The sequence below is a fragment of the Magnolia sinica genome, chromosome 12 (genome assembly GCF_029962835.1).
Source record: "Magnolia sinica isolate HGM2019 chromosome 12, MsV1, whole genome shotgun sequence".
Taxonomy (NCBI): domain Eukaryota; kingdom Viridiplantae; phylum Streptophyta; class Magnoliopsida; order Magnoliales; family Magnoliaceae; genus Magnolia; species Magnolia sinica.
The window spans coordinates 24,117,626-24,189,714 of NC_080584.1; the positions used below are offsets into that span (position 1 = coordinate 24,117,626).

The following is a 72,089-nucleotide window of genomic DNA, read 5'->3' on the forward strand; positions in this document are numbered from 1 at the left end:
CACTGTGTCGTGGTCGGTTGGAAGGGGGTGTGGCCTTATCCGCCCGAGTGAGGGGGCTATAAGCTAGGCTGAGTTTGACCAGCTCGTAAATGAGTCCGCTATCGACGAGCCGGGTAGGTATTGGCAGACTACTGGTCAGGTGGATAGTGTGGTCTCTTCCACTTGCTTGATTGTGCAGCTAGGGAGGAGGCAGTCAGTGTGAGGTGTATTAGACCCCGGTGATATCCAGAGAGGAACTGTACTGATATGTGTACTTGATGAGTACTGGCACGCTTGCTTTGCATCTCGCATATGACATTTGGCTACATAGGCCTCGCATCGCATGGCCTTAGTATGGCTGATAGCATTCATGCCTTGCATCACATGGCTTTGATATAGCTGATAGCATTCATGGACTTACCGCATATTTCCGCATTACTCTGATATTATACACTTGACACTCGCCTTACACACACTTTCACCACCCTCTAAGCTTTCTATAAGCTTATGCACGATAGATGCGTGCAGGTGGCGTTAGGTTGCAGCAGCGTTGAGCTTGGAGCGTGCAGCCGAGCTTCTGGAGTTTCTTTTACTATATTGTATTTCCCTTTCATACGCATTGTACTTAAAGTCTTTGATTTAGTGGATATGTGGTGATGTTGTTTTGTGACTTGGTTATGCTTGTAGTTATGCTCCATTACAAAAAAATTCATACTGAAAATCCTCCTTGTAGGATCCCAGGATCGGAATCTGGCGTTGGGCGTTCGGAGCCGATAATGGGGTACTACGGAGGCTGTCGGCACCGGATTCGGCAATCGGGAATTTTGTGAGCCCGTTTTCCGAGCTTGGGGCGTGACAAGGCCCATCCCAAAGGCCAATTTTTCAAAAAGGCCCATGTTTAAAGGTCCATTTCTCAAGGCCCATCCTAAAGGTCCATTCCACAAGGCCCATCAAAAGCCCAAGTGATCAAGGCCCATATTCAAGAGCCTACTTCTCCAAGGCCCATCCTCCTGGTCCACATGTCCATAATTCAAGCCCACTTTCACAAGTCCATCTCTGGGACCACATATCCAAATCCAGGTACATTTGACCACATCAGGATCATAGTGTGGGGTCCACTTGAAAAATCTCATCCGTACATAATCCATAAGATGACCCACCATCAAGGTCTACGCCATCAAAGCACTCAAGTGGGCCCAAATGACCCATCCAACGGTCCAGATCACCTCACAAAAAAAAGAGAGAAAAAACATAAAAAACCAAAAAAAAAGGGCGGAGCCCCTTTCTTATCACACCCCACTCTAATAAAACAAAAAAAATCCAGCCAACTACTTGGACCAAAACAAAAAAATCCAGCAAGATCCAACGATTGAGATCAGGTCAAGATGATTCAACGGTTCCGATCATGGTCCTCCCAAAGCCCAAGAGAAGATCCAAACCCATCAATGGTTCCTCCAAAAAAAAATGGTCCAGCGCAAATTCCGCGAAAACCCATTGATCAAGCACCTGAAAAATGGAGGAGAAAATGGAGCAAAATGGGCACCAAAGGAAGCAAGATCACCACTTAAAAACCTTCCAGGAAGCTACAATGGTGTCCCTGGAACAGATTTGGAATAAGGTGATATAGGGAAGGAGGTGTCACCGTTCGGACCAACGTCCACCATGAACCAGCGGATAAACCAGGCGACTGGCGATAATCGGACTACCGCCGATGGCAGTACGAGTGCCGCCCTTGCCCGGATTCTTTTGGGACAGCGGGCTGGTCCCCCATGCCATGATGGGATGCTTGGATCCTCTCTCTATCCGCTGGGTAAAGCCCTAAAGAAGAAAAAAAAAAAGGAAAAAGCAAAGATTCTCTTTCAAAATCTCACGATAAATTCAATTTCTCGCGAGAAAGTGAGAATCTCAATAAAGCATATCTTAAAATTTGTTGGAAAATACACTAAAAAAGGGAAATACAAATATAATACAATAAAATGCCCCATTAATTTATTAGTGGAGGCGATCATTAATTTCCCCAATAAAAGCCGGATGATGACGCTCCCCGCAAGATCGGACGGATGTTTAAAAAAATCCCAATATATACATACATATATATATATATATATCTTCAATAATAAACCATTAGCCCTTCTAGCTCATCAATGGAGGCAACGTGACTATTTACTTAACTTGCGAAAATAAAAACCGAACGATGACGCCCACCCGCGAAATCGAAATGGATATTTTCCAAAAAATCCAAAAATTATATTTGCAAACAAAATCCCCAAGGAGTCTAGCTCCAAAGAGGATAATTTTCTAACAAAAAGTTTTCAAAAACGCACCCGGCACGCAGTACACTGAGGAACCTTCCATATTCTCCCGTTACGGTCAGTGCAAATAGTTAAATAAGATCCAATCTCTCGGTTTCCCCAGAGGATGATCGAATCTGTACATGATACATGTACGATTGGCCTGATTTCTATATCTGGACAATCGTACGGATGCTAGTAAAAATTATTAGATCTATCTCTGGAAAGAATAATCAAACTCAAAGTGACAACAATCCATTGTAACCAAAGTATCAGAATCAGCAGACTGCATGGCAAAGGACTACCTGCACATACCTAGTCCCGCATGTTCGCAAAATTTGATCGAGTCCAAGTCAGTGTAGTGAGTTCCCTGTAAGGTCGCACCAACGTGTAGGGCAGCTAACCACTTTGACGATCAAACAGACCGAATATTCCTAGGGTGATTACATAGCAAAGGAAATGACAGACCAAACAGTACGAGAATCCTCGTAAAACCGCGATGAATGCGCAGAGGCCCTTACTTTTCAGGCTTACTCTTTAATGCTATCAATAATCTGATGTGAAAAGGTTGTGATTGGTGACCTATAAAGCCGCAACGAATGCGCAGGGGACAATCACAACGTTTTTCTCAACCCTCATGATATGTGCAAGTCATCTCTTTTCCAGATAATCAACTGACAATGATACAATGGCAGACAACAGATTCGAATTGCTATCCTTTCTGACCAGAAGGGTGGGGTGTCCACTCGCTTTGGCACTCGGTTGCTCGCAACCTCGGCCAAAGAGGGGCATCTATAGACACCCCACCCAGGATGACAACTTGAAAAGGCTAAGATAGTTCAAGAACCATGACTGTATCTTCACCCAAAACCTTGACCCAAACCTCAAACCCCCAATCCGCAACCCGAAGCCCTAATCCAAACCGTTCAATCCATATACAACCCCAACCTACACCCTAAATCCTGACCTGAGCCATTACCCGAACCCCGAACCCACCTATTTGAACCATAAAAGCCCAAAAAAGGGACTATTAGACGAATCAGTGCACCAAATGAGGCCCACACGCTTGAGTCCGGCCCGAGCCCGGACAGGGCAGTAGTCCAACTATTGTCAGCGGTAGTTTGACTACCGCCGGCAGTACTCGGAGTACCACTACTCGCGGCCAGTGTGTTATCTTCTGGAGACAGCTATCCCAGCGTCCGAATGTCAGCTTTCTCTTGGATTTTACCCACTCCCCCCAAACCTTTACTATTTACCATTTTGCCAACTTCAAGAGCCAATGGGAGCACGCCATGTGGCGCTCCTCTCTCCCTAGCCAATCACAAGCCTCCATGACATCATTTTAACCCCTACCTACTCCCTATTTACCATAGAGCCATTGGAGAAGGATATAAATAGCCCTCTCCTCTTCTCATTTCCACACACCCAACAAGCACACATCTACATCCAAGAGGGAGAGAGAGAGAGAGAGAGAGAGAGAGAGAGAGAGGAAGAGAGGGAAGGAAAGGGAAGGAACTCCCAAACCTCCAAGTTCTGATCTTTTAGCCACCCCTTAGCCCTACCTCTTAGCCTTTTCAATCCCAAGTCTAGCCCGAATTGATCATGGAGCAACCTATGTCTTAGCCTACTCAAGTTCAAGGTAAAGATCTGTTCATTTTACATATAAGCATTCATAATAACATTTATTCCCTTCTCAACCCCCTTGCTTCTCTAGATCTCTAGTAAACGTATGCTCTGTGACTTGTTGTACATCGGATCCCGTCACATTAGAAATTCCTAGTGATCTAGTCCACTTTTCTTTACCTTTTCGCATAAGCATCATCCCATCCACCCTCTAAACACATCATTGGACGTATGCTCTGTAGCTTGCCGAAATCTCGGATCTTGTAGCATCAGAAATCCGTATGTGCCTAGTCCTAATCCGACCATATCATTCATCCCTTGAGATTTCTTACCACACTAAGTAGAGACTATACATTTGTACGGGCAAAGAGGGTGCCTAACACCTTCCCTCTTTGTAACCAAGGTCCCTTACACAGAATTCCGAATCACAGATCAGGAGTCATTCTAAGGTAGGAGAGTCTTCGGATTTCTCCAACCTTACATATTCCGTAGTTTCTAGCCGACTGCGGGATTCTGAGATTAATTGGCTAGTAGCGACTCTAACATTCACAAATCGGCTTACTAACCCCCACCTTTCAAGCCAAAAACATTTAAATCAGCCTGAGCGCCAATTTTCAGTGTCTACAAAAGCACATCGACATGAGATTCCACAAGATATGGGAGCTCATTGCTTCAAGGGAGAATCTATTTCAGAAGATTCATACGGACGAGAATGCTGCATATATGTTGACAAAACCGGTGACCAAAGAGAAGTTCAAGCACTATTTAGGCTTCATCAATCTCACTAGCTATTGATGAGATTGGGCACCATTGCATAGGGGTGCAGATGAAGCTGTGTTCCAAGTGGAGGAATGCAAGGAGTGGTCTACACTCAAGGTGGAGGTTGCATGGGAGGTCTTCAGGGTAACTTGGCAGAATGCAAGTTAAGGTGGAGATTGCTGTGTAGATGCCTTGCATTTTGTATGGTACGGTTAACCGTAACTCACTATGATGCTCACGGTCAACCGTGGAATTCCATGGTTGATCGTGACTCGCTGTGATGTTCATGGTGGTGCAACTGTCGGGTTTTATGATTTTGCATGAAACATGATATTTAAGTTCGATTTTTCATTCGGGCTAAATGTAATACAAATGTTTTCTTTTAAGGGGATAGGGTTTGTCAATGGAGATGGTTTTCTACACTTATAAAGGGCTTGGGAAGGATTTCTCAAGGGATTTAAGGATTTCCTAGAGGTGGGCATCGTAAGGGGAGATCGGTTACATCTGTAATTGAAGAAGGTAAGTCTATACAATTCTAAGGTTTTAATTATAGTAGATCTCTGTCGCTTTGTACTGTGGTTTTTTCCCACAAGGGTTTTACACGTAAAATATCGTGTGTTTGTGAATTATTTGCTTTTGATTTGGTTATCCTACCTTATCATATTGTTCCATTTTCATTTATCGTGCTTCTACAAAGCGCACGGATTGATGGTGGTATTATATTCAAATTTCTAACACTTAAGGTTTGATCCAAATATGTTGTTAGCTCGGGTTTACATCATTGTGGTGTGATATAGAGTAGGTTCACTAAAAAAAGAAAAAAAAAAAGAAGCTTGATCCGAAAGTTTAACAGGTCACAATGTATGAAACTAAAATGTTTTAGATGCAATTTTACATTATTCCCTAACGGTGTGCCACATCTAAGTTTTACACTAGGTTGAATTCTTTTTATTTATTTTTTATATAAGGTTAAAATAAAGATTATCACCCGATAAGGATTTTACATTTAAAAAAAAAAAAAACATGGTGGTCCCAAAAAGTGTTGGAGTTAATGCCCTATAAAACAATCCTACCCTTGTCCACTCACTGGCCACGTGAATGTGATTGGGCAGATCTTAATCGTTGATTGTGGTGACCATGTATCTTAGATTGGACATGTGATATGCCTTAGATAGAATTAGTGTTACTCTCATTCATTAGGTTTGTTGATGAGTGATTTCTCTTATAGTCTTTAGGAACTTGAGATTGGACATGATGATCATTGGCATGGGAGAGTTGTAGTCCATGGATCTTAGTACCCTAATAGACTATGGTCATCACTCATAGACATCAATTCATGAGATGTATGATCATCTTTTGCGAGGGGACTGACTTGGGTCAGGATGGACAACTCTACCATTAGGAGCTGACTTAGCATCGGTTCATACCTTACCATTACCCTACCTAAGAGTTTGAGCGTGCCATAAACAAAAGACTTACATTGGTGGATTAAGATTAGGTCAATAGTTTATGGGCTCATTAGCTTAGACTGTGATCGTGAGATCAGGGACTTAATGATGCATGAAAAATAGTTTAATTATTGGACATGAGGACGTGTAAATATCACGATCTTGATTGGTCGGCTTCGACTCTTCCTACGAAGTTCATGTATGGGTTAATAAAGTGAACGTAGCTGGGTACTTCCATTAAGAGTCATTGATTCTTGCACGGGCCTACAAAAAATCCACTAGTTTGCTTAGGAACATGTTTATGACTTTAATCTGAATAGATCATGGACTCATCAAGTGATTTTTACTGCCCCCAACACTCTAAATGTTTTAATCGGATTTTCAAATGTTTTTAACCGTTAAAACTTTTGAATGCACTTGATAATAACTTGATGGGCTAGATTTGATAGCCCACTTTTGATTGGCATGGGATACGGTCATTAATGGATATGTCATGGCAGTAGAGGGATTGAATAATGAGTATATGCATGAATGAGGTGGATTAACAAGCCTCCTTCATAATAGGTTACACCAAAGTTTGTAGGATGGTGGAGCACTATATTCGGTATATCCCTAAAACCCTAACCCCTCCTTATTTATATGATCTTATCCCAGAGGAGAGTAAGATCTAGCCCTTGACGTCTCTATCTCATGGGACGTGTGAGTGTGAGGAAAAGGAGAAAGTATACGAGAGAGTAGAGATCTACTCCATCCTCTTTGATTATTTTCACATGTGGTCCACTTGTGTGGATGATATACATCTTCGTTGGTACCTACCATAGGATTAGACATTGGGCTATCTTGATTCTCTAATATTATGATATAAAATGGAGAGGCTTCTTGATTTAGGAGATCAATATCGACATATTGGCATCACAAACATCCCTTTTGTGCACATCGTGTGCATATATGATCTCCATCATTCACGCATATTGTTATTTTATAAAAATTTGATGGTATTACAAATTAAGATTTTTAGAATGAGGCCCGTGATCAAATTGTATTGTTATATATTCCACTATATTTGTATGCAGGAGACCCAACAAAGAACTCTATGTCTTATAGGGAGGTGGATTCCCTGCCACTAGCCAATGGCTAGTGGTGGGTAACCATGATGTATGTGTTTCATCTACATTGTCTATCCATTCTTTCATATCCTTTTATAGCATGAACGTCCACCACCGTTAAAAACTTCTCAGGGCCACAAAAGTTTTGGATCAAGTTGATATATATATCTCAGGGCCACAAAAGTTTTGGATCAAGTTGATATATATATATATATATATATATATATATATATATATATATATATATTCATCTACGTATGTTCGTATGATATAATCAACCGGTTGAATTTCAAATAAACATTACAGTGGGCTGTAGGATGTTTTTAATGAACCATTTTCCTACTATGTAGGGTACTTGAGATTTAGATTTGTCTTGTTTTTGCAATGAAACCCTCCAGTGATCTGAAAAAAATGGATAGACAGTATGGATAAAATGCATACATCATGGTGGGGCCCCACAGAGCATGACCATAGTCACTAGTTGGTGGCTAGTGGTTGATGCTCTGTGGGCCCTACCATGATGTATGTGTTTTATCCATGCCATATATCTATTTTTTCATATCATTTTAGAGTTTATAAAAAAAAATGAGGTAGATCTAATTCTAATGTGAACCACAACACAAGAAAATAATAGTAATTAAATATATGCCATTAAAAACCTCCCACTGTAATGTTTATTTCACATCCAACCTTTTGATTAAGTCATATAAGCCTGGATGGAGGGGAAAAACAAATATCACCCACTTGAGAATTGGATCTACCTCGTTTTTGAGCTCATGCCATAAAATGATATGAAAAAATGGGGTGGATGAAACACATACATTATGGTGGGGCTCATGGAGCACTGACCACTAGCCAAGGGTCCCCACGGGGGGCTCAATGATTCATAACGGGAATGAAAGGAACGTGCAGCCCACATTTAAAAAGCGAAAAAAAAACAATTAATGAGAAGGTAAAGATTGTCTATTCAATCTGGTGGATCCCACCATCTGGTTGGTTAGGATTTGAGTTACATACGTATTCTCGCTACAGCACACGTGTGAGCAACATGAAAATCCCACTCCAGTCTCCCTCCGATCACCAAAACCCCGCCATATCACAGGCCAGCATTTCTCCGTAGCCTTATAAATGGTAATATCGGGACTTCACCTAAAAAAAAGAAAAGCTTCAATGCTGCTTCCCGCCCGCCTCATAAAATCTCTTTCTGTCCCTTCTACCACCACGACAACCCTTCACGAAATAGCTTCTACACGCAAAGGTTCTACTCTCTCTCAGCACAATTTATTGGGATTTGCTCAAGTTGGGTTTTCTTTATTATTGTAGAAGAGGAAGCATTTTCTACTCTCTCCCTAACAAAATTTCTTGGGTTTTCTTTATTATTGTAGAAGAGGCGGCATTTTCTACTCTATCTCTCACAAAATTTCTTGAGTTTTCTTTACTATTGGAGAAGAGGCAGCATTTCCACACACACACATACACTCTTTCTCTATAACAAAATTTCTTGGGTTTTTCTTAAGTTGGGTTTTCTTTATTATTGTAGATGAGGTGACATTTTCAAGGAAATCTCTCTTTCTCTTTCTCTCTCTAATAAAATTTGTTGGGTTATCCTTTTCGTAATTTGGGTTTTCACTATTAGCAAAACTCCGTTTTAAACTCCCCATTAAAAAAAAAACGTGTATAATTGATTAAGCATTTAAAACTCATAATATTTCAGAAGATAGGTGTTGGTGCTCGATTTTCAGTTCTAGTCACGTGATAACTACGGGCATGCTAGAATTGAAGTTGCAGGTTAATTCAAACCGAACAACGATGACCCCAAGCGCCGAGATAGGCAGATACGTAGTATATGACCGAGATCTAATGAGATCAGTCACCTATTAAGCCACTCGCATAGTATGTAAATAGGGTCTGGCGATATTCAAAGGGTAGGGTTCGTCCTCTGATGATGGGTTACACCTTTGCCTTCCGTACAAAGGGACTTTTCAGTATAGATAAAAGAGAAACAGGAAAACCTTACAGTCAGTCGCGAAGAGCAGCTGTAAAACACCTTCCTGAATGGAGAACTGAATCTAGCATATGAGTGTGGACCCAAATTACATCTAAGATTATCAGCTACTTGATTAATGCTACAAATTACACTATGGAATGTAAACAACAAGCAAAAACTAAAGGATTACACTAAGAAATGTAATTGATTGGCAGATGATTACACTAAGGAATGTAAATGACGGGTAATTGAAAGATATATTAGGTTTGATTGGGTTGGTATGAGACAAATCTTTCTACTAAATTCATTTACTATTTATAGCCTTAACCCGGCCATTTGGATGCTTCCCACGTTCTGACGGTTGTTGTAACTGTTTAACATGTCTTAACTTTCTTTGCTTCTATTCCTGTCATCAGTCCTGTAACTGCTTTTGCACGATCGCTCTTCAATCGACCACTTAGTGGATGACATGGCATCGCTCGATGCGCTCCAACTATATTATTGTAGAATCCTATTCATATATCCCAAAAGATCTCTGAATACACTACGCAAATCTGTCCAGTTCACACATAACTTGCTCTGATTGGCTTTTGTAGGAATTGGCGACAATAGGGATAAACAACAGGAACAAAAATCTTTTTCAATGAAACACATTTCATTAAAAGAAGAAAATCTTTTGGGGCAATCTAAAAATAGAGATTGGTGGTCGCCATCCATTGATAGAATTGAGCGGTAGGTGAGAATTTTTAATAGAGAAGGATTAATTTATATGAGGATTACTTGAAAAGGAAGGATTTGAGGGAGGCAAAGAACACTATTTGACTATCTATATACATTATCGTTTATACAGAAGACATTCTAATTATTTTGTAATTAAAGTTTTCTATTTTAACCCTTACATATCATACACACACAAATATATGCACACATATAGCTTTTTTCCACTTCGTTTTTTTTAGTCCAAACTGTATTAAACTCGGAACTTTTCTTTCTCTGAAATTCTGGCGTTTCCTTTTTTTTTTTTTCGCTGATTTTTTTCCGTACTTGGACAATCAAGATAATTAAACGCGAGCATTTCCTGTACCCTTTTCTTTATTTTCTCTATTTATTTTTATTTTTTATGGCCATTTGCCGTTTGCTAACTATGGTTATGGGCAGTGACCGATCCTTGCTATTCCTTCCCTTATCGCAAGAAATTTGGGTTTTGAAGATCCGCCAAACACATTCCTTGCTATACTTGGTAACCTTACTAAGGTTACATAGGTTTGGATCCATTGCTAAGTGCGCCAATCAATGGTTTTCAGGTTGGTATTTATAAATGGTACTTGACACAATACATTTTAATTAATGTCCCCAACAAAAGAAGTTGCCGCTTGTCTGTTGCTAAGTTAGCTAACTTGAAACGATGTCTGGTTTGTGGAGTTAAGACTGACTCTGGAGTTCTCCGACCTTTATTTCATGTGATAAAATATGGGTAAGCTGCTCCTTGTTGTCTTTCTTCATATCCTTAATATCCATTCTACAAGTATTTTCATTTCTCGTACTTCTTTTAGTGTTTTTACCATCGGTGACAGTCATTATCTAACTGGCTTATATTTATAAATTTCGGGACAAGACTTTAGTTGATACACTGCTATTTTCAAAATAGTGGTGTCTCATCATCCTTATGTGTGCCAAATGTTTATCTAGACAATCAAAATTGGGCATATTGTGGATAGATCATAGCTCAAAGATTGCATTGAGTGAGCAATCCCAACCATCGATTGGTGGCTTCAAATGGATTCATCATCGTCTAATCCTTATCCCAACTAATTGGGGCCGGTTGGCTCCAAATGGATTGTTAAAAGTAACATAATGAGTGGTTCTCATTCAGCGGGCAAAATTAGATGTTTACTATTATCTTCTCAGTCTATATTTTGGGTTTTGCTCCATCCAGCAATTGGGTCAGAGATCTGTCTTCAGCACCAACACTATACCATTTTTAAATTGGTGGTAAACTATCACAAGAGATTAGTGCTAGTGGTTGTGAATTGTGCTTTAGGCCAAATAGACTGGTGCCAAATTTCATCAGCTTTTAGTCAATGTATTCTGATTTCAGAGGGATATTATTATTCGGTGGTTCAAGTTTCATAATTTGTTTTGGTCTCTTAGGTGTTGCAAAGGTAGTCTTGAAAAAGGGGAAAACACAACTCTTTCGTGATGGAAGTCCGATGGTCTACAGCGGGGCAGTTGACAGAATAATTGGTAGGCCTCCTCCGAAGACCGGTGATGTTGTGCTTGTAGCAGATGGGTCGGAAAAACCTATTGGATGGGGCATGTATAATTCAGTTTCTATGTTTTGCGTTCGACTCATGCAACTTGAAGAGGAGGCAACACGGTATGCCATATGCTTCAAGAAGGCTTCCTTGTGTGGGCCTCTTTTTTACATAATAGTAATTCTGTTAGTCTTTGATATCCTTTCATTTCGGTTGCAGAGATTCTTCTTGTGTGTTGAATATGGAGAAGCTTCTCGAGACAAGGATTGATGCAGCTATAGAATTACGTAAGAGTGTGGGGCTCCCATCACCAGCAACCAATGCATACCGGCTTGTTAATAGCGAAGGGGACAGGCATGCATCCCAAAAGATTTGTGTATTTTCTAAGTTGTACTGATTGTTTTTGGTTGTGGTGAACAAAAGAACCATAAATATCATCTTGAAAATCCCCCACGCATATAATTCGGAAAATTCAGTGGATGATAAATCAGAAAAACCATGGATGTTTATTGCATTTTTTCGTTCTTATCAGTGTGTTATATTTTTTTGAAAGATGATGATATATTTAAGAAGACCGAGGCCCAAGGAAGCATAAATACATATATGCGAATATACAAAAGTACAACAACACCCAATGGGATGCCCCTGATATGGAAAAGGAAGAATGAAAATAACTACACTTCCACCCAATCCTTCATATTAAGAATTGCCCTATTGAATACTTGCACCGCTCAATTTGCTCATGAAACAACGTTGATTCCTTTCCCACCATAAGGCCCATAGAGTCATTAATAGGATTAATTGCCACCGCCTTTTCCCTTCTTTCCCTATCCTCCCGTTGTGGCAGGCTATGAGAAACTCCCCAATCGTCTTCAAGAACACCCACAAAACCCCGAAAAATTGTAGAAGAAGATCACAGACCTCTTTGGCAAAAACACAACGAAGGAATAAGTGATCTGTTGATTCCGCCTCTTTGAAGCACAACAAGCAAACATTGATACATATTTCTCTTATAAAGATTGTTTATTGTTAGCACTTTGTTCCTGCCTACTAGCCAACCAAATGTTGCCACCTTCAATGGAGCACCATAATGCCATTGATATGCCGTTGCCACAATCTTAGAATGATCCTCACCTGCACACAAAAACTGATGGAATGATCTAATTGAGAAAGAACCTATCTTCGATTTGCACCATCGCAAGGAATCCACTTCTAAGAGCAGTGGGGATATCTTTGCTAACATCTCAAGCAATAGAACCATCTCTTCAAACTCCCCGTTTGAAAGATTCCTTCTAAAAATAGCGCTCCATGTAACCTCCTCCCCTCTTATTGAATAACAATTTCTTAACACCTCCCCCTCAACCGGCAACTATTCTAGCTAAAGATGGAAACCTCACGGTCAAACTCTCATCTCCCACCCACTTATCCTCCCAAAATCCAATTCTTTTACCATCCCCCAATGAAAGCCTATGTCCTCCCATACTCTCTCTTTTAAGGACATTACTGTCTTCCAAAGGTGAGAAGAACGATGTTAGGATGATTCATTCGTCCACCACCCTCTTTCCTCTACCCCATATTTTTTCGCAATTACCTCCCTCCATCTAGCCTCTCCCTCCACTCCAAACCCATTTCCCCAAAAGAGCTAAATTCATCTCCTCTAACTTTAAGATTCCCGCACCTCCTTGAACCATTGGTTTACATACATCCTCCCATTTCATAAGATGGAACTGTGTTTTTCCCCCGACCCTTCCTATAAAAAATCCTTTCTTTGTCTCTCCAAAGCGTTCAGAATAGATTTTGGACATTTGAAGAGAGACATAAAATAGACCAGAAGGTTCGACATAGAAGATTTAATCATAACCATCCCCCCACCCATCGATAAGTATCTTGACCGCCATTTTGATATCTTTCTTTCACATCTCTCAATAACTCTGTCCCCACATATGCTTCATTGGTCTTCCTATACATAATGGAAGCACCAAATACGTTGTTGGAAAAGAACCTTCCTTTCACCCAAATTCCTCCGCAAATGCCCGCACTTTTTCTTTGGAAATGCTACTCCTAAGATATCACTCTTGGAAATATTTACTTTCATACCATAACCACCTCAAAACTCACTATAATCGAGCAGGGATTTTCCACAAAAAAAATCATCCGCCTTGCACAATAAAAGCGTGTCATTTGTATACTGAATATGAGTAATATGAAAAATCGTGTTATTTGCCCCAAAGCCTCTAACCAATCCCACTTGAACCCCTTTGTCAATCATTCTACTAAGGGCCTCCATAATCGTAATAAACAAGAGATGGGATAATAGATCACCTTGATACAGCCCTCAGCAAAAAACATTTCGGCGAGCCATTCACCATGATGGAAAATTTTGCCGATCTAACACATGTCCGAATCCAATATTGCCATTTTGGACCACATCCGAATTTGCCCAACATATAATCTAGAAATGTCCAATCCACAGGATCATAAGCTTTTTCAACATCAAGCTTGCATACCATATCTTCCTTCCTTTTCCTATAACAAGAATCCACACATTCATTGGCCAACAGAGAGCAATCGACAATTTGTCTACCATCCACAAAAGCCCCTTGAGATTCTGAAATAACAATCCCCAACACTTTCCTAAACCTTAAAGCCAACACCTTTGCTAGAATCTTATATGGGCCCCCCAACAAACTGATAGGACGAAAGTCTTTCAAACATTCTGCTCCTTCCTTCCTGGGGATCAGAGCTATAAACGTAGCTCCTAGTTATGATGCGATTATACCTTTCTCGAAAATTTTTTGCATGAAACCAATAACATCTCCTTTCACGCACTCCCAGAATATCTGAAAAATGCCATCGGGAAACCCTCTGACCCTGTAGCCTTATCACCGCCCAATTCTGCCATTGCTTGGGGATCATCAGTATATTTTCTTACTGCCAATGAAAAGACAAAGAATTATAGGGATTTGAAGAATGTAATAAATCTCAATGCCAGTATCTAGAAGACTAGAACCCTTGCTTGAATGAACTGTCCTTGCTGTCTCATGTACCTTTAAGCTAGAAGCTCTCCCTAGCTTGACAATACATATTCCCAAGTTTTCTGGTGTTTGAAACATCATGCATTGTTCAATGAAAGCGGAACTGTTTGAGTTGCCTGAACAGTCCTGTGATTGTGGACAGGTCAGATGTGGGATGAGGACGCATTTGCATAAGCCTTTGGGTTGCATTGTGTCAGTTTTAGGTTCAAATGTTAAGTACATGATACAAAATTACACTTGTGCCTTAGGGTGTTTTTGGAATTTCCAGGTTTCCAAAGTCAATGCAATTCATTAGTGCCAAAACTGAGATGAGATATATCTGGGACCTTTCCTGCCTAGTGATTTTGGGCGGAGAAGTGGGAACATGGAACTCACTTTTGTTTTGCCACGAACACAAATTGCATGTTGGCTTGGGTGTACTCCAATTGCTTTTGTTGCTACATCCAAGTACTACCACTTTTGTTTGTGTTTTGCAATTGATGATATGAGCAAGAAAGATTACCAATAGAAACCTCAGTAGTGGCCAATTGAGCTGAAAGCGACATCCTTTTTTCTATAACATTCTCTTATTGTTGCTTTTATGTAGTGATGCCATTCAAGGTATTACGTAGAGGTATTGGCCAGCTTGTTGGCTGATATGATATGGGCCACGTCAGTTGAAATGGCCCTCATATCAGCTGATACGGCCTTGTAATGGCCGACAGTTTTTTCTTGGGGAAAATATCTAAAAAATATTGGTAAGATTCTAATAAATGTGAGGGCTCTAAATATGTGATCTTTTTTGGTTTTGGATATGTATTTGATGGTGTAATGGGCCATTCTTTGGTAAGAATATTGTCTGTTAGGCATTGTTAGCTTGACCTGCTGAAAGTCGACTAAATAGGTCCTAATCGAACACAAATAAATCATGATTTGGTAGATTATGGCCCATTACATATACAACAACAAAAAGAGGGAGAGAAATAGAAAAAAGAAGTGATGGTTTACCTCTTCTTGTGATATTTCCCAAAATGGTAACTCTGCTTTGGTCCATCAAATGCCACTCAAATTTTGTGTTTTGTTCCTCATAATAGGACCAGATCTAGTTTAAAATTAATTTCTAGGCTTCCTTCATAGTTGAAATGGATAAAGTAGAAAGATGAGAAAAACTTTGAAAATAAAAACTTCTATAATGGGCCATTTATGGCCACGTTGGCCTATGACGGCCTTATCGCCCCCATAACGGTGCCGATAAGGGGCATATTGGCCGGCATATGGCCCTTTTTTTTCATAATGGACCGATTCACTCCCTGTATCATGTAATGGAGGTGATCATTTTCTTTACGCGGCATATACAATCATAAACGCAACTGTTTTTAAATACCACGATGCCACTAAAACTATGTCACTACCTGAGTCAATATTTAGTGTATATCGTGTGCCTATGCTGAAGCCCAATCGAGCTCAACTTGTACTTGGGTAACTTAGCTTTCACCTTTGTGGTTGAAGCCTTCAATATGATGATGCCATGCCAAAATAATCAACATAGAGGGATGATATTAAGAGGATATGCTTCCACCTTTGTTTTGTTGAAAAAGGGGGAAAAGAAAAAGAAAAGAAAGAAAAGAGAAGGAAATGGAGAAGCACCCTCATGAAACACATTCATTTCTCTTCTTTTTTTTTTTTTTGAAAGGATGAAATGCATTCATATCTTATGAAGGTGTTTTTCATCTGTACTTGGCTTATGCAATCTCACTCTCTTAACCTGCTGCCTGTTGAGGAGGATATGGAAGGCCTTCCGCTTATCAATGGTTGACCTTGCCAGATTCTTGCACCAAAGTCATGGTACTACAGTGAGGGTTCCCTTAGCATGTCCACACCCTGCAGGGCAGTTGGCTCCCTTTGTATCCATAGAGTTTTAAATTTTGTGATCCAATTGGGAGGAGCTAGAAACATCTCTTTAGCAAATATTCTGCAACTGCAAGTATGCTTGATTTCTGACCTAAACATCCAAACCCAAAGAAAAGGAAAAAGAAAATCAAGGAGATAGATAAACACTATTGAACCTGGTACTTACAATACCACCAAAGAGGAAAAGAAAAAAGAAAAATCTATATTACCCAAAAATGAGGGAAAGAACTGGAGACTTTTTTGGTTTCTGTGCCTTGTTATGTCAGACGTGTTAACCCTTTCTTCTTCTCTAATGTTGGATATGATTATTTTTTTACAGGATACTCAATTTTCTCCTGGAACTAACCCTTTTTTGTTAATGGATTGTCTCATTGCTCTATTACAGATTGTCGGGCCTAATTGTCGATGTTTTTGGAAATTTAGCTGTAGTAGCATCATCTGCTGCTTGGGTTGAGAAGTACAAATCAGAAATAGAGTTCCATATTAGTAGAGTCAATGAAATAAATCATATAAAATGGAGGCCATCTGTTGATATCTTGAAAGAAGAAGGATTGAATTTATCAGATCAAAGGGAATCAAGTTCAGTCCCTTCTTCTGAAACAGTGAAGGTAGAAATTGCATATTTCAAGACCTTACTGAAGTGAAAACTATAAAAGCAGCATACCTGTACTTATTTAATGTCTACACAAGCATGCATATGTAGATAATTGCTTTGTGACTTGTTTGTGGGATCTTTATGCCAGGTTATGGAAAATGGGATTTCTTATGCAATCTCATTGGAGGGTCAGAAGACAGGATTTTATGCAGATCAGCGCGAAAACCGACACTTTATATCGTCAATTTCAAAGGGTCAGAAAGTTCTTGATATTTGCTGCTACAGTGGTGGATTTGCTCTAAATGCGGCACGTGGTGGTGCTGTACATGTCATTGGTAAGCTATGTGATGCTAAAATTATTATGTTTCATGTTATCATTTGTCAAGAAATTCTTCAATCTTAATCAGTCTAAAAAATATGTTTTAAAGAAATAGTTTTACACCTGTTTAAATGGTAGACAAGATGATATCGTAGAATTGTTTATTGGTCTTTTTGTGAATTTCCTGTCTCCATTTTCAACGATTGTTCATTTTTCAACAAATGAGGCGAACAACTAATTCACACTCAATGCTGCCACTGTGATTGTAGGTTTCTGTCAGTTTATAGAATATTTTTAATGAACTATATCTTATATTGTTTTTTCAGGCATTGATACGTCATTGCCTGCCTTGGAGCTTGCGAAAGAAAACATCCTTCTTAACAACCTGGATCCAAGAAAAATATCATTTCTAAAAGAAGATGCAACTGAGTTCATGAAGGCAGCTGCTTCAAGATATGAATCATGGGATTTGGTTATTTTAGACCCACCAAAGCTAGCTCCTCGAAGAAAGGTACCCTCACATCCAACTGAATTTTTTTATTTTTTTTTGAGTGTAAGCTGATATTTAAGCCCTCATGAACAGGCTCCGCCCAGAGTTGGGAGTGTCAGCCTGAGCTGATTATGAAGGGTTGAACCTTGAGATGGACTATGTTTTCTACTCTTGGGCTTGTCTTGATTAATAATTGGTTAAACCTGAACTCCACCCATTAAGTAATATCCATATGTATGTTAATGGTGTGTGATGGTTACATGCACATACGGCTAGAATAGTTTATTGTATCGTGAATCGAGGGAGGGACGAAGGGAGGGAGAGTTGTGTTTGTTAGTCAAATGTGTGTCTTAGTGACCCTCTTATTAATAAAAGAATGGAGTTGTGGTAATCTAGATGATTACACAATATACATGGTATATCTCCATATATCTTTACACTACCCCTCTAGAGCATGAATATCAATCATGCATAGCTTGTGACAAACTGAATCAAAATGATGATGAACAATTCCTTTAGTCAGAAAATCTGCAAGTCAATGCAATAAAAGAACCATCCCTTCCTATTTGCTTGTCCTGTCAGATAGAAAGAAAATTAGACCCCAAAGAGCCCTTCTTTACCACTTTAGGGAGGCAGGGCTGATCTTTGGACTTCTGGTACGACATCTTCACTTCCTTTGAAGTTGCATTTTTTTCCAAAGAAAATGATAGTCAGCTTCAATGTGCTAGTTTTGTTCATGATACACTGGATTGGAAGAGATAATAATTACAGGCAAGTTATTACAATGGAGCATCATCAGAAGAGCATTAGCAATCTCTATCTCTGCCAACAATGTCTTTAACCCGAGGGGTTCACAAACTTGATGAGTCATAACATGATACTCTTCCACATCCCCAAATCACCACCCACAAGGTGTACAATTGCTAGTTGTAGAACGCCAATTTCTATGAGAACCTCTCCAATTTGCATTAGTATATGCCCCAACATTTAAGTGACGACGCTTCGAATATAAAAGACCTCTACTTCTCTTTTTAAATATCTTAGCAGAGGTAGGCAACTTCTAAATAACCACGGTGTGGATCTTGCATAAATTGGCTGACAACACTAACAACATAAATGATGCTTGGTCTTGTTATGGTCAAATAGATAGGCTTCCCTATAATTCACTGATACATATCAACTATAATGCAGGGGCATTTTCACATCGGGCTCGAGTGGGGTAGCCTGTGGGATGCGGGGACACACTCGGGGTGGGCGGCCCGTGTGAGGCGGGCCCCACCCGTGTGATTCGGGTGGCTCGTTTGAGGCGGTACCCATGTGATTTGGGGCCCACGAGGGGGGTTCGGCTGAGGTCCTAACCCATGCGATGTGGGGCCTGGGCTATGAGATAAAGGGATTAATTCGCCATGCTCTATCAGTTCGAGCTTTTAGAGCAGGTGGTTAATTGTCCTATATCAAGCTATCAAGTAGTAAGTCCATAGTACCATCCAACTGAAGTCGATGATTCTGCTCAAATACGAGTGTTTGCTAAACGAGCATCAGGTTGACGAGTCATGAAGCAAGTCTAGAGTATAACTTACATTGCTAGATGACAAGTCCTCACACCACCGAGCCACCTCAATGCCTAAGAAATATCATAGGAGACCTAGATCCTTGATCCCAAACTCCTAACTCAAGGACTGTTTCAAAATTTTTATCCCCTCTATATTATCTCTTGTAACAACAATATCATTGACATATACAATCACATTTGTTATTCCACGGTCTCGTTTGAAGAATAAGGTATGATCAACGCTGTTCGCAGTGTACCCACATTCAACATTGCAGTGCAGAATTGGTCAAACCCTTTAAAGTGTGAGGTATAAGCTACATAGTGTGTAGCGTAAGTGATGCAGGACAACTAACCACTTGCTCTAAAAGCTTGAATTGATAGAGCGTGGCGAATCAATCCCTTTATCTCATAGCCCAGGCCGAACCCCCCTTGTGGGCTCACATCACTTGGGTTCCGCATCATACGAGCCACCCGCCTCACATGGGTGGGGCCCGGCTCACACGGGCCGCCCACCCCATGTGTGCCCCTGCATCCCATAGGCCACCCCACTTAAGCCTGGTGTGAAAATGCCCTTGCATTAGTAAGCTACACACGCTAGTAGATTTTTATTCAAGATTGCACATGGTTACACCAATTTCATATTATTTTGCACTAAATTATATTGATTAATAATGAAATTTAACAAAATTGCATGATATTTGGTGCAACAAAATGCAACCTAAAGTAATAGGAAAGGACAATGCTTAAGTATAAAGGTAAAGAAGGCTACACATGACTTAATCTAATTTCATGAGCTACATAGCATTAAGGCTAAGCTATGCTATGTAGCATAAGCTACATGCTACATGGCATAACTATTTAAAACACTGGTCAAACCATAAATGCAGAGAACACCAGTTGATGGAAGAAACCTGGCAGCGCCATATACACTCTTTCTAAAGATCCCCACGAAGTAATGCATTATTGATGTCTAATTGATTTAGAAGCCAAGAATGATTCACAGCAAGAGACAGGAGCACCACACACAAAGCTCAATTTGGTAACACGTTTAGAGGTCTCATGGAAATGAACTCCATGAGTCTGTGTAAAGCCTTTGGCTACTAGGTGTGCTTTATAACATTTTGTTTCACGACATGATTTGTATTTCAAGGCAAATACCCATTTACAACCCACTGTATATTTCCCACAAGGTAGCTTCACAAATTCTTGCATCTGATTTTTTGCAGGACTCATCTCCTCGAGCAAGTTCTTTCACCAGTTGGTGTGAGAGAAGCTTGACTAACTACAGAAGATAAAGACTAAAGATACAAAAGAAACAGAGGACAAAAAGCACAATATGAAGGAGAGAGAGATTTGTATGAAATAATATTGGAAATATGATGAAAAGTGAATGTGTGCCTGCTCTCTTCCCTTGCATAAGGAAATAGGAAGGTTATCTGGATCATTTGACGGAGGAATAGAACTTGGAGGAAAAACAATACTCGAGTCTGGAACATTCTATGGAGAGAGCATCATGAGAATTTGTCATCTCACTATTCTATGGCGAGCGTTTGTTTTCTGGATTTCTATTTGCTGCAGATGTAAGGAATTAGTAGATGAAGAGACACCAGGAGTTAATACCGAAGATTGAACAAGAGAATCAAGGTCAGGAAGAGTTACCCCCATAACTAGAAGAATATTTTCTCTGAATCAAAGGACTTGTGACCTGTGAGACAATCATTTGAGATTAGTAATATGGAATATTTTCAGAAAATGTAACATCCATAGAGATGAACTGTTTGTTGCGTAGACAATAACATTTGTATCCCTTTTTGAACAAGAATATCAAAGAAATATACATTTGATTACTTTGGCATCTGATTTATGACAATGAATGTTAGGGACATGGACAAAGTGCACGTGACCAAACATTTCTAGGGGGATCGGAGACAAAGACTGGTTTGAAGCATTTAAACTGGGTTTGTCCAACTTAGGACTCTCGAAGGCATACGATTTATTAACTACATTGCAATTAGAGCTGCATTTGACCAAAAAGATTTAGGAACATTCATGTTGATGAGGAGCACATGTTACTTCAAGGAGGCTTCCGTGCTTAAATTCGGCAACACCATTTTGGTGGGGAGTATATGAACAAGTGCTTTGAGATTTAATACCATTGTTTAGCAAATAGTATTGAAAATAATTAGCGATATACTACCCACTTTTGTCAGAATGCTAAACTTTATTTTTTGCACCAAATTGAGTTAAAACCATTTTATGAAAGATCTGAAGAATGGAGAAGACTTCAATTTTCAAATTTCATAAGATAGATCTATGTGGTACGTAGTTTGAGTACAATCATTAATAAAGGTCACGAAGTACTTAAAACCAAACACAAACAACTGGGGATGACTTCCACACATCAGAATGAACTAATGAAAAATGCACATCTTATATATTAACTAGACAACTGTTTCTACAATGTTTGGCTAACTAACAAGACTCACATTGAGTTTCATTCATACTATTTGAAGTAAATAAAGAAAAAAGCAATAATTTTAAACTAGAAAGAGGCATATGACCTAAATGAAAATGCCAAGACATGACTCGGTCTCTGTCTAAACCATCACAATGGGAAGATTGAAGCACAAATCCGATATTATTTGAAGGGTGGAACAGGTAGAGGCCACCACTCTCATGGCCACCCCCAATCATTTGTCCATCTTCAGTTCATAAAACACACGAGACTTAGGAAGAATACTGACAAACTATTAATTTAATAACAAATTTGGAACATGAAGAGTAGAAGAAATGATAACGATGGAGCCAAACTGATAGTTCCTATTCCCTTAGCATGGGTATTGGACCCATAAGCTGTCTTCATTGACGAAAAATAGGAAGACGCCTTAGAGTTTGTATTGGTCATATGATCTGAAGCACCAGAACATGTGATCCAGGACGGACTCATGAATGATGTAGATACAAAATGAGCATATGTAGATATTCCTAACTCGTTAGACATAAGATGTAGAGAAGGAGCACCTTCAATGACAGAGAGATGTTGATGCAGCTCTGAGATCTCATCTGGTGGTAGTTTGTTAGAAGCACCAAAGGAAGACATATCATGGGAGTCAATTGAAGCAACTCTTTTGCCTTCAGTAGATGCAAAATATGCTTCCCTTGTGGGGTAGTCAACAAGATCCCACAATGTCTTCCTTGTATGATATATCCAGTGTTTTAAATATCGACGATATCAGCCAATATATCCCACGATACGTCTTGTATCCCACCCGTGCGATACGAAATGCACATGTAGTGCCGATATATCCCACCTATTCAATCCAGTGAGTATTTTTAAAATTTTATGCATGTTTTTGTTGTAATTCATGTTAAACCAGTGTCAAATGGTTACAAATCTATGATTCTTCATGTTTTTTATGAAAAATCATGGATTTGGAACTTCAATTTCGAGATTTGTGGGAGACGGGTCTAGTAGCGAAAAATTGAGAAAAAACAAATTTTCTCAATTTCTCACAAATTAGTTGCAATCTTTGTATCCAAACACAAAATTAAACATGTATGTAACTTGATCTAGTGATTCTTCTTTTGCTTTTGAATGTATTGCTTGTGTTTCCATACATGTCTTCTTATGCTTATAAATTATATGAATAGACTTTGAATATACGTGCATCAGTTTAGTTGGAAAGCACATATATTAGGACCCCATACAAAGGAAACTCCTATTATGTGTACATTTTTTGTAATGTTTTAATTACTAAGTGTGTATTGATGTCTTTTTCAACAATCCCTGAAGTTTCATTGAAAAATTTGACCAATTTCCCAATGTTCCCATGTTTCCCAACAACATCGATACATTACGCGATACAACCAATATATCCCATGCGATAACCGATAGTTATCCGTATCCCAAGGGTGTGATACTTTACGCAATAACGACATTTAAAACATTGGATATATCCAGTCGTCCACAGCGAGTATAATACAGCTTATCTTTATCATCTGTTGCACCACTACTGTGACCACATCCAGCATGACTATGGACAACAACACATCACCAAATCCACCATATCGACCACCACAATCATGTCACCCCTGGAATTTACCACTATAACCTCTTCCTCCAACATCGTGACCATATGACCCAGCAAGAGCATATCAATGATGTATGGTATCTATAAGTAGCATCACTTTTCAACAGCTTTCCTCACGTTGAAGCAATGAGAAAACTGCCCTTATGGATAGAAGGAGGCTCTCAACTAAGAGTATAAGTATGAATTGGTTCATCTTTTGGATTAAGGCCCACCAGAAGATCGAAGATCTGTTGTTCTTCTATTCAGCCCTATGCTCTTTATCACAACATGGTCTAATGATCAATGATATCTCAAGCCACATCTCATGAAGCATGGAGTAATAATCCCCCACAGACTAGTCGCCTGCCGGAATGAAGAATCTCTTTGGTCAATGGAATAATCCCATCCACATTTCTTTCCTGAGAATAACAGGCAATGGAGTCCCAAGTATCCTTTGCAGTCTCTCTGTACATGAATGTGTTTCTAATTTTAGGTTTCATAGAATGAAGCAACAACAGCATATGTCTTATTATCTGCTTTCCCATCAGCATGGGAGAGCATCAACCTTTGGCTCCACAGTTGTACCATCCAAATAGCCCGGTTTTTCTCCCACTGATAGATGTTTTTGCCAGTTTGAACCATTCTAATGATTCTCACTATAAACCTTTATAGTAGTGATCTGTAAACTTTCAGTTGAGAACAATCCCTTAAGATCCACTCAAACTCGATATTCCTTCCATTGAACTGCTGCTTCCATTCAAAATAGATCAAATTAGAAGCTGGGATCTAGTCCACACTGGATCGTTAATACACCCTCAAGCAATCACACCTACATCCATACACATGATTGGAAGCACATATACCCCACACAACTCAAGAAGAGATCAATCAACACTGCCAACTCCTGATTCAATGTACATGGCCCTTTGTCAAAGCAAGCATTCACACAAAAGTTGATTCAAACATACTACTACATGTCATAACTCTAGATCTGAAAAACAGCTTGAGAGGAAATCCAAAATTCCTAAAATAGGGCTGGACTACAAAGCTATTTCAGGAAAAACTCACCATGCGTTAAAGACACTGGACTTTTTTTTGAAGGATAAGACACATTGGACTTGCAACCCAATACCCAAAAAGGATTTTTGGTATATATATTTTTTTCTCTAGATCTGGAGAAAGTCCACCAAAAACTTGCTGCAAAATCTTTGAAAAATGATGACAAATCGTGTAAAATCAAGAGCTACAAGGCTATGCAATCTATGCCTTAAAGGGAGGCAATGTTCGCACAGCACTGACGTCAGTCGCACGGCTAAGGATGACAATGGATATCTGTTTACGCTATTACCCAACATATCTGAACCGAGAAAATCAGATTCTAATATAGAATTTTTACCCCATTCGAAATTTTTTATCCAATTATCCGACTTCTAAGCGGGCCTGATACAGATATTTCCATATTTGTTTCTGCTTGCCCAATTCCCGGAGGGCATTTTGACATTTTCATAATTTACCCAATATTTTGACTAATATATTAAATCCTAATATAGTGATATATTAAATTCCAAGGTTTTGAGTTTTGACTAACATTAATGTGGTTGAAGAGGTTGATACGGTGACCATTGCTGACAATTGACTTTGATCTTTCGTTAAAGTAGGCAAATATTTATGTAAATGCTCTAGGATTTGTAGCTTGATATTAGCTAATTATGTTGTGGAAATATTGTTATTTTATCTATGGTGAAATGTCAAATTTTCTATTTTGGAAAATTTTGTTAATTCTATTAGGTATTAACTTATTTTTTTTTTTTTAAAGTTTTTAATTGTATATTAGTCAGATATCCTACCTAACTATCCAACGTACACCCAACTTCTTTAGATGATATCTGTATCTGGCTTCTATTCGACTATGTTCGATAATACCTAAATTCGTATCTGTATTCAATATCCAAGTCTGCTATCGAATAGGATATTTCAATATCTGACCTGTAACCGACCTGTTTACAACCCTACATATGGTGAGGGAAGGAGGGAGGTTTTGATTGTCCAATCAATCTGACCTCTTTGGTCGCATTTCATTCTCAGATGTTTTGAGGTGGTTTAGGGCCTTGCCTCAGCCAGGGAGAGGTAGGTTTTGATTGCCCAATCAATATGAGCTCTTTGGTCACATTTCATTCTTAGATGTTTCAAGGTGGTTTCGGGCCTTGCCTCAGCCAGCTTGTTAATCTGATTGGTTGCAGAACCCAATTCTTCCCAATTACATAATTAGGTCTGCTGTTGGGGGCGAGTGGATCTGCCTCAAGCATTTGGGCCCCTGTTATTGAAAGGATCAAGAAGAGGTTGGCTTCTTGAAAGTGTGAATATTTGTCTTTTGGAGGGAGAAGTACACATCAAATCAGCATTGGCGAATCTTCCTGTTTTCTGCCTCATTCAAGATTCCAGCATTCGTAGTAGCGAAGATTGAAAAAATTCAGTGGCGATTTTTTCGGGGTTCTGCAGCGGATAAGAAAAGCTCCACTTAGTGAAATGGGAAGAGGTCCAGAAGGCCAAGGAAGTTGGAGGTTTAGGCGTTGGCAAGGTGTGGGAGAGGAATCAAAGTCTTCTTAGCAAATGGTGGTGGTGTTCGGGAAGGAAAGAGAGGCCAAGGAAGTTGAGGGTTTAGGGATTGGCAAGGCATTGGAGAGGAATCAAAGTCTTCTTAGCAAATGGTGGCGGTGTTTCAGGAAGGAAAGGGGCATTGTGGGAGAAAGTTATCGTGGAAATGTATGGAACAGCGACCAGGGTTGGGAACTTGGGATTCAGTTATTTCTTGAAGCTCATCAGTATCTAGATTATGGAAAGACATCGTTGGTATGGACGATAGTTTGAGCATGTGGGGTAAGACTTCACAGGATGGGTTTAGTTTTTTGGGTTAATAATGGAGATTTTATCCTCTTTTGGGAAGATGATTATCTTGGCATCAGCCCTTTTGCATCCAGATTTCCTTGCCTTTACAGATCAGAGCAGAAGAGAGACGTTTTGGAGAAAGCATGTGCGGATATCACATGTTCTAACAAACTGTGGGACATTGTGTTGAGAATAAATATGATGGAATGAAGAAATTATTGCTCTGCTTCTCTTCTAACCTTATTGCAGAATGTTCGTCTATCACTGCTGGAAGAAGATGAAAGGGTCTGGAGATGGGAGAAATCCTGCAATTTTTCGGCAAAATCTTTTGTCCATCATGCAACCAACGATCCCACATTGAGGTTTGCAAAGCTCTTGTGGAAATCCCCATCTCTGCCAAGAGTATCAGCATTTATCTGGCTAACAATATGTCGAAAAATTCTGACATTAGACAGAGTGAAGGGCTGAGGTATGGCCATTCCCAATAGGTGTATTATGTGCACAGATGATGAAAAAATTGCTGCTCATTGCTCCATCATTGTTCAGTAGTGTCTGATATTTGGAATTCCTTCCTTTTTGGATTCGATATAGCCTGCTCCAGAGGTCTCTTGTTGAGGAAGAATTCATTTGTTGGAAAAGCTTCCTGATCTGTGGGAAGAGGAAGCAGGTGCAGAAGCTGGTGCCATGTGCATTATGTTGGGAAATATGGAAAGAAAGGAACAATGGAATTTTTAAGGACGTTCAGATTTCTGTCTACACTTTGGTGGATAAGCTTAAGGGAGCCATCCTGGAATGGGCTATTTCATCCTCAGAATTCTATACAAGGCCGTTTGATTCTTTGTGGAAGGATTGGTGTCACTGTGAAGGGTAAAGCCCCCCCTTTTTGTCTGCCCCTGGTTAAACAGTTTAACTGTTTAACAAGGTGGCTCGGCTCTTAGTTCTTTTTTGCCAGTGTTCACGCCCCCCCCCCCCTTTTTGTTGGTCCCTCTAGGGCTATTTTCCCGCTCTGCGGTTCTTTTCTAATGAAATTTCCCATTATCAGTTCATCATCATCATCTAAGCCTTATCCCAATTAATTAGGGTTGGCTACACGAATCCTGTTCTACATTCCCCTCTATTTTGGAATGTCATATTGTTCGGATTCATGATGAAAGTTATGACATAAGTTTGATGCTGGCTGCCAACCTGACGCAACCCTCCTTTTTCTGGTATGGGGACAGGCAATGAGAGCACAAAAATCCCACATGCACAATGTAATAGACTAATACCTAGGTTGCTTGCGATTGAGCACTATCTAATAGTCTATTACTTAGGTTTCTTTCTTTCTTTCTTTCTTTTTTCCTTTCCCTTTTTCCTTTTTCTTTTTTCTTTTTACCTTTTCACACTCACACCGACACACACCACAATGGGTGCTCGAACCCATGACCTCAGTATTGAAACTCTTGTGAGTCTACCATTGAGCCATGAGTAAGGAGTAGGGACCCTTCTAGTACTTAGGTTGATTGTAATCAACTTGTGGATTAATTACAACAACATTGACTACAATCAACAAGTTAAATTTCCAGTTATCAGTTATATATATATATGGGAAAAGGTACTATACGCTCGACCGTATTGTACCTTCCATAAGGTTGAGTGGTGGCGGCAAGTTATTCGTGCGGATGGTGAGGAAATTTTATAAGGAACTAAATAAACAAAATCGTAAGAAATTTATCCGTGGAGCCTTTCGTTGTTGGAAGATCACGTGCTAGAATTCTGTGTGGGGCTCACTATGATGTTTGTGATAAATTCGACCAGTCCATCCGTTTTTTAAAATCATCTTACGACATCTGACCAAAAATGAGCAGGATCCAGAAATTAAATGGGACACATGAAAGGAAACAACGGGGATTTAGTTACCACCGTTGAAACATTCATATGGCTACAAAAGTTTTGTATTGGTTTATGTTCATGGTGTTTTCATTTCATATCAGTGAAAATGACCTTACAAACGGTTTGGATGGAATATAAACACCAAGGTGAAGCCTAGGAAGGTTTCAACGGTAAACATTCCTTTCTGTCATGTTTCATCTCGTATGGCCTACTTGAATTTTGGATCCTCCTCATTTTCGGTATAATGTCCTAAAATGATATCTAAAAACGAATGAATGGGTTGGATTTCACACAAAGATCACAGTAGGCTCCACACAGAATCCTTTTGCGAAGGGTGAGGCTTTAGTAGGAAATCTGCTTCCGTTGGCCTACTGGCTACTCCCCCGCCACCAGCAAATGGAGGGTGGTTGGTGCTATATGGCCCCCACCATGCTGTATGTGTTTCATCTATGCCGTCTATATGTTTTTCTAGATCATTTTGTGGTAATGAGACAAAAAATGGGGTATATCTCAATCTCAAGTGGACCACATTACAGGAAACAGTGTTGAATAGGTGTCGACCATTAAATTTTTTGGGGGGGCCATAAAAGTTTTGGATCAAGTTGATCTTTGTTTTTTTCCTTCACATGGGTCCGCATGACCTAATCAATAGTTTGGATGTCAAATAAACAGTGCAGTGGGCCTTAGGATGATTTTAAGCGTGAGCATCACTCTCCACACTTTTTCTGTGGTGGGGTCCACTAAAGCTTTTGATCTGCCTCATTCTTTGGATAATGCCATAATATGATCTCTTAAAGTGGATGAACGGTGTGGATATAATACATACATCATGCTGGGACCCATAGAACATGACTTCAGCTAATCATAGAATCTAGGAGTGAAGTGCGCACGTATTATAGCAAGTTTCCTGACTGGCGCGAATTAGCTGGTGACGGTTGAGTAGCCAAACTCGCTGCAGAAGTCACGTCATCGAATTTTGTGGGCCCACCACAATATATGTGTTGTATCCACACCGTCCATCCATTTGGAGAGATCATTTTAGGGTATGATCCAAAGAATGAGGAAGATCCAAAGCTCGAGTGGACCCACCATAGAAAACAGCGGGGATAGTGACGACCACCGTTGAAACCGTCCTAAGGTCCATCATGATGTTTATTTGAGATCCAACCTGTTCATGTGTTAACGCAGACATGAAATACAAAAAGTTCAAATATTAGCTTAATTTAAAACTTTTGTAACACTTAGAAGTTTTTAACGGTGGGCATCACTCTCTCCACTATTGTCTGTGGTGGTCCACTTAAGCTTTTGATGATTTGATCTGACTCATTCTCTGGATCATGCTATAATATGATCTCTCCAAATGGATGGACGGAGTGGATACATAATATACATCATGATGAGGCCCACAAAACTTGGTTAGGTAACTTCAGTAGCAAGTCCCACTCCCCGACCTGTCAATAGCTAATTCGCGTCCCTTTCCTACCAAATTTCTCACGGTTTTGTTTATTTAGTTTCCTTATAAAATTTCCTCACCATTCGACGAATAACGTGACGCCACCACTCGACCTTATGAAAGGTCCAATACGGTCGAGCGTATAGTACCTTTTCCCTATATATATATATATATATATATATATATATATATATATAATATGACCTCTTTGATTTTGGCCCATTCACTATTGAACACATTGAATGTATGTCTGGATTTCATTGACTTATGTCATGTGTATATAACAATGTGGAGGTGCAGTGAATCCCGTGCCTCTAGAGGCACCGGATCAGCTCAAATACATACACATTTCCTACCATAAATTCCCATGCTTGCTTCTAGAGCCTGTGTATGCTTATGGACTCAAATAGTGAAAGAAACAGATTGAGGAATTGGGTTGTATTGTGTGTAAGGTACCTTATGAGGATTTTCTTTTTTTAGTTCTCGTTTTGGCCTTATCAGAAGCAAAACTTTGATTTTTCCCGAAGTGCGGAATTTGGGGTTTGAGAAGCCTTAAAAGACTTTTTCTAAACAAAAAGGAACTTCAAAAATATCAAACTTTTTTGTCAATATATTTCGAAGGACAAATTTAATTAATTTTTTGGTACTTATTGGGTCAAATGTTCCTTTCAGGTTCTACAAAGTGCATCTGGTATGTACAGAAGTTTGAACTCTTTAGCAATGCAAATTACGAAGAGAGGTGGTCTTCTCATGACTTGCTCCTGTTCGGGAGCTATGACCCAAAGCGGAATGTTCCTACGTATCCTTCAGGTAAGTCATTACTCAAATTCTTTCTTAGATACTTTTGAAAAAGCTTACCGACGTACAAGGAACCTTTAATGCTTACAGCATAAGGTTGTTCAATACTTTCTGTCAGATGTTTGATTTGGTTGTGGTAGTTATTGCTGGATAATGTACAAAACATAACCCTTCCAAATATTTCCTTAAGCTGGACGGAATCAATAAACAATGGGCTGTACGTACAGTCTACATAACACCACCATTTGTAAATGGTGGTGATTCATCACCACACATGGGGACACATGTCTGTGACAATCATCCAAATCACATGCCTTATTAGGGATAGAGTACAGTCCAAAAATCATGCTCATTGGATGAGATCTTAACAATGTAAGTTTGCCATTGTATATGGAACCCTGACCAACTTATTTTAGCTGTCAATTAGATGGTGCCACCAATTGGGTTGTTAGGATTGTTCTTTATAATTTTCAGATTATGTTCCATCCACAACAGGACAGGCAATCTGGATGGTGGCTGAGTCACCACCGTTTAGCATATGGTGGGGAACCATCTTGTCCCAAAAATTGACTTGTTCATGGTCGACTGCATCCACATCAATGTTGACATTTATTCTGTTGTTTTCATTCTGTTGCCTGGTTTTCACAATAGGCAGCAGTTGTGATGGATGAGTCACCACCACTTGGAAATGGTAGTAAACGGCCTGGTCTCAGAAAATGGCTTGCCAATGGTCTATTGACTCTTATCGCTCCGATATTGACATTTCTTCTGTTGTCTTCACTTCCTTGCATGGATATCACAATCCTCCCATTTGGTTGTGTTGACATTAAAGAGCATCTCCATCTCATAGTAACACTAATTTATTTTTTTACATTTCAACGGTAGTTGATATGTGGAGAAACTTGGGTACTCTGTTTTCCTATCTGATGATCGTAGAATCTGTGTTCTCTCAAATCATAGTCATTCAAGCCCAAAGACCATGGTTAGCCAAACAAAGAATGGACTAAAGATATAGACAAAGAAAGGAGGAGACTACAAATTGAATTTACTCGGGAGAACTTCAAAAGACCGAAAGAGAAGTTTCTCCAAACGCTTCTTCGAAGGGGCTGGAACATAACCCTCAAAGTTCTAGAATATACCTTCAAGAAGGATTTTTTTTTTTTTTCCTTTTGTATTGAGTGTTAGAAAATAGAATGATGGGGACATCACTTCACGGACGCCATTACACACATATCAAAGGAGGGTCCGAGCCCTAATGTCCCTGAGGCTAGGTGCCGTTCGAGTCCCGAGGAGCCACATAGCATGTGGGTTGTGTGGATGATTTTTTGGACTATTTGATCACGAGGACTTCACAATCGGACCGTTGGATGCAACTTGATCGTGGACGTCTTCAAAGTTCATCTGATAGTCTTAGTTTCTCAGGATTATAATGATTTTTGTTTTGAGCACTTAGTTTACCTTTTGAGATTTTATTTACATGTTTTATTGGTTTTATGCTTCTTTTTTTTTTTCTTTTTTTATTTGGGGATTTGCTAAGTTAAAAGCAAACAAGTTTTTCATTAATGGTCTTTTTGTAAAAGACCAACTTTTAGACTATAAAGACTTGGATGCCCTAGCATTTTTTTATTATGTGATGTTAATGAAAAAAACTTGAAGTTCTCCTCTCTTTTGTGTTTATGGAGAATGTGGTGTGAAACCCCATTCGGTGTGAATCCGAATGAAAACTATCTTGGTGTGAAGCCTTGTTTATCCATCTCTTCTCAAGATCCAAAGGTATTTTTTCTCGTCTCTTTTCCTCTCAAGTCTTTTTCTCCTTTATCATTTTTTCCCTTTTCTTCTTAAACCCAAATCATCCCAACCTATACATGAACAAAATGTCCAACCGCACGTGAGTCCGTACAGACTGTTTTATGGACCTTACTTTAGCATTTTTCTTACATCTTCTTTATTCTTCTTTCTTCAGCCAAACCCTAACCTAAAACCCTAGATCCCCCTTTCAAATAAATCGTAATTTCATATTTTCCCAATTTCCAAACCCTAACCCTAACCCTAATTTCCCTAAACCTAGAATCCTTTAGAATCCCTTTAGGACTTAGGTGATTCCCTTTAAAATAGTTCCACCCTCATGTTTTGGATGGAATTTCTTAATTCCATTGGGCCTATTTCAAATTAACATCTTACTAGTTCCTTCGTACAAGCATGTGGTAGCCTAGGATTACATGTAATTGCTTATTTGATTAATTGTTTGATTTATGATGATGTTGCTGAAATTTCGTACTTTTATTGCTCATGTTTTAAACTGAAAATCTGATTTCATCTATCATCCTAGTTTAGAAAACCATCCTGCATCATATAACCTATCTTAGCCATCTCTTTATGATTTGTCTTTCAAGTGCATCTCTCAGGAGGCTGTGGGTATGGTTGAGAGAGACTTTGAGAGGAGGCAATCTGCAAAATTATTGGGGACATGGACACGGATATGGCCCCCAGGTCATTCGGTTTTTCTGTGGCTTTCTTTCAGGGTTGCTACTATATCTATATGTTTGAGAAAGATTCATGTGTTTCTTAAAGGAATTTCATGATAGTGTTATCTTTAATAACGTTCTTAACACCACTTTTCATCACTCTGATCATAAGGTTGAAGGGGCATCCGATATGAAAGACTTTATGTCAGTTGTCTTGGTTGGAGGGATACATAAAATCCTTGGCAAATGTTTTGTCAGTCAAATTAAAAAAAGTCATGAGTTTGATCATTTTGGTGGTTCAATGAGGCATTTGTGAAGGACATGCAGATTTTGGATGGCATTCTTGTGGCTAACAAATGTATAGATCCAAGAAAAACGAAGGTTGAAGCAGGAAATTTGTTCAAGATCGACATGGAGAAGGCCTATGATCACATGTACTATGACTACTTGTTGTATTTCCTCTTTAAAGGATGGTGTTTGGGTTGTGGATTAGATAGATAAATGGATTTATATCATGCCTATCGTACTCAATTCTAGCAAATGGCTTTTCAATTGGTTGTTTCTCCAGTTATAGGGATCTTTGGCAGGGCCCCCCACTATCTCCCTTTTATTCTCTATTGCTGTAGAAAGTATGGGTCCACTTTCGGCAATCATCCATTCTTTGCCTTGTGAGGGGTTTTGGTGTTGGTTCAAATTATTTTCGGTCTCTGATCTCCAGTTTGCGAACAATACTCTTATGAAATGTGATGCATATGGGAGCAGGTGAAAGACGTTAACGGTGCTCTCCTTTGTTTAGAAGTGGCGTCGGGCCTTCGACTAAATTGTGGAACAAGTGATACGGTGGTTGTAGCCGTGCATAAGGAAGAGGTGCAAGCTCTAGCATACCAGATGAGTTTTTGGAAAAAGAGCCTTCATATGAGATATCTTGGTCTCCCTCTTGGTGGAAATCCTTGGTCAACTTCCTTCTTGGATCATTTTATCAAGCATGTTGAGAGGAGGTTGCTTGATAGGAAGAAATCTTACTTGTCAGTGGAATGAGCCATGTTAGTTAAAGCTTCATTATTGAATCTCTAAGTATACTTTCTTTTCAAGATGCCAACTAGAGTGCTGGAAGAACTGAAAATTTATGAAGGGAATGGAAAAATCAAGGGCCATAAATTGCATCTTGGGCAATGAAGAGCAGAGAGAGATGGTGGTCTTGGTCCTGGGAAGATCAAAGAAAGACAAGGCACTACTTGGAACATGGTGGTGGAGATTTAGTGAAGAGTGGGATGCGATGTGAAGCAATGTTGTCGGAGGAAGTATGACAAATATGAAGGAAGATGGTCCACAAGGATCCCCAAAGAAAAACGAAGGATTTGAAAAACAATCCTCATGATTACTAGAGAATCTAGGGATTTTTACCAAATGGCCCCAAGGTATGGCCGTGGCAAGAGAATAGCCTCTCTTTATTTTCCTTTTTTTTTGGGCCTCTTGATAGCTTTTTAGTTTTTATAGGAGCAAAATGTCCTTGCCTTTTGGAGCCGTGCCCATACCTGCTTTTGCTTGTAGGATAAGCTTCTTAGCCACATTCCCAATGCATGCCGTGGCTATCACGTGATGATTGGGCCACTTGAAGGCAGATCCAATTTGTTCATTCTCTTCGTGGCCCACCATTTCATCAGGAAGACACTAATTTCAACTTGATACAAGCTCTCTGTGGTCCACAACAACCGATAATGGTGGTCGTTCACTCCCAACTATTTTTTTGTAGTTTGGTCCACCCTATTTGCAGATGTGGCTCATTCTTTGGCCCATAACCTTAAATTAAATTCCGAATCCAATGGACAGAGTGGATCCAACACATACCCCTTGATGGGCCTCACGACCCGTAACACATGACAACCAAAACCCTTCACACATGACAACCACAACCTTTAACACATACAACCAAGATCCTTAACACATGATAACCACAATCCTCACCCTTTACACATAATAACCACAACCTTTAACACATGACAACCATTAAGTGCCCATAATGACGATCCCAACCCTTAATAGATGACAACCTTGACCCTCATGTAGCAAGGGTCTTGGTTGTCATGTGTTAAGGGGAGGAATGTGCACCTGACCCTAATCCCACATTGGAGAATGGAACATATGAGAATGGTTCGCCAGAGAATTAGAGTGTAGGAGCGTGGTGGTGGGTCTCACTGGTCATGGTTGTCATCTATGAAATGATCTTTTTTTTTTTTTTGGGGGGGGGGGGGGGGGGCGTAGAAATGGATAGTAATGGCATATGTTAGAGAATGTGATGCTAGTAGTCATATGCCGAAAAAAGAACTCTGCTAGAAGGTGGTGGCGGGTTCCATGGAGGAAGGTTTCAAAGGAAGAGGAAGAGGCTCTGTAAAATAAATAAATAAAAGAAAACTCAAATGGGTCCTTCAACCGACTTGGCCCTACCTATGGGGTCTTTGGATACCATTTGTGGGACCCACCATTGGGTATGTATCGATTCACTTTTTTCCATTGGAGTCAGAATTTTATAAAAGGCAATGTGCTTAAGAATGAGCCACATCTGCAAATAAGTTGAACCGCACCACAAGAAAATAGTTGGGAGTGAACGACCACCGTTATCGGTTGTTGTGGGCTACAGAGAGCTCGTATCAGGCTGAAATTAGTATCTTACTGCTAAAATGGTGGGCCACAAATAGAATGAATTGATTGGATCTGCATTCAAGTGGACCCAATCATTACACGATGGCCACGTCATGTATTGTGATTGGAGCCACGGAGCTTATCTCGTAAGAAAAGCAGGTATAGGCACAACTCCAAAAGGCAAATACATTTTGGTCCTGTAAAAATTAAAAAGTTGTCAGGAGGCCCAAAAAAAAAGAAAAAAAGAAAAATTGAGGCTATTCTCTTTAAGAACGGCCATACCTTGGGGCCATTTTGGTGAAAATCTCAAGAATCTGATGCCAATAGCAGGAATCTCTCAATCAAGGCTAGCAGATTGTTCAGATATGTGATCCATTTCAATATTGGTAGAGGTGACAAAGTGAGATTGTTGAAAGGCCCAATCAATCCCCATAAGAAAATTATTTGGTTCCATTTGCCATTAACAGGAACTAAGGTAACTTTCTAACGAAGCTACCTAAGAAACTAACTTTGACTTCGTCTTTGGAAACTGAAATTAATCTGAGGAGTTTCTACAATTCCAAGCCTAACTTGGGTGACTTCGGTGGACCCAACATGTTGACATCTCTGGCAAAATCACAAGTATTCATTATAATCATGTAAACTATTGGTCATTTGGTCGTAATTTGATTTGTTCTTGCACAAATTGCTTGCTTTTGGGCATGTTGGTGGTAACTCGATACTCCAGACTTCAGAAATTTGCAAGAGGGTTAAAAGTAAATGTATTGGAATGGACGATTGCTTTTAAGGCAATAGGATAGTTTCAATTTCCCTTTTTGTTTTAGCTTTTTTCTGTTTTCTGCTTATTGGTATGGGTGGCTGCTTTTACGGCAATGGGATAGTTTCAATTTTCCTTCTTGTTTTAGCTTTTTTGTTTTCTGCTTATTGGAATGGGCGATGCTTATAGCCATTTCTGTTTTCTGCTTACAGAATATCTTGGTCGTGGGCGATCAGTTATCAATAATAGAATGATGATTATTTGCTGTTTATGCATTTAAGGCCGTCAATGGTAATAATCACTGACAGAAATTTCTCCATTGACTTTTCATTCAGGGGGCGGCATCAATGGCAAGTAGAAAAATTACAGTTTTACGTGAAGCTGGAGCAGCTTGTGACCATCCAATCGACCCATCATACCCTGAAGGCGCATACCTCACAAATTTCTTGCTTAGGGTACTGTAAATGGCAAAAGCATGTAAGCATGATCACAGGGCAATAGAAACGCCATTTTTTCTTGATAGAACTTCCTATCACTATCATTATTATCAATTTTTCATTGTTGTGCCATTTTTTCCTGATAGAACTGTATTCAATGAATGACAGAGACCTGTAAAATGAGGAATAGTGGTCATAATGCATTGGGATGTGACTAGTTTGTAGGTGCCCCAAGTAGGGCGGAAGACTCCAACCTATCATTCAAGGTGTAAAAAATGTAGCAGCAATGCAGGAAAAGGCCAAAGATTGGATACTAGGATCATCACAATCTGGAAGATTTTTAGGGCCCATTTGTATGGAATGGGCGGTATCTGGGCCAATCATGTCCTAATTCATCAGGACCTGATAAATATCTGTAAAATAACAGCTTTTCACATTGCATGAATACTATAAATTATCTTTTCTGAAATTATACATGAATTTTATCAATTTCTTACTCTCACAAAATCAAACTCCCAAGGACTCGTATGCCTTGAAGCTAGCTATAAATTCACATATCAGATCGTGTTTGTATGTGTGTATATCTGTGTATGTAAGTGTTTGTATGTGTGTATATCTGTGAATTACATACACCAAAATGCACAGAACTGGCAAGCCATTGTCATTCACACTGCAAAAGAAATCTCCTAAAAATTCAATGCCCTGAAGGATTTCTGTTCCACGATAGATATGAAGGGTCCCCAAGACGCCTGCAAAAAAGAGAAACAATTTCAATTTCAATGGAACTAGAGGAACTCTGACACATATCACAGTGGGTAAAAAAGTGAGAACTGGTTGTAGGCAATTTTCTCATGGAAATAATAGTATTCCGACTACTGAGGCACAAGTGCATAGTTGGCAATGGATCTTCTGTGCATGTGGGACCAATAAGTCTGATGCACACAGCTGATCTGGTGGGGCCTGCTTGAAGCAGTCCATGAGCCATTTACAATAGGGTTTTACAACTTGGTCTTGAGTCCCGTGCGACTCCCCTGGACTCGGATGGTCCCAATCTAGTTCAGTGCCAAGAGTCACCCAGACAAATCACCGCGACTTGGTCGAGTCATGACCCAACTCAGGAGCAAACGAGTTGGTCCAAGTCATGGAGTCTTAAAAACCATGATTCCCAATCTATTGATGGGCTAAAAGTAGGGCCAACAGGTCCTCAATGGCATTTCAGGTTTTGATCAATCTTCAGGTACTTGACATTCGAACAAAATGAACCTGAACAAAATGAACCTAATTCCACGGATAACCCATCAAGTTACCCTTCAACGGGCTCAAAATTGCATGTTTTTTTTTTTTTTTTGGAAAGATGAAATTTTTTATTAAGCCAAAACCAAAGGAGAACAAAGAAAAACAGAACTAACAACCACAAGAAGCTGAAAGAAAGAAGGAAAAAAAAAAAAAACAAAAACAAAAACAACCTAGAAGCCTAAAAAAAACTAGAAGATTTTGGGTGAGATCAAGTTATGGCCGATTTACTGATGGGATGTGGGGTTGTGTCGGGATATGGGCTTGGACATCCAGTGCAGCCCACAAATTAGCTTTTTAAGGCTGGAGATTTGGGCCAGCTGTGGTCCCTATAATGGTCTCTAACATTTGTTTGTAGAGTTAGTTTCCTGGTTTCATTTGCTGAAAATCTGTTAGGAAATCTTTAGTTACAGAAATACATCGGAAGATCTTTTACAATCATATAGCATGATGAGATAAGAAACAAGTGCCTTGTTTAGGAAATTAGAGTTTCAAGGGGTTAAGATTAATTATAAATCAAGGGCTAGTAGTTGTCACGCATTGGGTTAAAGCGATATAAAGGCCCCCTAATTGAAGAGTGCAAGTTTTCTATGCTTTTAAAGCAAAAGCTTCATATCCCAAGGTATTTTTATCTAGAGTTGAATTTCTTTTTCTATTTTCTAGCCAGTGTTGTCATGTGCAGCTGCATATGCGCATATCCATATGTAGATCACATATGCGAAAATATGCAATTGCATATTGCCCAAGGCACATTAAATTTTTTATTTTTATTTTTTTGCAAAAAAACAACTTTTTGCCTATAAAAAAGCTTCCAAATCTTCATTTGCAATATTCTCACCCCAAAACTCTCTTACTCCCTTCTTCTCTTACGTTTCTTAATTCCAAGTGATCTCTCTCTCTCTCTCTCTCTCTCTCTCTCTCTCTCTCTCTCTCTTTTATTTCCTACTTCTAAGTGGTCTTAACCTTTCTCTCCTACATTCCCTCCCTCTTAGAAGTTGGAAGAACAAGATTCAAGCACTTTCAAGTTTCAAGGAAAATAGCTTGTTGATTTTCTAGAATAATAAATAAATAGCTTGTTGATTTTATTGTTACTTATTACTTGTTAATTATATCGTTGAATGTTGATGACTTGATGTTTAATTCATTGTTTAATTGATTTTATTTCTCTCATATGTAATTTAAACATGTAAAATTAGTTATCTATTAACTTAGGAAAGTTCCCCTTAGTTTTTTTTTTTTTTTGAATTTTCCCTATTTTTCATTTTAAAAAAAAAAGGTGGTTGTGCTCACACATGACTGCATATGCGATTCGACAACATTGTTTCTACCAATGATTGTTTGAGATTACCCGCCGGTTAGGTGACTAATGTTTGAAAATCATGCTCCTAGCTTGCATCCATCACCCACTGTGGATGGAGAGTCCCACATATCTAAGAGATTGGAAGGCCCTTATGTTTCAATTATTGTGTAGAAGATGGTTTCAGAAAAAAGAACAACACTCCACAGCTCCGACAGAAAACAGGCAAAAGATCCAAGGATCTTCCAACCTTGGAGGAATCTTGGGCATCCCCATCCATGGTGGAGCCCAAAAGATCAATGGCCTGGATCACCAAACCTGGCCCCCACATGTACAATTCAGGACCCAAGAATTCCTCCTTAATAATCACAATGAAGTTTTTAGATTGTGTTCATGCTTCATGGAACTCACCTTGGCTTGACCAGATATACAACCGTGAATGCCATCGCAAGAAAGAAGCATACCCCACCAACTGTGAGATATGCGATGCCAAGGAAGTCATTCTTCCCCCCCAGCCAGCTTGTGGTAGAAAGCACCAACTTCTTCTTTCCACTGAAACTGTATGTGTTGTAGTTGTTCTCCAACATGACCGTTATGACTTCATTCGCTTGAAGGTCTACCTCTATCTTCCCATACAGCTTCCTAAATGTCGGGAGGGCAGCGGTTCGCATCCAAACAATGAGGTTCTCTTGCTTACTCAACTGTTCAAGAAAACCATATTAGAAAAAAGATCAATGCAGAAAGCAATAAGAGATGCATGGAACATGTGTCCAAGATCCATGCCGTCCATCAGGTATGCATACCTCAGATCATCAGATGGGCAACATGTGTACAAAAACAATGAACGCTTAAAAGAAATTGTGAAATTGTGCAACACTTACAAGTCTGGTGTACACATGGAGCCAATTTCGTAGTGGACTGACCTGATGTTTAGGCCACTGCATGTACATGGTGGGGCCCACCCATCATATATGCATGTGTCCCCACTCCCCATGAGTCCCAATCACAATCACGGCTATTGCATTCAATCCATGATTGTGTTTTCTCACTCCATACAAATGAGAAGTGTGCACAACTTACCGGTAAGCTTGGATCTAGCTTTCCACCGCCAATCAGAGTTCCATTCTGGAAGTTTTTAGGAAAGACATTATCGCCAAACTTGCGTTCCCTGTCGCTCTTCCAGGAGATATCCGTCTTGTTCACTGTCAATGCCTGGTTGTTGCGGGTGAAGTTGTATGTGTCATTGAACAAACTCCAAGCTATAAGACCACAAGGAACAATTGGAGATCCATTTGCAGAGTCCTCGGGATCACAAGAGCTCGTGGAATTCTCTTTACCAGCCTTCCTCAATTGCTCATCATTTCGGCTCTTGACGTATCTGGAATGCAAAGTCATCATGATACTGCGGTGGATGAAATGGGCTTACGTTGTATATACTAGTTTTCCCTTCTTTTCTTTTCTTTTTCCTTTACCCATTCACTCGGGTCAAGAAATTGGCACAGATTGCTTGATGGTAAGTCATATGAACACCAACATTTCTGATCCATTCTGGCATGCCTGAATCACCGTTGTTTTCATTTGGCCAAGTATTCTATACAGGTCGGACCATCTCTCAATAATATAGGTCATTCATCTGGTGGGCCACACAGTGGATGGGCAATGGACCAAAAATCTCCTCCATCATATGGTTGCAGCCAACATTTGGAATTATTTTATTTTATTTTTGCATATGGACCATCAGCAATATTTTATTTTGACCATCCATTTGCAGGCTACTTATCATATTGGATAGATTTTATGATGTGGGAATCTGTGGGCCACACAGCGGGTGGGCAATGGACCAAAAATCTCCTCCATATGGTTGTAGCCAACATTTGGATTTTTTTGTTGCATGTGGACCATCGGCAAATACTACTCATCAGATGGGATAGATTTTACAATATGGGAATCTTGTCCCACACCTTCCGTCCACGCTAACCCAATCAGATGAACAATGTTCATCACTAAGAGGTAGGTTCCACTAGCATAAGTGCTGGCCTGTTTGATGATATGATATTTCATCAAGTTCGCCCGATCCATAGCTCAAAGTGGTCAACTGAGTGAAGATAACCTCATTTCAACACTGAGGTCTTGGTATCAATTCTCAAATGGGGTGTGGCTAACAGTGGGGTGTGTGTGTACTAATGTGCTAACCAAAAAAAAAAAAAAAGTTTGCCCAGATAAAAATGGAGTTACCATATTTATACATTATAGGTCAGAAGTGTTGTGGAAATTGTGGAGTGGGAGTACTAAAATGGAAATCACAAGCATCAAATGGTGGAAAGGAAGAAAAATGGCACATACATACCTACGATGGTTCTGATAGAAGTTATCGAGCTGATAATACACATAAATGGGAGACTTCATATGCTTCGGCACCTGCAAGGAATGGCAGCAACATTCTTAGAATTTCATGATTACATGGAAACCTTGAGCATCTGAATCTTATGCAGCAGAGATATGCAAAAAACGGGTTAGATATGCACAAGAATGTGCTTCTTCAGTTAAGATTGCAACAAGGGAACCTTACTGTTAAACTTCTGGTGCAGGATTTGTTTGTGGCTGCATTCTGGATGTAAGCAAGCTTGTCATCCTTCGTATTCCTTGATGCTGGCGGCAAGCATTCAGTCTCATACCGATCAATGATTTCAACTACCTGAAAAGGGAAGAATGGAATATTCAGCTACAAACAGATTACAGAAAAAAAAAAAAAAAAACAAAAACATATGAAGGCAGTGTTTTGATGCTATTAAATTCCTGTTGAGCGGAATGGCCATTTGCATAGAATGGACTTCATGCAATGAGCTCACATGCCATTTCAGGCCATTTTGATGGAGAAGGTCCATTCCTCACGGCTTGTTGTACGCATTTTGTGTTTTCAAATAGCATGCTTTTCAAAACAGATGTGGGTGAAATGAACATTCAGCAGAATGTCTGTTTGAATGCAACCTAAGGGCCCATTTGGATGCACCAACATAACTAGGGTTCAGAGATGAAACTCTTGTCTCGATCCAAAACCCCCATTTTTCTGCATATTTGGACCACACCTGCAATCTCCGGTATGGGATCCACCCAACATTTTAGGATATTAATCTCCGTTCCACCAATAACCAATCTGATTGTTTTTGGTGATGCAGTGATTGCTGTTGCCCTCCATACAGTCGACATTACATCCAAACGGGCTATAAGAGTGCGTTTGGGCACACTATTGAATTGAATCGAAATTGCTAGTCTCGTAAGGTAGACATAACCAAAGGGTAGTTTTCTTAGTAGTGGTCAAATTGAGGATATGGGCTTCAAATTGCAACTACATCACTTCAGGTTCGAATCAAAAGAACTGCAACTACAATTTGAGGGCTACTAGCTTATTATGAATACAAGGAGAAATCATTAGTTGCCAATTCCGCTTGATTAAACTGATTTTTCACAATTCAAGTTGCCTGTGCATCCCACCATGGCGTGAGTGTGTGGTGGTGTGTGTGCGTGTGTAAAAAAAAAAAAAAAAAGTTGTCTGTGCATCCAAACGCGGCCTAAAATTCAGAAAGCAAATGGTTGTTCAATCTAAAACATACATCCCGAGAAGCAAGCAAGGAAGCAACGCCGATGGGAATGAAAACAATGCTGATGAGCGTGAATGCGGATATCACCTGCAAGAATCATGGGGCTTGTTATGAACATTATTCAAAATTCTGAATTCCAGAAACAGGCTACCAAATAAAATACACCCATTCCATGATTAAGAGGTTTAACTGAAGATTCGAAATGGGGCTGTAAAGGATACAGAGAGCATTAGACGGGCTGCAAGATATCTGATTGGAGCTTACCCATTGTGGTGTGAGAATTGGCTTGCAAGCTGGAAGCTCCTGTTGAGTAAACCTTGAGTCTGTGAAATTAAATAGAATTACATGAGTTATTAGGAAATGGGAAAAAATGGTTCCAACTTCCAACTAATTAAACAATTTTCATATGCTCGCACGGCCCAGCATGTGCTGGACATCCAAACCATTCATCAGGTGGGCCACGTGTATGTTAAATGTCGACCCGTGACAATATTTTTTAAACTGTCCTTTTCTTCTTTTTTCTTTGTATGCATGGCTGGCCAGATGACTCAACAAGCCTGATTCTTTGGCGAGCCCATCTATATGATGGGGCCCACTTTACGGACGGCTCAGATGTCCCATAGCATACAAGGTTCACACATGTCATGCATGGGATGTGCACGTGCAGTTGGCAAAGGAGAATAAACAACCCATTTCACAAGAGAGATGGAAAACTTCTTAAAATTGCCATTGTCTTAGGCACACATGAAGAAGATTTTGGACAGGAAGCTTTATGCAGGATGGAAGCACATGAAATCATGCTATAACAATCCAAGCTAATCGGTATGGATGACCATATAAGACCTGTTTGGATGCACTTTTGAATTGAATTGAAATTATTCATCTAACGAATTGGAAATTACCCAAATTAAAATTTCCTCTGTTACCATATCAAATCAAGGGTCTGGCCCCCAAATTAAAATCGGGCAATTTGGGGGTGACAATCAGGTTATGAATACTAGGAAATATCATTAATCTGTCATTTCTACCTGATTAAAATGAATGTTCACGATTCAATCCAATCACAAATCCAAACGGAGCCTACTACAAACACGAAAATTGAAAAACCGATGGAAGGAGATGAAACTGCATCGACAACGACAAAATTAAATCACACTAAGGATGTCTGTGAACAGAATCTACCCTAAGAAAACAAAGAAAAAAACAAAGACTTGCTTCACAATCCCTCGATTACCATAATTAAAAAGATAAATACACAAACTTCATACGATCATGCCAAAAGAAAAGGCACAAAAGTTAAGATTTTTAGAGAAGATTTACATTTGGGTCTCTTGGAATTCCTTCTGGGTGCTGGCGTATCCGCCGATCCGGCCCCTCCGGATGCTTCAGCACTTGAATTCATAGAGAGAGAGAGAGAGAGAGAGAGAGAGAGAGAGATGGGTGTTTGAGAAGTTCAAGAGGGGAATTTATCTCTCTTTCTTTTGGGATTTCTTTCCCTTCTTATTTTTGTTGCTGACTTTTCAAAGGAGAGAGAGAGAGAGAGAGAGAGAGAGAGAGAGAGAGGAAATGGGTGTTTGAGAAATTGAAAGGAGAATCCTTACATATGGGGGTTTGAGAATTTGAAGGGGGATTCCAATCTCTCTCTCTTTTTGTTAATGACTTTTCAGAGGAGAAGAGGGAGAAGCGAGGAAGCGAGGGTCTTTGTTGGCCGGCAGACCAAACCAACGAAGGGTCAAACCAACGAAACGCGGTTTGTTTTTTACTCCTTTGCAAATATCAACAGGGCGAGGCTTCCACTGTGCCGCCCTCCTTAATGTATGTGACTACATCCACGCCGTCCATCTTTGTTGAAAATACATTTTAGGGTATGATCCAAAAAATGAAACAAATCCAAATCTCAGATGGACCATAGTACAAGAAACATCAGTAATTTACTATTAAAAACTTATTACGGGCCACAAAAGCTTTGGATCAAGATGACATTTATGTGGTCTATTTATATAGGTCTTCGTGGCCTTATCAACAGGTTGGATGAAAAATAAACATTCAGATAGACTCCGTTAAGTTTTTAAGGGACGTTTGGTGCAAGGAATTACATGTGATTAGGTAGGATAAAATTGCATTCGTTCCTTACAATTTAAGTGAACTTTTGGAGATGAGAAAAGGTTGGGATTAGATGAGATGGAATTGCATTTAGTCCCATGGAATTAGGATCGGTTAAATTCACTACAAATATGGGCCCTACATTGATGCATGTGTTTATCCATGCCTTCCATCCATATACATTGTCTGCACATGACATCTTGGTTATATATGTGTATAAGTGAACGAAATCCATTGTGAATTTGGTCCATTGATTACAATTCTATGGGCCACCAAATATGATTTTGCTTAATCCAATGTTTCCTGCAACAAAAATTTTATCTCAAACATGGGATTGGATGGCTACAATACCATGGTATTTCCATACATGCAATCATTGTGCAAAAATGATGTTATTTCAATTTAATAAAATTTAATACCATTCAATTCCAGGGACCAAACACGCGGGGATTTAATCATTTCATGTAGTGTGGTACACTTAAGATTTCGACACACTTTATTTTTTGGATGATGTACTAAAATGAGCTTTAAAAATGGTTCGACTATGTGGATTTAAGTAACAGACATCACTGTTAGCCCTATATTCAGGGTGCCAACCACCTGAGGTGGATCCGGATTCACTGAAGCCACGCCCATATCAAAAACTCTTTCATTTCCATACGCGTGGTACACGTATGCCAGATTCTAACCATTAATTTCCTTAGCCACAGTGAAGATGAAAGCCCCACCAATCAGATCATCATAGCCTCTCATCGAAAGACTTTTTATTTATGGGTCCACAACTTGTGCTGGGCCCAACTTAACTGCGCATCGGATCGATCACGTGCATTCGATGCACCTTTAAAGGAACCGTTTAGGTGCGCCTGGCCTCATCCAATACTGTGTGGCCCTGACCGTGGATCACACTTTGATGTGTGTCTATATATATATATATATATATATATATATATATATATATATATATATATATATATCGAGAGAGAGAGAGAGAGAGAGAGAGAGAGAGCTGGAAAAACGGATGTACGGATGTACGGCGTGATGATTGAACACCCACCACTAATAAAATATTCCTATGGCCCACCGTAATGTTATTTGCCATCCAACCAGTTGATAAGATAACATAGACATGGATGAAGGGAAAAAACAAATATCATCTTGATATGAAACTTTTGTGGCCCACAAGAAACTTTTAATGGTCAATCGCCACTGTGTTTCCTGTGATGTGGTCCGCCTGAGATATTTCTCTTCTTTATTTTTGGTCTCATCTACTAAAATGAGCTGAAAAAATGGATGGACGGAGTGGATATACAATAAATACATCAAGGTGGGCCCCACAGCCACGGCTGCACCTAATCCACTCCCATCAATGTTGGGCCACGTGGACAAAAATCAGCCCCAATGGAAACCCAGGGCGGACACACCACAGGGAACGGTTGAGAGGGAACGTCCAACCAATACAATCTTAGGTATTGTAGGGCCCACCGTGTTTTTTATACTCCACCTAATCCATTCGTCAGATGCGCCCCATGACACATGGGTCTTAGGTATGGTTTTATATTGGTTCCTGCGTATTGCCCAGCCTAACTTTTTGATCGGCCTGAGTTTTGGTTTCTACGGTGAGAATGAAAAGGAGAACACGATGGACGGTGTTGATCTTAAGCATGTGAATGTGGGTCCCACAGTGGCCCGGTTTAGGGGTGATGATGGTACCATATGAGCGCACCTCTTTGGTGCTATAAATGGAAGGGGATGCAAAGTCCAATCCTTTTCGTTGGCTAGGATTATCTCACTGTTGTTGTTTTTGGGCCATGGTCCATCCATGTTAGAGCGGGGTAGATGAATGGTCAGGATCTTGTACGTGAGTGCACGCACCGGATCCTTTCCTGTAAAAGGAGTAGAGTTCGAAGGACCACGGAACTGATGGTTCACCTGATTGTTTAACATGAGCAGATCCAAATATCATGAGAACATAAAACATGAAACAGTGCCGATTGGCCATTAAAAACTCCGTGTGGCCCACCCCCAAAATCCATTCATCCGTTTTACGAACTTATTTTAAAGTATGAGGTCAAAATGGAAGTTTATCCAAAGCTTAAGTAGACCACAACACTACTAGAGACGGTGTGAATTGACCTCTTAAAATCTTAACGTGCCACAATGGTTTTGTATCAGGCTGATATTTGTTTTTCCCTTCACTCATGTATATGTGATCTTTATGAATAGATTGAGTGACAAATAAATATTACTTTAGGCCCTAGGAAGGTTGCAACGGTGGACATCATTATCCCTACTGTTTTGTTTGATGAGGCTTACTTTCAAGGCTTTAGCGCACAATGGCCGTTGCTTGGTCGTGAGGGAGACTTTATCATGATCTATCGAATTTTTACGTGTCTACTCATCTACTCATTTTTCTAGGAAGTTCTCCAAATCTAAAGATCTAAAAATGGAAGGCAACCCCCTATTAGCTTAAGGGCGCAGTTTGCCGTCATCGCATTGGGACGACCATGTCTGCCACCATTTAGATTAGACCTCGGGGTGAAACACGCTCTTCGCACTTCCGTAGAGTACATGCTTTGGATATATTTTAAAGTTGGGCTCAACTCCTAAAATGAGCTAAAAAAACATACGATGCAATTGATAAATCATACCACTTACTATGCTTATTAGAGCCTGGATTCAAAACCCTTGGATTTGAACCCTCTAGATTTAAAATCCTCTTGTTGTGTTGTGTTTGACACTCTAGATTTAGAATCCCCTACAGTCTAAAAGTAGCTATGCGTAATATATTTATAAGTGTTTGAATTTAATTACTAAATCAACTTTAATATCTCTAATCAGTGTACATATGTAATGTTTGATACAATGGTTGTAATAAGCCCGAAAATGATGAAATATATACTTTGCTTGAAAATAATGAAATTCCAAGTTTCAAATGGGCCACAAGCACAAGATTACATTCCAGTGACTAACCAACAATTTTTAATGGTTGATCTATATGGACAATGTTTGGATGGTGCACACCATCATATTAAAGTAATCACAATGATGCGATTCATAATCTAATTATTTTGGGATATCATCAATGGGCCATGTGCTCAATAAATTAATAGTATAGTGGCACATATGTTACACATTACTCTTAGAAGGATTTTAGATGCAATCCAACCTTTCACCTTGGATTTTTGAACTCCCTCTTTGGAAAAATTTGAAATCCTCAAGATACTTTACCGGCGCCAAACATTAAAGGGATTTCAAATCCCCTCAAACCCTCCCATTTTGTGGTGCCAATCGACCCTTAATGACTATAGGAAACTATCGCAATCCTTTAAATTATTAGTTCCCCTCTTCTAAAAAGAAGAGAGAAAAAAAAATGCAACAGGAGAATTGAATAATAACAAATCCATATTATTGGATTAGCCCATTCATAATCCAATTTCAGTGGGGCCCAAGAAGTTTTTAATAGGAGAATTTTCCCACCGTAAATCTCACCTTTTACCCACCGGCTTTTTTGAATCACTCAAACTTTACTTTTTGTAATTAAACCACTGTTGTACAGACTGACTCTATGTAGACGAAAATACCCTTGCTTTCATAGTGGCACCATGATATCTATGGTGCCACCGTGGGACTATCTTGTCCATGGTGCCACCGTCAATTTTTTTTTAAAAATTGGATAGACTGTCACGATAGCACCGTGATATCTACGATTCCATCGTGGGACTCTGTCTTGTCCACGGTGGCATCATGGATATCATGGAGGCACCATCAGGTTCTTTTAGAAAATTAAACAGATTGTCACGGTAGTACCATTGAAACTCTTTTGCGAGTCACAGAAGTTTTGGATCAATATGATATTTGTTTTTCATCTTCATCCAGGTCTTTTTGACCTTATGAACATATTGGATGGAAAATAAACGTTATGGTGGGACCTATGAATGTTTTTCCTCTCCATTGTAGCCTCACATGAAATTGAATGAGTATTTCTTGAAATTGACTGAACTTCACATGAAATTGATATAGCCTTACATGAAATTGAATGAATACTTCTTGAAATTGACCAAGCTTCACATGAAATTGACCAAGCCTCACATGAAATTGAACAAGTACTTCTTGAAAATGACTAAGCCTCACATGAAATTGATTGAGCTTCACATGAAATTGACTCAAACCTTACCCCAATCAATTTCAACTCATCTTCATACAATTTAATCTTTGTCCCATAAAATCGTTCATCTATACCAACAACAAAATACAACATTTCATAAAATTTCTCTCTTCTTCCCATGTGTGGCTTCTTTGATGGATGCACAATTTTCGTCCTTCATTGACAAAAGAAAATGAAGAAAAAAAAGTAATGGTTTATGGTAGAAAGGGTATTCTCATCCAAAAAAAAAATTTGATTGAGGAGAAGATTTGGAAGAGAATAAAAAATTTTAGAAAATGAGTTTTTGTTAGAATGATATTCTCGTAGTGTTTTTGGTGATAAGTTATTCTCCTATGAAGGGGAGAGAAAATTTGAGAAAATGAGTTTTTGACGGTAGGGTATTCTTGTATTAAGGGGAGAGAAGATTTGAGAAAATGAGTTTTTGGTGGTAGAGCATTATCGTACAAAGAGAGGGGAGAGAAGATTTCAGAAAATGGATTTGTATTGGAGGAGTATTCTTGTCCGATAAAAAGACAGTGGTTTAGTTATGAAAAGTAAAGTTTGGGTGGTTTTGAAAAGCCAGTGGGTAAAAGGTAGGATTTACTATGGAAAAAATCTCTTTTAATAGTGCACATCCAACCACCATTGTTTTTCTATGGCATATTGTTTTTCCATGGCATGGTCTACCCATGGCTTGGATCTTAATCATTTTTGAGCTCATTTATGGAAATAATTTGGAAAAAACAAAAGAGAGAGTGGATATGTATTCATATGTTGCACCTAATCACACTTCACAAGCAACTCAAAGTGAGATGTCCTACTTATGGGGAGAACGTACGCGGCTTACGTCCCACACCAGCCTGTCTCTACCCCTAATGGGTAGTTGTGTGGGCGGGCGCACCGTGATGTATTTATAGGACGCGGATTTCGCTGGAAATCCACGTCCGTATCTATACATCCAAGCGATACCAAAGATCACTCTTGCATTTAATGCAACTGACATTTAATGCAACCAAGTTTATTATTCGGTGTGGTTCATTTGAGCGTTGGATGTGCCTCATTTTCATGGTCATGCCTTAAAATGATACGAGAGAAGGGATTGACGGCTTGGATGTACAGATATATCACGGTGGGCCCACCCACAGAATTACCCGTTCAGGGCTAGAGACAGGCGGGGGTACCGCGTCCGGGTAGAACCAAAAATTTTGTTTATTTGATTACCCGGCTATCATATTGGTGGGTATTTATTAGACGGTTTAAAATGAAAAAATATCCAATTGTCTCGTTTCAACACGTGTCCACAAATCAGAGGTTAGGACTGCTCAACCAATTTGAACTTGGGGCTTAGCCGCAATTTAATCGGTTTAGATTTGGTCAAGGTGAGCAAATGCACCGTTTTTAGAGTGCCTGTATATCAAGTTTCATACACCGCCAGAGTAACAAATAACTACGTACCTCTTTGCAAAACCGCCGCGGCAGCCCAAGTACTGTGGGGTGAAAACGGGCGGATCTCAGTGTTTATACAGAAGGAGGGCGGACCATCTGATTTGGTGGTCCTGTGAAGTACCACACCGGACCACGTGTTTTTTTAATTTTAATTTTCATCATTGTTTGGAAGCTTCTAAAACAGGGTTTATCATAAAGCTTGCGGGGGTGGATGCGGATTGCGTACTGACCCCGTTGGAACGGACTCGGTCCAAATTAGGGGCTCTGTGGGGCCCACCGTTATGAATTTTTTAATCCACGCGGTCCAATGCAGGGGCTCTGTGGGGCCACCATTATGGATTTTTTAATCCACGCGGTCCTGCTGTACTTTAATTTTTTGCCGTCTCTGAAATAGCCAATTAAAAAAAGTCCCGTGTCATTGTATAAGTAATGTACAGCACAACACGCATATCATCATCAGAAATATCTGGAGCCTATTTTGCGGAAATAACAACTCCATTTGAGTAATACATGTCATCCGAAAACATAACATGGTCGATGCAAAAGTGGCTGCATCACAGGTATCAAAGAAGTATATGGAAAGTCATAACAGATGCATTCAGATGATTAAGCCTACAAGTAACTTCAGATGATTAAGCCTACAAGTAACAAAGTAACGTACCAAAGAGTTATACCAACCCATTTAAATAAATCAAATCTATTAATTATCCTTTAAGTTTCTTAGCATGATATGCTTTTTCCGTTCCTTACCACAACTAATAGTTTAATCTTATGTTAGGAGTAGGGGTGTACACCGAGTTGAACCGGGTCAAGCCGGCCTCAGCTTGACTCGGTCCTCGAGCCTGAATGGCCGTCTCAGCTTGGTTCAATCAGCAACTCGAGCTAATTCAAGCCAAAACCGAGCCAAAATCGAGCCTCTACGGCATTTTTACAAACACATATAGTGCACTTTTAATTTCTCATTGTATGTAAAATAACAGTAGCTGTTTACAAGTATTTCATCAAACACCTTATATACAATATCAAAATGAAGGAAAAATGGTATTTGTTTCATATACCTAACTTCCTTGAGTCATTTCATCAAACACTTGGTGAATAACATCAATATCAAAGTAACCAAGTCACCAAACTAGTTCAATCCGAGTTTGATTCAAGTCAGGGTTGGATCTGAGTTGAGTTGAGCTCAGGCAAGCTCGAACTCGGTTCGAAATTTTTTCGAGCTAAAAAAATCAGCTTGACTCGGCTCGAACTCAGCTTCAAACCGAGTCGAATCGAGCTTTTTCGAGTCGAGTTGAGTGAGCCAAGCTAACTCGGTTCATGTACACCCCTAGTTAGGAGTAGTAGTAATCTAGTATATGTAATCCTTACAGATAATCCAAGTCTATGCTCAAATACTGGGCAATTTTCTTTATAATACAAGCAGGACTTTTACAAAGGTGCTCTGTACTTACTCCTTGCATGTAATTGACTATAACTATTTCCTTTTTGTTTGTTTTTTAATATAAAAATCCTTTCGTACAGAAGGCAAGGTGCAACCTATTTTCCAAGGACGAACCCTACCCTCCAGTAATCGTCTGATCATCTTAAACAGCTTACAAGTTGCTGAATAGGCGACTATCCTTCACAAATCTTGGTCATATACGGTCAAGTCTGACGTATTTGCCTATTTTGGCGCTTGGGGTCAAAGTTCTTTGGTTGGAATCAAGCCACTCATTCAGTTTTGGCACGCTTGCAAATAACACACGTGACCGAATTTTGAAACTAAGAGGCAACGATTTTTTAGCACACCCGATGGGATACCTAATTCGGTAAATATACCAGCGTGACTCTATTCTAAGTAATTAATCTAACTTCAGAAATATGAGCCAAATGGTTACTTGAAACTCTTTTAGAGCTAATGAGCCTGCAACACCTTCTACAATGCCTCCACTTGGAAAAATGCAGGTGCAGCCAGCGCTTGAACCCCTTGGTTCGCCATCAAATCTAATGCCCAATCATCCAAATCAGGATGGGGCATCCTCATCTGAGCGCAACCTCTTAAAGTGATATCGGTTGGGCTACGCAATATGCAGTTATGAATCCAACATATTGCGAAGCAAAGGAAGGCTCAAGCATAACAATCACGAGCTCAAGCTTAGCAATCATGAATTCAAGCTAATACCTTCAACATGTGAATGACCAATCGGACCAAGAACTTGAATCAGATGGTGGTTATCCTTGTTGAGAGGGAACCTAATGCACCTCAGGAAAACGTTGATGTCAGTTCTGTTGGAAACTAGGTGCCAATACCACCTCCATAATGGAATACACATCCTACTTCAACACAGGGTATGTGGAATGCACCTCCACCTGTCGAATTCAGAAGACCGTAGCAGGAGGCCAGAAACTTCGTTCTTGAAGTTAGAAATCACGGAATGCCTGGGGGGAATCCTTTCCTTAGGCATCCGCCTTACAATGGGGGACAATACTTAGTTGTCCAGATCCACCACTAATGGTAGTACCTCAATATTTGGACCGTAATCAAGTTATGCAACTTGTCCAGGAAGTGGCAGGCTAAGTTCTCGGTCATACCACTACCCTGATATACCACAAGCCTTATCCTGAATGGATCATCGACAATATCCGTTATCTAGGAATTATCGACTAAACTTTGAACTTTTTACAGGTGACATTGGTCAATCGACTATAGAGCATATAGTCTGATTACTATGCAATGTGGTGAATTGGCTAACAATGATTATCATAAATTACAATTGTTTGGTTATTCGTTAACCATAGCGGCCTTTACTTTTTATTATAATTTGTTGTCAAATTTCATCCAAACCCAGTTCTTCTACAACGATAAGAAATTTTTTATGGCTGCCTTATGCGTTTCTGGCAGTTAATTGGTGAATTGGTCGAAAACTATATTGTCCAATTCAATATAGCAAAAAGCTAATGTAAGGTAGTCACGACTAAGGTCAAGCTTGTGCAACTTGCCCAGGATGGTTTAGAATACAAACTCCGTAAAAAGTTTATTGGGATAGAGTTGGTACATTATACGATTGATAAGAAAAGTATCTTGATATGAAGTCCTTTAGGAAGGAGCAAGGAAAAAGAACTCGTCGGATGGGATGTACTACTATGATCCTAACTACGGGTAGTTGCGGCTAAGGTAATGGCCAAGAAGCCATTTTCATGTTCGGTGTTGGTTAACATGAAAGCAACTGCACCGACGACATAGAAAACTCATAAGGTATATACATTCAACGCTACCCATGCTGATGAGATCTTCGATATAATGTTAGCCAGGAAGTTCATTAAAATCCCTATTAACCATAAAATATTCACAGTCAAGGAGTTAAAAAAGATTGAGTAATGTAAGTGGCATGGAACCCGTTCCCACTCCACTAACAATTGCTTGGTTTTTAGTAACATCATCTAGGACAACATCAACTGGGGATTACTAAAATTTCTTGAGATAAAAAAGGAAGCAATGTTGATCGATACTGATCCGTTTCTACCTAACTTAGAGATCAACATAGCCACGATCAATCTTTAGAAGTTGGCTCCACCATGATAGAAGCTCGACCTTGGGCCTTGTGATCACCAGGTTGTGGCACGACAACCTAATAATAGGCGCTACATGTCTTAACAGGCGGATCACATCTGTGAAGTTGGTGAATAAGGGCGACTTGACCGACCAGGCTAGTCAGATCAAACCATGGTTTCACAGAGGATCAAAGGAGCCAACTCCTATCAGCAGTGGAGAACATATCAACCTTATATTGATCAATCTTAGCTAGCTTCATCGTTGGAACAAATAATGGTCAAATCTCGCCATGCCTAGGAGGAGGTCTAGAAGAGGGTGAGTCACCCCAAATTTTCAACTGTGCCTAAAGGGATGACTCACACTCAGAAGCAATGTTGGTAAAGACGACAAACTGCTAAGGAAAGGGAATTGACCTACATAAAGAATGAGCCTCAATCGGTGGCCATACGATCGCGCGAGACACTGAGGATTTCACAGCCAGGAGATGAGCAGATGGTTGTGAATATAATCGATTTGGATGTGAAACTTGTCCCAAATGTCCTATTAGTGCACTTATTTGTGCAAATATTTGTCAATCACGTGCGTTTATATGTCAGTGAGTCAGTTGAGTCCTTAGAAGTTAAAGATCAAAGATATGAGAGGATATGAAGCATCAAGGAGTAAAGAACATGCAAATTAAGGTGCCTTGGTGACCCTAACCCTAGACCCAAAACAATCTTAACCTTTAGATGATTGTTCCTTAATAAGTAAATCCTTATTTGATCATCTTATAGCCTTAAGAGCCCAATTGGAACATGATAAGATAAGCTAAAAGAGGTGCAAAGCTGTTGTAAAACACATGGCCTAAAAATATCATTTTTCGAATGGATCTCAATCCCATCGATAAGCTATCGATGGGTCTCGAGTGAACCTTCAATCAATTGAAGATCAGGGTTCGATCGATCGAAATCAGAGCACAATCTATTGAAGGTGCCTAGAAACCTCTAGCAACTAAATGCTTATTTTTAAAGAGTTTCTTGATGCCATCGAACTGGTCTTTTAGCCCATCAAAGGTGAGTTTGATCAATCTAAGGCATCGCTTAATCGATTGAGAGAGTCATTTTTTGCCCTTTTTTTAATCATTGGAACTTGGTTCCTTTCTATAGGACATTCAGTTCTTGAGCATTTGGATGAATTTTTGGTGCAATTAGAGGCCACATATTTTCCCACTCATACCATACATCATATATCCTATTCCAAAGAGTTTCATGCCAATATTCTTGTGATTATTCACTCTAATAGCATTTCATGCTCCTATTCGAAGTATTTGATGAACTTTCACCTTTCTAGAGATTAGACAATATGCCTATATCCAAATCATTGTTTAAACTCTCTAGATTACCCATCTACATGAATCCCATAGGTTTAAAACATTCGCATAAGTTGTACGAGATTCCCCCACCTTCCTTACCTTGGTCACCTCATTGGAACATCACATGCAATGTGAATGTTTGTAAGAGCTAAAGCATTAGCATCAACGATTGAGAGAGCAATTAAGAAGTCAATTTATGCACGTGAAAGCCTTAAAGAAGCATCTAAAGAAAGATGCTACAAATAAGCTCAATCTGACAAGTAAGTTGTCAAGTGTGAATCTGTGCACTCTTTCCTTGTGTAGGATTGAGTGCAACAATTTATCACCTAAACTTGAATAGGTTTTTATGTAGGACTTAAGCTCTTATGTGGGGTTGAATTCACCAGATATGGGTGCGTATATGTTAGTCTCCGTGGGAACCTATGGTAGTAAACGTTCGTCCTTGGATTAGGACTAGGGTTGTTGGTTAGTCGATATAAAACTAAGTAAGTCTTTGAGGGAGCCTCCAATGGGAGTGTACACTTAGGCACTTGTGTATGACTTTAAAGGTTAGAGGTGAATCTATTAAAAAGTCATAAGATAGTGAATACTTGTACATTCGAGAAGAGTACGCGCATCGATAGTGGAGTAAGAAAACTGAACCACTATACATGCTTGTGTTTATGATTGTCATTCGAGTACATTTCTATTTATGCTTGTGAACTTAATTTGCTGAATTATGTCTATACATGGTTAGATGAGTACTAAGTGTTGAATAGTTAACACATCCCACACATAAAAACACTATCTCTAATAGACTAGTTGCTTCATTGTTGCACTTATTATAGTCTATGTGATTGGACTCACTTGGGCTTGAAAACCTAAGTGTTAATTGCCTTAATTAGTTTTAAATTGATATATTGTTTAAGTAGGCAATTAGATTTTAATTGTAGAATTTTAAATTGGTCCTAATCTCCCTCTTTAGGACTTAGCCATAATTCTATAAATCTACTAAGCTTCTGCACGTGTCGTGGTAGACTATTCCATGCAATTTCAGATCCAACTATGAAAACCCAACCTTATACTGGTGATACAAGCAAATAAATTCAGAACGCGGGAAAGATACCGAAAGCTTCGAGGGCTTGATTGAGTATCTTAGTGATGAGTACTTTTTCTGATGATGACTTTTTGATTGAAGAGCTTCTTGCTACAATAAAATTCTTGGAAGAAACCTCTCCAAGTCCTAAAGAGGTAGGGGTAGCTCCAATGGTGAATTGCCCAAGTATTAAATTCACTATCGAGAAAATCGAAGAGCAACATAATTTAGATACACCTGGGGCAATATCCAAATTCTGTAATAGTGTTTGGATCACTACCACTAGTCGTGATGGACTGCAACATGATTTTCACATTCTCATCGAGCTTTCAGGTCAAGTCATCTTAATTTAACGAGATGGTAGGAAATATAGAGGAGCTTGGTCCTCCGGTGATAATACAACATAATTCCTTCTATTAGTGCATTGATTTATTGACCCTATTTGTCAATCACATGAGTCATTATGTCATGTAGTTGGTTAAGCCCTTAGAAGCTGAAGACCGAAGACACAAGTGAATGTGGAGCATCAAGAAGCAAAAAACAGGTATATAAGGTGCCCAAGTGACCCTAAACCTTGACCTAAAACAATTTAAACCTCTAGATGATCTTAAACCCAATAGGTAAACCCCTTATTGATCATCCCTTGAGCCATATGGGCTAAAATTGATTATCCTTAGATTATCTTTATAGGTCTCGTGTTGTTGAGAAAATTGCACAATTTCAGCAACCTTCAGTCCCACTGAACCCACATTTAGTCCAACCGAAAATGGCAAAAACATGACAGTGAACTTAAGTAGAATTTTGGGTAATTCGACTGCAACTGAGTGTCACCTTTGATCCCACTGAATACCATGTTCGGTACAAGCGAAGACCACTTTGGTGCCACCGAAAGATCCCAAATCTGTCCAACAACTTTTCTACCTAATTCGGTTCAATCGAACTTCAATTTAATGCGATCAAATATACTTCAATGCGATCGAACATCTACTTAGTGCGACCGAAGACTAGTCGTTATATATCCGTTGGAGCCTTTTTCCTATAAATCTAGCAATTAGATCTTTTGTGTAAATGATGGATTTTGGCATTTTAGAGACAATAGTGCATCCCAAGCTCTTTCAAACCTCATTGTCTCTATTCAAATAAGATCCATGCTCTCGTTTCAATGATTCTTCACTCTAATGAGCATTCCAAGCTCCTCTACGAGGAGACCATGAACTCATGCCCTATTTAGAGTTTAGACTTCATTTTTCTTGGCAGATACAAGTGTCTATTAACCTATAGAGTATTCATCAAGCAGAATACCTTAGCTCTACAACTTCCCATTAGTTATAGGAGATTTTACCCAACCTCCCATCACCTCGATCACTACATCAAAGCATCATATGCAAGGTGTTTGATCTTAGAGCTGAAGCCTTAACAAAGCATCAACATCATGATAAAGGAGCCAAATGGGGGCTGATCGAAGCATGGGATAACATCGATTAAGTAACACGAGAAGGCGCTATAAAAGGGCTCAATCCGACAAGTAAGTTGTTACGTATAAGATTCCATGTACATTCATTCCTTGTATAGGATTGAGTGTAAGAGTTTGAATTGTCAAACTCTACTAGCTTCTTATGTACGACCTTAGCTCTTATGTAGGGCATAAATTAAAGTCCTTGTGTAGGCCACCAGACACGGGCTATGTACATGTTAGTCTTCATGGGAGCCTACGGTGGAAGTAAACATGGGCCCTTGGATTAGGACCGAGGTTGTTAGTTAGCTATGGACAATCAACTAAAGTCTCTTACGAGAACTGGTCCTTGTGTAGGATTGTAAAGGTTAGAGGTGAACCTAATTTAAAACTTTCGATAGTGAAATCTAGTACACTCATGGGTTGAGTGTGTCCGTCGGGGGTGGAGTAGGGAAACCAAACCATTATACATACTTAAACTAGTTGCTTAACTATCACATCTTTTGTAGTATATGTGATTAGACCCTCTAATGGCTTGGAAGTCGTAATTAATTGCGTTACTTAGTTTAATTTGTATATTAATTTAAGTAGCCAATTGTTTAAAAGGCATAATTTTTATTTGGACCTAATCACCCCTTAGGACATAGCCATTATTCCTTAGCTCTGCCAAGCTCCACGCATAGCCCATGAGCATGCCATGTGCAATTTCACATTCTACTTGAAAGATGAGACCAAGAACATATCGACTATCACCGTTGAGCCAGGTACGTCCTTTAAGAATGTGGTCATAGAAAGACCTGACATTACCATGACCTAACACCTTAAGTTGTATATATTTGTCCATTTAGAGGGATGTCTTATTACCAAAGTCCTAGTTGACAATAGGGTAGCTGTAAACATCCTCTCCGCCAGAATAATGGCAAATTTGGGGAAACCAAGCCTAACCTAATTGCAACCAAAGTCATAGTTAGCAATTTTGTTGGAGGAATAACAAAAATGTATGACATCCTTCCTATCGAGTTGATGGTAGGAACCAAGAAAGTGTTGGTTACTTTCTTCGTGGTCAACACCTCATCAAATTACAATGACTTGCTAGGGAGAGACTGGATATACTCTTTCTCATTTATTTCATTATCTTTGCACTAGTTCATAATTTTCTTGAACCAAGATAATGTTGAATTGGTGTTGGATGACAGTAAGCCATTCTTAGCTACATTTAATGTGAACGAGGCCTATTTCTATAGAGATAAAGTTGGGTTAATACGTTTCATTAGGAGAAATAAACATGGGCACCTAGTTGAAATATCTATTGCAATTAATCCGGACAATATAATGTAAGGCATTGTTGTACTATAAAAGGCTATAATACCCTATCAGGCAGTTCCATGCTATACTATAAAAGAGATCCCATGGCAAGTGCACTATCAGACAATGGGAGGACGGTCGAGTTTATAGCCAGAATAAAGAAACTTTAGGAGAGCTTGAAAGAATATTGCAATAACTATTTTGTTAACCTGACCAAAATTGTAATACCGGCCGATGAGGTAGCCGAAAATGACATAGATCTGAAGAGGGCTTTAGAAAAGCTACATGATTCTCAGGCTCAGGTCCAAGATCTATTGGTCGAAGTAAATATGGGGACAAAGAAAAATTTCAAGCCGACCTTCATCAATAGTTTGTTGGAACCACAAGTCCAGGCCAAGCTCATTAACCTGATAAGGAGTTTGTTGACTATTTCGCATAAGATTACCACAAGATGCTTGGATTAGATCGAAACCTAGTTGATTACAGGTTATCGATAAGGGTAGGGTATCGACAGCACAAACAGCCGCCTAGGCGGATGACATCACAGGTTACCTAAAAAATAAAAGAGGAGATTGAGCAGCTATTGAAAGCATGATTCATCAAGCCCATCAAATATGATAAATGGATCTCCAATGTGGTTTCGGTTATCAAGAAAAATGGGAAACTTTCGGTTATCAAACCATGCCTAAGGATGAGTATCAAATGCCAATGGCTGATCAACTAATTGACCAAGCAGCTGGGCATTGGATGGTTTGCTTTATGGATGGCCATTCAGGGTATAACCAAATAAGCATAACACCCGATGATGTGCCGAAAATGGCATTCAAATGCCCCAAACCTTTGGGTACCTTTTGTTGGGTGGTTATGCCATTTAGGCTAAAAAATGCAGCAGCTACTTATCAAACAACAATGAATATTATATTTCATGATATAATTGACCACTTCATGGAACTATACATCGACGATGTAGTGGTTAAGTCGGCGGATGTTGTGGAACATTTTGCCCATTTTCGCAAGTCATTTAGGCAAATGAGGGTCCACAAGTTGAAAATGAACCCCATTAAGTACACTTTTGGGGTCTCGGCTGGCAATTTCCTAGGCTTCCTTGTGCATCACCGAGGGATAGAGATAGATCAAAATAAGGCGCGGGCAATTATAAATGCTCAACCATCGATGAATAAAATATATTTGTAACTCTTTCTCGGTCACGTTAAATTTATTTATAGATTTATTTCTAATTGTATATGAAAAACTACTATGTTTTCTCCATTAGTAAAGTTAAAACATGGAGATGAGTTAAGATGGGAAGCAGAACATTGTGGCTTTGATTAAATTAAAGAATACTTGATGAGGCCACTAGTGTTGATGTCGCCGGTCAAATGGTGACCGCTCAAGCTATATGTTGCGGCTTCTACAGAGTTAATTGGGGCCCTACTAGCGCAAGACAATGATGATCGGAAAGAGCATACCATCTACTACCTCAATCGGATGCTGCTAGATACCAAGAGATGATATTCTGTGATAGAAAAAATGTACTTTTCATTATACTTTATGACCACTAAGTTACGACATTATTTGCGGGTCAAATCAGTTAATATAATTGTAGTTACTGATTTAGTAAAATATATCTTAAATTGGTCAATTTTAAATGGTCGGATTAGAAAATGGGTGTTAGCTTTTTCTAAGTTTAATATCAAATATGTGCCCTAAAGAGTAGTTAAAGGGCAGGCCATAGCAATTATTCTAGTTGGTCATCCATTCGACATACAGAATTAACTTCTTCCAAAAGTGTTAGACTTGTATTAGTATATTTGACGTAGTGAAAACTAAATTTTGACGGTTTGAGAACCGAAAAATTACCAGGAGCAGGAATTATTTTAATCATCTTGGATGGAAAGAGGTAGGAGTTTGCATTTCAGTTAGAATTTCAGTGCACCAATAATCAAGTCAAATACAAGGCTTTTGTGATCGTCTTGGAAATATTGATGGAATTGGGTGTAAGGAATGTATCAGTAATAGGCGATTCATAATTAGTAATAAATCAAATGACAAGTTTGTTTAAGTGCACTAGTGCTGCACTATTGCCATATTGTGCCCTGGCTACCCAGCTAATGGATAATTTTGGTGAAGTCGAATTGAGGCATTAAAAGGATAAGCTTAGATGTGCCAAATATTTCGATATAATGCAAAATAATAAAATAAATATACTCAATCTTAATTTCAAATAGTTCGTAGGATAACCTTCACCTAAAAGATTTAGGCAGGAGAACCTTATTTCACGACGTCTTTGAGATCAAAACGTCAAACTTAGTAAGAGACAATCAATCACAAGGTGTAACGTCTCAGGAAAATTTGTACAAAGAATCGAGTATCACCTCAGGGAGAAATACCTAAGGACTGTACCCTATCATAATTTAGGCAAAAATTGGTTAAGTGATAAACTAAATAATTGGTGGATTTAGGTCAAACCATCATTTCTACAAATGGCAAGACCTAAAACCATTAATACCACTGACACAACGTCCTTTAAAAACCTAGGAGAAATTTCATAAGCTAGTCGCTCTCGGGAGTACATTGAAACTCCGTATCAGACCTGGACCGCATGTCGAGAATCCGATGACCGCGAAACTATAAGGTTATGTCCGCCTTACTGGGCTTGACAATCATCACGGGAATCGGGCCCAGATGGTGTCCAGAAATGTTCAATTTGAATGCTGAGTAAAGTGTGTGAGAAACGCGAATATCCTTAGAAAAGGTATTGAAACTTAAGTGAATTGGGCCATTCACTCACAGGCGAAATTGAAGATTTTAGACCATCATCTTTTGACCAAACTTCACCAATGGGAAAAGGAAAATTTCTTGCGCATATCCTTATACTTGTGGCCCCTTTCGAGTAAGAACGACCGCTGATCTGACACAGGTCCTCCACAGTCAATCTGCTTATCCGATCACACCGAAATCACATCCTGGCATAGATCCATTATCAGGAAACTTACCCTACGATGTATGTGAGAAGTGGGCCTCCCTATGAGCCCCGTTTGTCGAAAACAATTGCCCAAAGGGTGTAACCCATGTATATGGTGGCCCTGGGGTCATTTACATCACTTATGGGCCTATATATAGCCCTTAAACCACCCCATCTCTCTCCCATACGAATTTCTCCAAACCCTAGGAGAGAGAAGAGAGAAAAGAAGGGAAAAGAGGAAGGAGAGGAGAAATCTTTGGAGATTGCTGCAGTGGTTCTCTCCCACTACTCCACGTATTGATTCACCTCCTCACTTCGCCACACGATCATTTTTTGCTACGATTTGGGTAAGAAAACCTAACCCTAGTATCGTTGTAAAGATTCAAATTGAGTAATCAACAAACTAGCTAACCGATTTCATGATTTAGGTACCCGTTGTTCTGTATTCGGGAACGTAGAATTCGAACCCCATCCGAATCGAGTATTCCGACGAAAGGTGCGGACTATAAATGTTTAGGTTATGGTTTTCAATGCTTTCAATGTCAGCTAATGATTTATGTCTGACTTAATTGCTACCATATTGTCTTAGATACGCTGCTTTCAATACAATATGTGTGTGAACTATGTTGAACAAAATATGTATCTCATGTGTTTGTTGAAATGTTTGAATGAACATGAAAATATGATTTATGTTTGCCATGTCTACGAATCTAGGATTCATCGTTATTATATGCATGCTGACTTCTCTGTATAAAGATTTACTAAAATATATGTTGTAACTAACCTAGTCTATATATTTGGTGAAGCGTAGCTTAAGTGTTTGAATGAGAAAAATGTTGATGATTTGTATTTATTAAGAGTATTACGATAGGATTCTCAATTACCTTAATCATATGTATAGTTTCTTTCATGTAATCATATTTGCCGTTACTCAATTTCTAGATAAAATGCAAGTATTTGGTGACATGTCCAATGTGTTTGATGAAATGCTCAAATGAGGAATTTATTTGGATTGTTTGTTAAATGTTGGTATGATTATCATATGTGTCTACCTATTGCATCTGAGTAACATTGGGGCTACAAAGTAGCCCAGGCAATCGGTAATAATCATTGTACAGGTGGCTAAATTAGTCTCGCCATATTGGGTAACTCGATGAATCCGTGTCGTATGACGATTGTAGACAGTGGTTAGGCCACAAGGGGTGCTTATGCGCTCCCGTCGATTAAGTCAACGTGTGCTCGTACCAATCAAACTTACTAAACAAATCGATTAGCCTATTATGTGTTTACTATATGTGGACATCACTGCTTGAATCTAAGGTACCACTTACCAATGTAAAAGTCCATTTCAACCATGGTACCACAATCTGTTAAGACTCATGAGCTGGGCATGGTGGTATGGGACACCGTGGTCGAGCTATCAACTTATGCTGGGGATGGTGTTTTAAAACATCAACTAGACTCTGTTGTAGATGCGGGTGATGGGGAAGTCTATGCAGCGGAATTAGACTTCATAGATGAGGAGGAAGAATTCTCCTACGTTCAGCTCTCAGGCGGGTCTATGTAGACCTCGTACTGATTCGATGGGATTACAGGGACATATGGATTAGTTGGACATTATATATTTTGATATTTTGTCTATTTTGGAACAATACATGTATATATTCAGCCCAATTACATAATTATACTCCGGAGGTTGTGAAACACTTACTTGTTCAAATATATATGTTTCAGTCTTCCGCTTGCTTGATTTAAATTGTATCTGGAGTATGATATGTTGTTTTGGTATAATCCCACTCATGTTTAACTCATTAATATGGATGAAATTTGAACATCATTATCCATGTTACATAAGTGATGTGCTGGATCTCGAGAGTGGAGCTTTGGTCGACCCTCGAAATTCAGGGCGTTACACAAGGAAATCATATAAAGAATAAATCAATCACTACAATGCACAAGGAATTATAGTGGTTCGGTACTTCACTCCACTCTAAAAAATTACCACCCATGTAATTTTAGCTTTTACTATTTAAGGTTTTCACAGGATCAGCTTAACAACCTTATATAGTCCGTGTGATTTTCATGGGCTCACCACAACAAAACTCACTGTGATTTTCATAGGCTCATCATAACAAAACCCACTTTGTGATTTTCATAGGCTCACCACAAAATAATCCTTCTAAGATTTTCGAGCTATCTTAGAAAAACCCAAATAGAAATGAACGTAAAATAGTACTTATCTTCAATTGGCGAGTCGAAGATATAACTATAGCTTGAAAGCAGTGATCTTCTTTCTTGGGATATAGATGAAACCGTATATGTATTCAACCCAAAAAGAATGTAGGGATCTAATATATTTTCAATAAAATGAACAATACCCTAATGCTACAATTTCAATTCTCTAAATCTTAAGTAGAGTATGGATTACTCCGTTAAAATAGTTTAAATAAACTTGAGAAAGAGAATAGAATTAGCTAAATCAAATATAAGAATTACCATTCGAATAGCTTAAGAAGGCTTGGACTTTCACTCTTTTCTTGAGAAGATGGATTTGTATTTTTTGTTGTTTGAAAGAGTGAGAGAAAGCCTCTATTTATAGCCAAAGGTATTGAAAATTCGGCTGGCCCGATTTTAGGTTCGGATGGCCAAATTCCAACGATTGTGTTCCAACAGATCTTCGGATTTCACAGGATGAAAATTTTTAAAACTTCGACTAGCCTAAGCTAATTTTCGGTTGGCTGAACCTCCAGTTCGGCTGGCCGAATCTTAATGAGATCTAAAATCTTATTTTGCTGGAAACTTGATCGAACATCCTTCGGGCTGGCCGAACCCAAGGTTGGGTTGGCCGAACTTGCTTTGAAAAATTTCTGTCTCGATGTATACTTACCTGAATAATGCTGGGTTGACTGAAGGTAGCTAGACTGGGTCGAACCTAAGGTCAGGTTGGCCTAACTCTAGTGATTTTACTTAGAATAATATGTTATTGTGATATTATGTGAAATACACCTAACTTAGGGTCAATCTAAGGTAATGCCACCTGATGGTTGACACATATAAAGTGTTTCGATCTTCGAACCAAGGGTTTAAAGGCTTGAGATGTTGAGTTTTCCTTGAGATGTTGATCTAGTCTTTATGAGGTTTTCATGAGTTGTCGAAGCGTATCTTCGTGAGTGCTTGTGCTCCTTTTAGGACTAAGAAATTTGACATTCTTAATTGTGCTTAAGTATAAGCACTTATAGGCATATAACTCAAGAACACGGTGTTGGTGCCAATGAGATGGCACAACTAGCAGTTGAATTCAAAATCATCTAGAGATCCAGCGAGAGAATGATTGTTGTGTAAAAGAGGTTGTTACCATCAATGTTTCAAAGGGAACCGACCGTGGAAATCTACCAGGCCGAGATAAGTTAAAATGGTTAAAGAGATTCGATCATGAGCTATCTTCAATGTCCTTGGGCTAAAACCAGCAAGGATATCAAAAGAACAACTCATAATTACGTCATGGTCGACAGTGAGTTCTATAGAAATGGGGCCGATGCCATGTTATTACGAGGCTTATACCAAAAGGAAGTCATATTGGCCATGGTCGAAGTACATGAGGGGTTGTGTGGAGCACACCAAGTTAGAAGAAAGACGGGGCTCACACTTAGGTGTTATGGGTATTTTTAGACGAAAATGATGGTTGACTATATTTAATGTGCTAAGGAGTGTAAGGCATGTCAAAAACATGGGCTGATGTAACACGTACATGTGGCCTAGCTTCATTCTATAGTTTAATCTTGGCCTTTTTGAGGGTGGGTCATTGATTTAATAAGCCAAATCCAACTGCCTTTATTAAAATTGAATCATTTTATCATATTGGCTACTGATTATTTCACTAACTAGGTAGAGGTAAAACTCATAAAAGGAGTCGACTATAGAGAAATTATTGGGTTTATTAAGATTCGTATTATTCATAGATTTAGGAATCCCGAGTCTATTATCCTAGACCGAGGTGCAACATTCTCATCAAAAAAGGCTACAGCGATGGTCGAATAGTACAAGATCAAAGTATTTCATTCAACGCCTTACTATGCACATGCTAATAAACAAGTCGAGGCAACTAACATAGTCATAAAAAATATCTTGAGAAATATGATTGAAGATAGTTCGTGTGAATGACATATTAAGTTGTCTGAAGTCCTTTGGGCTTACCGAAATTCACCTCAAACTAGTACTGGGGTAAGTCTTTTTACACTCATAGGCATGATGCAGTATTACCTTTAGAGGTTATTATATCATCCCTAAGGGTTGTGTATCAGGCTAGCTTAACCCCAGATGACTTTACAAAAGCAATGTTGGTCAAATTAAAAGAGTCAAATGAGATACAATTGACAACTTTATATTCCATTATATCCAACGAGGTTAAGGTTGCTCGAGCATATAATAAAATATTAAAATGAAAAGCCTTTAGAGAATGAGACATGGTCTGGCAAGCAGTGTTACTGTAAGCCCTGAAAATTGGCACTCGAGTACATAAACTCTGATCCCGAGTTTCTGAGTGTTAACTTAATAAAATGCACATATGTCCTCATTCGGATCCACGTTCATTTCACACACAAATAATCAGAGTAACGCATTTTAACTTAGCAGAACCAAAGCGATGTAGAGATAGCGAGATGAAACAAATATAGGATTAACACCAAAAAATTACAGTTCCAAAAGTGGTGACCACCCATGTGAGAATTATACAAATCACAATAATTACAATATGAACAGAAGAACAACTACCAATCGGGAAGAAGCTAGAGATCTACTGGGCACCCTGAGCGCATGACCAACTGATCTTATTTTTAAGTTATCTGCATATGTCAAATAGGAGGTGTTAAATGCTAACATAGTGAAAAAATACCCCTAAGATTGTTACTTGGGACATTTTAGTGATTATAGGTTTACGACAGATACAAATTCATATATGTAATATACTTAAGCAGGTTACCTTTAATGCATTGATACTAAGCGGTTACACATTTTATCAACACAACCAAGCGCAAGTAATGATGACCTAGCAAACAAACAACTTTCTAATCTAATTAGAAAGTATATTAATGTTATGATGAAATGATGCATGCTCCTTATAATCTAACACTCCCTCACAAGAAACTTTAACGTATATTTCGTAAATGCCAACATTCCCACACAAGTGACCTCAATGCCAAATCATAACCTATCAATATGTATGATTTGTCAAGTGATTATTAGTCCCACTTCATACAGCAATTTATCAAAGCTAGGATACTACCATTATATCACGAGTCATTATTCGGATCACGTGGTTCGTTGTGACATGTGGCGGCACCTCACCAGTGTCCCTTGATTCAAATTAAGGCATTAACATCATACGGGTTGTCACAAAACACCGAGTATGACATAATCAATTTAAAGGTGCGGGCTTGTCACTCAAAACTGAATCAATACAAAGGAAAGGGGCTCTCACCCAATTTTACTCGTGCTTGGTCGTTTGAACAGTACTCTAACACGAAACCACCGGTCAGGTAATTTGATGGGGACCATTCAAACAACATTCTATCACCTCTATCAGTGTTCAATGGTTACTATGGGGAGGCTCGTTACCCCAGTATAGGCTGACAGCTCGAATACGATGTCACATACCACCATAGTCGGCTCATGAGTCGTTGGAGATCGTAACACACTAATGGTTATGAGTAGACTAAATCAATGGTAACGATGGTATCCCAGATTCTATTGAATGTTATACAATCACCAAGCATAAGAATGATTGAGCTTGCGTTAGACTGATGTGATAGACTACAAAGGACCACGGGAAAAACTGACATTGGGTGCAAAGCATCCCTTCTAGCTCAAACTATTGCCGATCGTTCATGTTCAACTTTAGTTAGCTGTATAAGCCTGGGATAGCCTCCCTAAACTACACTATCCACATATTTAAATAATTTGTGAAGCTCAATCTACCAAAACAGTATAACTCGATCAAATTAACATTTCTAAGCATTCAACATCGAAGAATTATAATATTAAGAGTTTCATGTCATTCAAGCATTTTATTAAATATGTTATCAACCAAATAAAAAAAACACATTTAGTTATTATAAAATGGTAAGTAAAAGCTTGAGAGTAGATCTTCACCTTAGAATTGAAATCCTCGACTCGGATGCAACCCTAGCGCTTGAAATTTGGGAAAAATACTCCAAACCTAAATTAAAGTATAGGACTATCATTGATGATGTGGATTTAATCTTAATTAAACATTAAACAATGTATTATGGGTTAACTAACTTGATTGGAATATTTCTTTAACTTTGTTCGACGAATCGGGACTTCAAATCGGTGCATAACCGAAATTCTAACGGATTCCAGTTCGGTTATGGCTCCTGCAAGAGTATGACTGTTCTAATTGATAATTGTGACTCAAAATCTTAACATACTTGACCCTAACATTAGGGTTTGCAAAAATTGATGGAAATGAAAGGAGGTTTCTAACCCTAATAACTCTAAAATGCACGAAACAAAAGAAAGAGGTAGAAGGATAACTAAGGAACCTCTTAACTAGCAAGGGGTGGAGAATCCAACTCGAAATCTTAGAATTTAATCTATGGATGACATGAAACCAGGTATAGATGAGAGATCTTTCAAAATTCGGTGAGCATGGGGATCAAACGGTGTGATCCGACACCGGGCTGCACCATTTCTCCCTTCCCTCTCTTTCTCTCTTCCTCTTTCTCTCCTTGGCTTAGGAAAAATTCGTATGGAAAGATGGGGAGTCAAAATAAGGCCCTTTTATAGGGCCAAAAATGGGGAAAATGGCCCTAATGGCCCTTTATTCATTATACTAACCCTGGAGGGGGTTGTTTCCAACTTACATGGTCTTTTTGGGGGCCTACTAGCTTATTTACGCTAGGGGAAGGTGTCCCGCTATGGAATCTATGTTTCATCACAATCGGGCAACGATCAGATACTTCATTAGCCATGGGGGCCCCATTAATGATTAACAGTCACCGGTAATCGATCGAGGCCGTGACTATACGGATATGAGCAGAGAGATATCTTTAACTAGTACCCTGAGTTTGGTTGTGATCTAACGGTCAAAAAGCTACAACTTCGCAAGAGGGTGGAAGATTTATTTTACTTAAGTTTCAAGTTTTAGCCTAGGCATTCGCGTATTCTAAGCACTCGGCCTCTAGCACAAGTTGAGCAGTTATGGGCACTTTCTTAGTTCACCACCTGAGATGGACGTCAAGCCCACTAATACGAACATTTTTCTATATCCTTAGGTTTAGTGGCCCACTAATGAGCGATCTAGAGCTTATTCGGATAATCAGGGCATTTATGGAATGAATTGGGTATGGAGATTTCTTGTGTGCAATGATTAGGGTCTGGATTAGCTAAGTTCATAGTGTGGCCTATTCAAAAGTAACAAAAATGGTGATTCGGTCATGATCACTATAAACCATTGGTTCTTAGGCTAAATGAGTAACTTGGTTAATTTGGATTATTAATTAAGATTTGACCTCTAGTTGTCTCGGCTTTTGTTAGGTCTTTATTTGGTTGCAGTTGCTTGATTAGTCAGTGATAAGTTGGCTAGATTTGGGCTCTATGTGAACAAATCACATGGCTAAACTCGATGTTTAAGTGATCGGGCAGATTAGTTGGCTTCCTACGGTTGATTAATCAGATCTGTGTGGTTCTTTACCTTTACCACCTGTGTATAGGCTCACCTTGAGCATTAAGGGTCAATCAGTAATAATGTGAACTAATTGTAGCGAAAAATTTTTAAGAATTTTTGAAAATTCAAAATAGCAAAAATCTAGGATGTTACAGTTACCCTTGGAATCCAAGGATACGGTTTTTCTTAAATGGTTGCCCACCTAGGATGGAACATTCACTGTTATCCAAGTTCTCCTAAAAGGATCTTATATCCTTCGTGACATGCAGAGAAATGTTGCGAATGTTCCTATTAATGGGAAATTTTTGAAGACATATTATCGTAGTATGTGAGAAGTAGTGCAAGGTCAGGCCGACTAAGAGTATTAGTAGCAATAAGTCCTTACCACTAAAAATAAACTAAAATTTGAAACAATTGATAAGAAAGCATAGAAAGGAGAAAGATTTCATTGATGCGAAAGAAGGAGACATAAGAGGGCCCCTGACCAACTATATACATAAAAAAAGAAGTAAAACAATAAAAAGAAAGAAGAGAACTGAAATAGATGCCCAATCGAGTAAGCACTTCAAATGTGCGCTGCCTTAATTTCTTTAAATTCTTCATGCGCACATGCCTTGGCAACTTCCATTTGGCATTTCCTGTTCTTTTAAGACCCCCCTTTTATCATTGCACGCTCGAGAAAGTACATGACTTCATCCATGAGATGGCTGAAGACGATGGCATTGCTCTCTGCCTCCCTTTTATAGTCGCTGCTCTCCCGTGATTGAGATTAGAAAACACCAATCTAGGAGTTGGTGAAAGCCAAGAGTTCTTGTGGGTTGGAGTGATCCCTCCCAGGGTAAAGGCACTCTATCTCCTTGATATCATTGCGTTGAGCTTGGATAACTCATAACATAGTCTTGTTGAACTAATGCTACTAAGTCCAATGAAGGTGATCATTCTAGACCAACACATATTTCTCAGGGAGGGTGCAGACTTTATCTCAAACGGAGGCTTGTTATTTTATTAGGCAGAGGATGTGTTGACCGTCAAACTTAGCCTCGAAGAAGGCATTCCCAAGGTGGTGAAGTTTCATTAGAGTCTCCAAGACTTCTCTTAGAGGTGTATTAACCAAGTTTCAGAGAAACGACAGATGACACAGTCCATGCCGAACAAAAGGGATGACTAACCATAGAAGTCAAGTTCATTGGAGAGGATCTCCTTCAATAAGGCTCTAGCTTGAGTAAGGGGAGAAGACTACAACTAAAAACATGTTAGTTATAGAGGTTTAGAAGCAGAGAGAGTTTGGAAGCATGCCAAAATTAAAGGTAGGTGCCGTTTATATAGGTGTTATGGAGTAGGGATCATTTTCACATTCAATGCATCATGGCAAAAGTGATATGCTGTAATGGCATGCAAGGCATTGTACCACATTTTGAGGAGTTGGGACATGCAGTCATGGTGACATTTATTATGGGAAAAGAAATGGCACACGAATCTTCATTTCAATGCAAGTCATTATGACAATTATTCTCCCCAATGTGAAAGGAAAAAAAGCTAAGTAAAGAATGATCGAGAGATATGGAGAAATGAAAACGACGCTCTGGCCGATTTATAATTTTAGAAATTGTTTTATATACCAAGAATTATAAGTCAAAAGAAGAAAAAGAAGTGGTCATCTCTATTATCCTCCCCTAGATAGTCATTTGTTTGGCAAGAGTTGCTTGAGTCTTCAAGGCCACACTTCTAGCTCAACCAACTGAGGAAGTTTTGTCTTGAACAAAGTTAACCTGAGAATGGATTTCATCCTCCTACTTCGCACAAACCTTTTATGTTTCCTCACAACATTTCCTTAAAGCCTTTAACTGTTCCTTTAATGATGCAATTTGAGTGCTGAGATTAACCACTTCCACTTCAGACTCTTTCAGTTTGGTATATACAACAGATATTTTTTCTCCAGCAGCACTAACCTTTGTCACTTTGAGGTTTGCGGCCGAATGCTTAGCTTTAATCTTCTTGATTGTGGCATTGATCTCTTGATACTCTTGCACAAAGTCTAAGAACTCGTGAAGTACAGGTAATTTAGCCAAGATGGTGTCATCCAAGTGAGAAGATACTTGGTAGTGATAAAAAAGAAATGCAAGTTTCTCAACTAA

General features: G+C 39.2%; 2 protein-coding genes across 5 annotated transcripts; one reads left to right on the top strand and one right to left on the bottom strand.

Annotated features, from left to right (window-relative positions):
* The first annotated feature begins 8,344 nt into the window (after positions 1-8,344).
* LOC131221122 (uncharacterized) lies at positions 8,345-36,983 on the top strand. 4 transcript variants are annotated; one of them, XM_058216264.1, is made up of 9 exons: positions 8,345-8,464; positions 11,345-11,570; positions 11,668-11,735; positions 16,797-16,981; positions 17,117-17,303; positions 17,614-17,798; positions 30,283-30,420; positions 36,606-36,747; positions 36,933-36,983. In XM_058216264.1, the coding sequence occupies exons 1-8, from the start codon at positions 8,377-8,379 to the stop codon at positions 36,732-36,734; spliced, it is 1,206 nt and encodes a 401-aa protein (XP_058072247.1). In that variant the 5' UTR covers positions 8,345-8,376; the 3' UTR covers positions 36,735-36,747; positions 36,933-36,983. The 4 variants fall into 4 exon arrangements, with proteins under 4 accessions (XP_058072247.1, XP_058072248.1, XP_058072249.1 ...); XM_058216265.1 differs by lacking the exon at positions 36,933-36,983 and adding an exon at positions 36,876-36,931; XM_058216266.1 differs by lacking the exon at positions 36,933-36,983 and having other exon boundaries at positions 11,668-11,802; positions 16,759-16,981; positions 36,606-36,931.
* Positions 36,984-37,119: 136 nt separating this feature from the next.
* LOC131221124 (ALA-interacting subunit 1-like) lies at positions 37,120-44,598 on the bottom strand. The gene is made up of 9 exons (XM_058216267.1): positions 44,217-44,598; positions 43,161-43,219; positions 42,909-42,983; positions 41,867-41,992; positions 41,645-41,715; positions 40,378-40,675; positions 39,709-39,998; positions 37,304-37,456; positions 37,120-37,271 (listed from the first exon to the last, which is right to left on the bottom strand). The coding sequence occupies exons 1-8, from the start codon at positions 44,296-44,298 to the stop codon at positions 37,402-37,404; spliced, it is 1,056 nt and encodes a 351-aa protein (XP_058072250.1). The 5' UTR covers positions 44,299-44,598; the 3' UTR covers positions 37,120-37,271; positions 37,304-37,401.
* Positions 44,599-72,089: the final 27,491 nt, after the last annotated feature.

Bases quoted from the DNA above. Each gene is read 5' to 3' on its own strand.
- LOC131221122 (XM_058216266.1), top strand. From the start codon at position 8,377: ATGCTGCTTCCCGCCCGCCTCATAAAATCTCTTTCTGTCCCTTCTACC. The intron at 8,465-11,344 runs GTTCTACTCTCT...TTGGTCTCTTAG, and splicing joins AATAGCTTCTACACGCAAAG to GTGTTGCAAAGGTAGTCTTG. The intron at 16,982-17,116 runs GTAGAAATTGCA...TCTTTATGCCAG, and splicing joins CTTCTTCTGAAACAGTGAAG to GTTATGGAAAATGGGATTTC.
- LOC131221124 (XM_058216267.1), bottom strand. From the start codon at position 44,298: ATGAATTCAAGTGCTGAAGCATCCGGAGGGGCCGGATCGGCGGATACG. The intron at 43,220-44,216 runs GTAAATCTTCTC...TTAATTTCACAG, and splicing joins GAATTCCAAGAGACCCAAAT to ACTCAAGGTTTACTCAACAG. The intron at 42,984-43,160 runs GTAAGCTCCAAT...TGATTCTTGCAG, and splicing joins CAATTCTCACACCACAATGG to GTGATATCCGCATTCACGCT.